The sequence below is a fragment of the Lynx canadensis genome, chromosome B1 (genome assembly GCF_007474595.2).
Source record: "Lynx canadensis isolate LIC74 chromosome B1, mLynCan4.pri.v2, whole genome shotgun sequence".
NCBI classification, from domain to species: Eukaryota; Metazoa; Chordata; class Mammalia; order Carnivora; family Felidae; genus Lynx; species Lynx canadensis.
The window spans coordinates 100,276,622-100,348,710 of NC_044306.2; the positions used below are offsets into that span (position 1 = coordinate 100,276,622).

Here is a 72,089-nt window from a genome sequence, read left to right on the forward strand (position 1 = left end):
CCCAAATCAAGTGTCGGGTGCTCAGCCAACTGAGCCACCCCGGGGCCCCGTGAAACACTATTTTTCTTTGAAAGAACAACTGATAAACAAACTATGGTTATTCAGAGTTGGATATCTGGCAAATATTTTCTCAAAAAATGAATGAAGAGAGCTTGTCACTTGAAGAAGACCAGGTGACTGTATTTATTGCCGTTGACAAAATTTATGCTTTCAACCTGAAATTAAATTTTATTTATTGCCATTGACAAAATTTATGCTTTCAACCTGAAATTAAATTTTTTTGAAATATTGGCTCCCACATCTGTGAACTTGACCAACTTTTCTGAGGCGATTTGTAGTGACATGAACAAAGGTAGAGTTTTTTTGATATTGCATAATGAAATTTATTTGCATAACTTTGTGAACTAATATTTTTCACATGACCAATGCATGATGTTACAAAATCATGCATGGATAAAAGTCAATTGAAAGTTCAAGATAAACCAGTTGTTATTGACTGAATGTTTGTGCCCCCCCCACCTCTAAATTCATATGTTGGAACCTCAATGTGTTGGCATTTGGAGTGGGACCTTCTAAAAATGATTAGGTTATCTCTATGGATTAGTCCCCTTGTGAAAGAGACCACAGAGAGCTTCTATGCCTGTTATGCCATGTGAAGACACCAAAAAGATTGTTGTCTATGAACCGAGAAGCGCGTTCTCACCGGACACTAAATCTGCTTGTGTCTTGATCTTGGACTTCCCAGACTCCAGAAATACGAAATAAATTTCTGTTGATAAGTCATCCATCTATGGCATTATAGATGGATGCCATCTATATGGTTATAGCACCGAAGCACATGAAGAGACCAATTAAATTTATTGTAACAGAGTATGAAAAGTTCATTGATATGGATTCAGATTCCATATTGAAACTAAAGCTTTAAGGCTTTAAGACATCACCATTTGCCATGTTTTGGTGTAGTATAAGAGAGAATTATACATTGTCTGGAAGGTTATTAAAGTACTGTTCTTTTTCCAATTACTTATTTGTGGGAGGCTAGATTTTTTTTTTTTACATATTTCAACCAAAATAGCATATAAAAGAGAGTGCATGCACAGGCAGATAGGAGAATCCAGTTGTCTTTTATTAAGCCAGACATTAAAGACATTTGCAAAATGCAAAACATTGACCTTTTCTCACATAATATTTTTTTGGGGGAAAATATAATTATTTTTTTATGAAATTATGTTATGTATATTAACATGAAATAGGCTTATGGTCATTTACACATAATATATTTACAATTTTGTTTTAATTTTGAATATAGTACATATCAATAGATAAATCTACATAAACCCAGTTCTTCTTTATAAACTGTTAACAATGTAAAGGTATCTTGAGACAAAAGAATTAAGAACTGATATAAAATATTTAGAAAGAAAAATATATGACTGACATAGTGACTGACATTAACAACTTCCATTATAGTTCACTTCAAAACACCTAAGGATATTTCTCTAACCTCCCTCTATAATGCAGAGCTTCATAATTTGAGTTCTGCCTTTGAAAACAAGAGCATAACAGAATCTAGAAGCCACTTTAACTGATAGTCATCCAATCTTTTTGCTTCTTTATCAGAAATACAGACTTGAGGGGGCGCCTGGGTGGCGCAGTCGGTTAAGCGTCCGACTTCAGCCAGGTCACGATCTCGCGGTCCGGGAGTTCGAGCCCCGCGTCAGGCTCTGTGCTGATGGCTCAGAGCCTGGAGCCTGTTTCCGATTCTGTGTCTCCCTCTCTCTCTGCCCCTCCCCCGTTCATGCTCTGTCTCTCTCTGTCCCAAAAATAAATAAACGTTGAAAAAAAAAAAAAAATTAAAAAAAAAAAAAAAAAAAAAAAGAAATACAGACTTGAGGGCTTGCTGTATTTTGCTTTAGTTTTCTTATCTCTAGCAAGTTTGCACTGGAAAAATATTTACATCAACTCTAAGATTTACATTATCTCCCTTCTATTTTCTCAGTGCACAATTTCCTCTATTTTAAAGTTATCATTGGCATTCAATTTTGAACATAATGAGTTTGAAATCCTGTGCAAAAATCCAAATGGAAATATGCAGTAGTGAGCATAGTACAGAGAAGCTGGACCAGGCATACCTATTTGGGGGATCCCTTCAAATAGAGACAATAGCAGAAGTTGAAGGGTTGAATGAGAATTTGGAAAGAAAGAAGAGGACAATGAATAGAATGCCGGAGAATATCCTCATTTGAGGGGAACATGGATGAAAATGAATGAACAAAAGAAGACTGGAAGTGATAGTCAAAGGTTGATGAGAAAAACAACAGAAATATGACTTGGAAATAAGGGCAAGTTAACAGTGTTGTTTCAACACGGTGAGATTGATTAATGGGGAGTGAGGAATGGCTCATTAGAAGGTCATTAATGACATAACTGAAAACCAATTTTGGCAGAGTTGTGAAGGTAAAAGCTAAATGACAAGAAGTTTCAGAGAAAATGGAAGGTAAGACATTGGACACATTAAACTTGGCCTAATATTTCCGGAAGTTTGAAGTTAAGGACACAGCCCACAATTCAGCCTTCATATTTATAGTTGTGTTTATAAGTAGGTATCATGGTTATTGTTCACTTTTGGTTTTACTACTGGGAAAAACAACAACAACAACAGATGAGGTCTGCACAGGGAGCTACAAAGGCACTGTACCACCCTGTTAGGGCTACTTTAACAGAACACCACAGCTTGGATGACTTAAACAACAAAAACTTATTCTTTCACAGTTCTAGAGGCTGGACGTCCAAGATAAAGGTGCTGGCAGTGTTGGTTTCAGGTGAGATGGCTCTCCTTGGCTTGAGGATGACTACCTTCTCATTGTGTCTTTACCTGGCCTTTCTTCTGTTTGTATACGTCCCTTTCTTGTCTTATAAAGACACCAATACTATGGGATTAAGGTTTCACCCTTGTGACCTCATTTAATTTTAATTACTTCCTTAAAGGACCCACCTCCAACACTGAGGATGAAGGCTTCAACATATGAATGTTGGAGGGGACACAATTCAGTCTATAAAAGACACGTGGAAGGGCACCTAAATATATTAAGTAAAGCATTAGAGGTTTAGAGATCTCATTTCTAAAGGATGAAAAGTGCAGAGGAAAAAAACATGACAAATAACATTGCAAGTTAGTTGAGAGTAAAAAGGTCAGGAGGCACAAGAGAACAAAGAACATGTCTAGGGAATTTCAGGCAGTGTCTATTCAACATGCGTGGCCGGGACAGAGAATACAAGTAGAGTAATCGTGAAAGAGAGAGATGCAGGAGCCAGGTGTCTCTTTAAAAATGTGGAAGAGACGATCATATCAGAGACAACTACAGAAGTAGCAGCAGTGCCACAGAAATAATAACTAATATGAATACATTGCTTCGCATTTGTTTAGTATTTTTAAAGCTTTTATTATGAAAAAAAAAAACCTATGATGAAAAGTGAATGCAATAACTTAATTGATTTGCTCAAGATTAGAATCAGAAACCTGATGTCTGGATTTTTAGGTTACTCTTCTGATAGGCCTTGTTCTCTCAGAATCCATTAAAGCTTTATCCCAATGGCCAATGAAATAGAGTACTGTTTACTATTTGTCATTTTATTTCATCAATATTCTTCAGATAACATTCATTCTTGGTGGTGTAGAGAGGGTGTGTCTATAGAAATGGACACTTAGAAAATCAAAGGGAGGGTCCATCAGAAACACTGGCTTGTGATTCTGACTTTAACTGAGAGGACACAGTTTATGTGTACGGCTAAAGTACTGAGGGCTTCTCATTGCTTACAATTAAAATGGGTTCATACATTCAAATACCAGAGCAAAGTTTGAAATGAAGAAGAGAAAATCAGACATATTCAAAGCACAAGGAGGATTCGATGGGCTTTTGCTGTCCCCGAACTGGGGGCCTTTCTTCATGTGCAAAGAAACGTAGGCAATCTGTAGGAGATAAGACTGGACCCCAGCTGATAGCCAGCAAGGAAATGGGGAACTACATGGAACTGAATTCGGCCATTAACCTGAATGAGCTTAAAGGCAGACTCTTCCTCAGAACCTGAATAGAAGAGTCCCGCCCGGCTGAGATCTTGACTTTGTCTTTGTGAGATTCTGAGAAGCCAGATAAGCCATTATAAATTCTGACTTAGAGAACTGAGAGAATAAATTTATGTTGTTTTAAGTTACTACTTTTGTGATAATTTGTTACACAGCAATAGAAAACGAATGTGGTTACAAACATCCTGGCCCAAAAATTAGGAAAATGGAGTCTTTTTTAAATCCAGCTGAGAAGGCCCCATTAGATTTCAAGGCTTAAGAATATACTCTGGGGCTTTCACCTCTGCTTTCTGGGATCTTAGCTCTGAGTCATCCTTCCTTTCTTAATGAAAGGTAGATCCTGTTTGTAGCTGACTTGTATCATCAGAACCAGCTTCCTGCCAAGGGAATTTGGGAATGCTGAGAGTCTCCATTTATTTCATATTCTTTCTGTCTCTTTCAATCCCAGCTGGTGGTGCTCCCGCTGATAAAATATTCCCAAGTACCTTGTGGGTTTATGTGGATTTCTGGAGGGGTTGCTCCACCAGAGAAAAGGCTGTCTCACTGATCTTTTTTTTTTTTTTTTTTTTCTGAGATAATTCCTTTTCTATTTTTTGGTTTGAGCTAGGATGGCTAAGGGACACTGCTAATAAGCTTCTTAGGCCTTCAAGTCTGATTGAGATCTATGAGGCACACCTTTAATCTCTGGTGATTGAGCACTCTGACCTTTTGATCTTTCTAGCGTGGTAGCAAAATGTTGTAAACACACACCCACACCTTTTACGCTGTGCTACGCTTTCAGGGGTAATCTCTTAATTTTAGGATCTTTTTGCCATCTCTGTAGGCTGAGAATTTCCCAAATCAGCATGCCCTGATTCCTTTTTAGTTAACAGTTCTTGCTTCAATTTCTTTCTCCTTTCTTTTATTATAAGGAGAAAGAAGGAATCAGGTCTCACCTTCCACACTTTACTTAGAGATCTCCTCAACTCAATACCCAAGTTTATTATTTACAAATTTCTGCTTTCTATATAACAGCAGGAAACAACTTTTTTTTTTTAATTTTTTTTTTTTGTAACGTTTATTTATTTTTGAGACGGAGAGAGACAGAGCATGAATGGGGGAGGGACAGAGAGAGAGGGAGACAAAGAATCGGAAGCAGGCTCCAGGCTCTGAGCCATCAGCCCAGAGCCTGACGCGGGGCTCAAACTCATGGACCGCGAGATTGTGACCTGAGCTGAAGTCGGACACTTAACCGACTGAGCCACCCAGGCGCCCCAACTTTTTTTTTTTAATGTTTATTCATTTTTCAAAGAGAGAGAGAGTGCGAGCAGGGGAGGGACAGAAGATCCAAAGTGGGCTCTGAGCTGACAGCAGAGAGCCTGATTTGGGGCTCAAACTCATGAACCGTGAGATCATGACCTGAACTGAAGTCAGGGCTCAGCAGACTGAGCCACCCAGGTGCCCCAGAGAACAACTTTTCTAAACTCCCCACTACTATGTAGCAAGGATCTCTTTCCACTGTTCAGTAGCAAGTTCCTCAGTTCTTGCTAAGCCCTCACCAGCAGCATTTTTAGTGTCCATATTTCTACTAAAGGTCTTCTCAAAGCAGTCTAGGCTTTTTCTATCATGTTCCTCAACCTCAGTTCATTACCTGATTCCAAAATCCCTTCTACATTTGTGAGTATTTGCCCTAGGGGCACCATAGGTACCAAAACCTGCACTGGTTTTCTCTTGCTACAAAATAAATTATCACAAATTTAGCAGCTTGAAACAACATACACTTAATATGTCACAGAAGAATATGACACAGAATATGTCACTTCATATGGCACTTCAGAAGTCCAGGCAGTGTTAAGTGAGTTTCAAGTATTTAAAGCTTAAATAAAGGTGTCAACTGGCTGCATTTTCATCTGGAATTCAAGTTCTTCTTCCAGGTTCATTCTTTCTATCAGCAGAATTTTTTTTCCTTGCAGCCGTAGGACTAAGAGCCACCATCCAGTCCTTGCGTGTTGCTCCCTCCCTCCGTCTTCAAAGTCCACAATCCTTCTCGCACTTCAGATCTCTTTGTATCCAAAAGAAAAAAGATTTTACCTGAAAATCATCACTTATAGTTGGGTTTAGTCCAACTGTGAGGCTTGAACTATAGATTTTTCATTTCTATTTAGCATGTAATTTGTGGACTTTGGTTTTAATATGAACTCCCCACCATGAACTTTTCATTAATTTTTGCTGCCGTGGTCTGAGAGCATATCTTGATTAAGGTATTTTCCTCTTTCCAGCTTCTACCTCTTGTTATCAAACGGCAGCACCCTGTTCCTCTCAAATTGCAGGAACCATATGAGAGTTTCCTTTATGTAACCTGTGTACCTAATCTGAAAGTCTTGCTTTTATCTTATCAATTACAGATTATAGGCTGAAATGCCAGGCACTTACTTATGTGACATTTTAAAATTCTTCTGCAAGCAAATAGTAGATGTATATTAATACAAGTAATAAAATATTCTTTATTTTAATTGGGATTTAGCCAAATTAAACTACCATGTGTTATAATACTTGTTCATATCACACAGATTGTATTAAATACAAACTATGTCTTCAAAATATATTACTAATGTCAGTTATTACATGGGAAGTTTTTTTGAGACGTGTTCATGTTGATATAAACCCCAACATACACTAGTTAATTTTTTAATTATTGACTAAAATTATGCAAAAACTCTACTTCACTTCCCTGTTTAGAGAAGATCCTTCAACCACCAGTAACCAAAGAAGATAAAAATAGATTGCTTTTAACCTCCTTAAATTAAAAGAATTTAATTGCAGATAGAGTGACAAGTTGACTAAAATCAGAAGATTTTTAAAGAACTAGAAAACAGAATATTGTCTTTTGTTATGTATTAATTTATATAAATAATAATTTCATTCAAAGTGAAATAAATTATCAGTCTCTACTCAACTGTGATGTAAGTTTTTTGTGCCTTAACTCTTCGAAGTCCTGTTAAGACAATTTTTGACACAGGATATACAAAACTGAGAAAAATGTCAGTGCAGAAGGCTGTATTTCTTCTTTAACCTTTCACAAATCCTTTTGACTGTATTCTTGTTTATTCATGTTAAGTTGCACATTGAATTTAGGGAGAGCTATTTATTTTTTAAATGTTTATTTATTTTTGAAACACTGCGAGAGACAGAGCGCAAGCTGTGGAGGGGCAGAGAGAGGGAGACACAGAATCTGAAGTGGGGTCCAGGCTCTGGGCTGTCAGCATAGAGCCCAACGTGGGGCTCAAACTCCTGAACCATGAGATCATGACCTGAGCGGAAGTTGGATGCTTCACCGACTGAGCCACTCAGGTGCTCCAAGGGAGAGCTATTTAAATCAGGGACTCTTAACCTGAACTCCCATCGCATAGAAGGGCATTATTGCTTTAAAATTAACACAGACTTTGCATACATTTGCCTTTTTTTTTTCCTGGTGGAGAGTTAAATTATTTGTCAAATTCTCAACGTTTTCTATTTGTAGTACTTAAAAATCATAGCGATAATATTCACCTATCAAAAGGTGAAGTCTGTCTGTTTTTCCACCCCTTGAAACTGGTCTGTCCTCGGAATTGCTTTGACCTATAAAACATGGCAGAAGTGACATAGTGTGAGTTCCAGACAAAGGCCTCAAGGGACTCTCCAGATACTGCCTTAGCTCTCATGGAACTCTGAGACCACCTTGCTGTGAAAAAGCCATCAGAAGAAGGCCCAGCCACCTCATTCTTTGCAGCCGACCCAGCTGGTGACCCAAACATGGGAGTGAAGCCAGCTGAATACAACTATATGAGGGTTCCTAGGTAAGACCAGCAAAACCACCTAGTCAAGCCACAAAATGTGAAAAATAATAATTCAGTGTTGTTTTAAACCACCAAACTTTAGGTTATGGTATGTGATGTAACAACAGATAACTGATTCACCAAAAATCTAATATGCCTCAAAAAGCTGGATTAGAAGCAAAAAGTAAGTTTACTTTCAAATACTTTTTCCTTTGCTACTTTTGACAAATGTGTCAAAAAAGGAGACTCTTTATCAATGTTTTATTTTTTATTTTTTATTTTTTATTTTTTTTTCTTTTTTTTTTTTTATTATTTTTTTCAACGTTTATTTATTTTTGGGACAGAGAGAGACAGAGCATGAACGGGGGAGGGGCAGAGAGAGAGGGAGACACAGAATCGGAAGCAGGCTCCAGGCTCTGAGCCATCAGCCCAGAGCCCGACGCGGGGCTCGAACTCACGGAGCGCGAGATCGTGACCTGGCTGAAGTCGGACGCTTAACCGACTGCTCCACCCAGGCACCCCCTTTATCAATGTTTTAATGGTATCTTTCTTCCAATCTCAAAAGGAGGCAATATTGATTTTCAGAAAAAAATGTATTATTTTACAAGGTTTTTGTAATTTTAAAAATACTTTTGTAATAATTTTATTAAATAAAAATGATATATAAATTTTTTTTGTTTTTTGTTTTTTTTTGGTTTTTTGTTTGTTTGAGGTGTCAACATTTCCAGGATCATTTTGTCAATACAAGAGCTCATGGGCCTAAATCCGTATTCAATTTCTCTGGGTGAGGCAGCCGTTTTGCAGGTAATATTGGCTCTGCCCTATTATTCTTCTGAATTTTCCTTTCCCTTGATTTTTCCTCATTGGCTTGGAGAATTAAGGAATCCTTTGGGGTAAAATTGATCTATACCATTGTAGGAAATAGAGCCCAAATCTGGGAAATCGTGTGCTGTATGTAGCACAAGAATTCTCTATCTTAGCAGACTACAAACCAGGATGCAACTATTGCTCTTCGACTGGCAGTTACTTTCTTTAGCTGCCTTGTAAGCTTATCTCCTTATTTCTCTTCATCCCCCTTGAAATACTGTCAGTGGAATTTCCTGACCCTCTCTATGCAAAAATGTATAATTTACAATTTGAACTTTTCAAAGCTATCATGGGGAAGGAGTCTCCCTCCAAGAAATCGATCATTTTATGTTCACTAAGTCTTGCCTCAAAAGTGGTTATGTATCTATATCACCTATTCTATATCTTCTTTGCCCTGTTTACTTCCAGTCTGTATGCATATGATATGAATTTAAATGTGGTCTAATCTAAGCAGAAGGTGATCGCAATTCAGTTGTCACTTACGATTTAAAGATACATGGTGTTGATTTTCAGCCCATGATTTATTCAACTGTTATGTGACATTAAAATACATAGCTTAGTTTTGCACACACATTTTCATTAAAATGTTTTTTAATCCTTCAGTTAACTTACCACCTGGTCTTCTATTAGATTTTCATTGTCAATGACTTTATTGATTTATTATTGTGTGACAGAAGTTTGATAATTTTAAGACAAATTTAAATAAAAACGTCCCCCTAAAGTTTAGAATGTTAAACAAAACAGAACTACTTGGTGAATATCAAGTTGAGGGAAAATAATCTGACACCAATAAAATAAAATAAATCATTGACTTTCTCATAAGGCTTTCTCCCCAGGATTTAGAAGGAATTTTAACATTTTATTCTAAACTTCTAGTCCTTCTATCAATTTTCTTTGTAGGTGACACTTTTTCCTCAGTATGCATTGCATGATGAGCCATTTTAATAATGATATGCATATCCTGAAATAACGTATTTCCATACCCTTCTGAAATTCTTTCTTTGACAATCTCCAGCCCTGGTTTGCCTTCCTCCTTTACCTTCTCTATTTTTGTCGCTGGGACGCTGAGCATTCCTAAAGAAAGTCACAAAATTATGCACATCCTGCTTTGTCTTCCTAATGAACTTTCTGTATTTCTTCCTACAGTGGAACCCTGATTTTTTCAGGTAGCAATGTGTCTAGCTAATATAATCTATTTCCTAGCTTACCTTGTGCAGTTCTGGTAAATTAGATGTGTGCTGAGAATTACTGGAAAACTTTTACTTTTCTATGTACCCCCTATTCTCTACTTCCTCCTTATCTTCTTCCTGTCTCCAAGATAGAAGAAAGACATGAGGTGAACATGAAAAGCTAGAGGTAGAATGCCATGTTGAGACCATGTAGGGGGACCAACTGGTTTACTTGAGACTAAGGAGTTTTCTTAGATGTGTAACTCTCAGTTTTAAAGCCAGAACATTTTGGTCATCCTGCTATGATGTGACAATGAAAATGAAAGACACGCACTTAGGATAGCAAAAGAGAAAGAAGAGAAAGATAGAAGGGTGATTCCTGATGGCACTCTAAATCTACTGTATAAGCCATGCCATCCATCCAGGCTTCTATTACACAAGAGAAATAAGCCCTTATGTGTCCAACCATTGGATGTGGGTTTTGTTACAGAAGCTCGAATACGATCTCTAACTGCACTAGCTCCTTGATGCACTCTGGTTTACATGAAGCACATGACAGTCTGTCTGAATGGTGTCATCTGCAGTGGGGCAGCACACAGCCTGTGCAGCACCAAAATTACACTTTTTTAAAGTTGCAAACCTCCTAATGTTCCACGATGATTCTCCCTTGCAGATAATGCTGTTTCTCAAATACCTTCCCTCTCAAAATTTCCCAAACTATATTCCCTTTTTTTCTTCCATGTGATCTCTTAGAAAAAAGAATTATTTCTCCTTTTCAGAGTGTACCTCTCCAAATGTGACATTGGTAGCTTTCCTTCCCATCTCTTCTGGGGTCTTAATTTATCTGATTTGATTGAAAATATTTAGTTTTATATTTCTGTGATTGCAACAATAAATTTGATGAAACACTCACATAAAGACATGATCCTTGGGTAAACTAGTTTACCTCCATGTTAAATACTCCAGTTAAAAAAATGAAATTTGAAGGGATGTTTGAGTGGCTCAGTTGGTTAAGCATCCCACTTCAGCTCAGGTCATGATCTCATGGTTTGTGGGTTCAAGCCCTGTGATGTCAGCACAGAGCCTAGAGACTGCTTCAGATTCTGTGTCTCCCTCTCTCTGCCCCTCACTCACTTGTGTGCTGTCTCTCTCTCTCAAAAAGTAAATAAATATTTAAAAAATTATTTCAAAAAATGAAATTTGGAATAAGTTATCAATGAGCTAGTTCACCTGAATCATCCAAAATTTAGATCTATATTTTTTGTATATGTTTCTTAATAATACGTTCTTAGCAAATATAGAATCCTCTATGAAAAAAGAAACACATTAAACAAAAGCCCTTATTTAAAGTTAAAGCTAAACAAAAAAACTTTTTTCCTTTTAAATTTTGAATTAGCTACAAACACTCAGAATTTAAATCAACATTATTGCAATAACGTACTTCATATTTAAATTTTCCCTGCCTTTCCCAATATACCATCCTAGTGGAAAGTAAAACTTTAGAGGTAAATTGAGAAGGCATCTTCCAAATCTCATTTATTATGAAGTATTATGCTAGAACCTGATGTTTTTATATATTTGGAAATGTCATATGGCTATCTGATAGGCTAGAGTCAGAGACATTCTTATTGAATGGAAGTTTCTAATGTGATAAGAAATATGCAATGGAGAGAAAAGACACTTGTAAATAAATACAAATTATCATTCGGTCCAATGATCTTAAAAGTTTACTTAACTTCTGTCTCATTTTTCTAATTAGTTCTCAAATGGATGGTGAATACACCACAGAAAAGTAGGATGGTATAAATGAAAGTGTGTTGTCAGTTCCCCAGAGTTATTTAAATTGCCTGAGAGACTAGATGAAGAGAGGGACAGGAGAAATCATATGCAGTATTTGTGGAATACTAGATTCATTTCTATCATATAGTGTTTTACTTATTGATCATTATATAACAAACCACTCCAGAATTTAGATGTGTAAAATAGCAATCAGGTTGATACCTCTTATAGTCTGCAGTTCCACTGGGCTCAGCTGGATAAATCTTGCAATGGGCCTACACAGGGTCCTTCATGAAGTCATAGTAAACGACGGCTGTGGCTAGAGTCATCAGAAGGCCCAAGCAGGATGATGGGCTGGCTGGGCCTCTCTGATTCTCCAGAGGATCTTAAGGCCTTTCCGTGTTGCCTCCTGGTGTGGTATCTCCACATGGTCTCTTCAGCAGGGGAGCCAGACTTCTTGAATGGTGGTTCCCAAAGGTGACCATTCCAAGGCATGACACAGAAGCTGCCAGTCCGCTTCACATCTAGGTCAGCAGAAGGTATAGTGTCACTACTGCCTCATTACATTGGTTAATGCAAGTCACAGGCCAAACCAGATACAATGTGAGGCAACTACTTAAGGGTGGAGAGTCCAGTAAGCATGGTTCCTTGAGGGCATTTTTGGAGGCTACCTAGCATATGTATCATGAATAGCTAAAAGGAAAGCATAAAAATATTGCTTCCTTTTTCCAGTGTGGAAATCTATAGATGTGCCTTTTAGAAAATACTCTTTGGGTGGTGGTTTCTAGTTTACCAATCATCTCTGACAGGATGTTGTGTTTCATAGTTAAAAGACTTGTTATTTGGGTGCCCTTCAACCAATTCAGTTCTAGACTTGGGATGTTAGTCACGTTTTTCCATCAGATGAATTTTCAAAAATAGAAGAGGCTTATTCAAAATTAAGTGAAAATAAAAGGAATGATCTAAAGGAATGATCATATATTAGGCTAAACTGAAGTGTGCTAATAAGAAATATGGGCATGTAGATAAAACTGACTAGTAAGGAAATTATGAGTTACCTCATGGAGGTCATTTACCATCTAGCCTAATGGAAAAAAAAAAAAAAAAACAAAACAAACTTTCTGGGTAATTAACCACCCTGCCACAGGCCTCTTGACATTACTATTTTACACGACTCTCCCTGCCTCCACCACTACAGCAAAACATAAATGAGTTCCCCGGCAACTTGTGTGGGATGAGAAGTGTGGGATTCACAGGAGCCTTTGTGACCTTAGGAAAATGTTTTCTAGGATGAGTTACTCCCACAGACTCTTCCTTCAGTTTATTTTTATGCTTTCTAGTATTAGTCCTCCAAATTGATACAACCTACCTCTCAGAGGTTGCTGATGCCAAAGTAAACTGGTGTAGCAAATAACAGAGTCTTGGAAAAAGGCAAAATAAGGTATGGTTTCTAGAAAAGCAGAGAGTTTAAGGACAATAAATAAAATAATATCTCTCATTTACCTGGGGGCCTATCAAGTTGACAAATTGTGTGCACCAAATGAAGACATTAATTCTTTCTCATATTTCCCTGAAATTTTATCAAAGAATTCATAGTACATAGACATAATAAAATTAGGGAGGTCCATCTTGACCAATGGCATTTTGCATTATTTCAAAATTATTATATGTAATTATTGCTATTTTCACATATGACACAAAAGTCGGGAATATAACTTATTACTAAGTCAGTTTCAGCTGTTTCAGATATTTAAAATGTGGTTCAGAGAATACACAAATGACCTTTATCAGGATAAGAGATTTGATAAAAGGGTGGTAGTGACTTTGTGGTTGGACCTAGGCATTTAAACTATGTATAAACCTTTAAAATTAAAGGTAGGAAAAAGCAGTTATGAGAATCCAAGGGAGGGACATATTTTAGAAGATTATAGTTTGTTTCTTTAAGCTCCTTGCTGTCTTTGGGAGGTAGACAAGGGTATGAACTTCAGATTCATACTATCACGTGTACTATCGGTATAATTTTAGGGTCTACCGAGAGTTTTCGGTTCTATCTAGGAGCCTGTAGGATAAGGTAGAGCATTGTAGCCAGCTACTCAGAAACCACAGCTAATGAGTTTTTACTCCAGTTAGCTTGTAAATCTGCAAAATATGTCTTATTTTGGAGTTTGTTTAATCGCTTGAAGGAAAGGACTATACCTTACAAATCTTACAAGCAAAAACTATTTTTAGGCTTGGTTTCCACAACAGAAACAAATACAGCTGGCAACAGTAATTTTAAAATGTAAAGCTTAAATAAACATTCTTTTAAAGAGTATTTAAGCAGACAGCCCCAGCTGGATATTCCTATCATTATGCTTACTATGTCAAAGACTTCTATAGTCCAGGGCCACATCAGGTCCATTTTAAGTAACATAACTTGTGCGTATTTGTGTAAACAAAGCACTGTTATTAGCAGTACTATTAAAATAGTCTGGGTGAGGTTTGGTAGACCTTCATATTTATTTGCAACTTCTGCTACGGTCTTGTTTCATAGTGCGTGAGATGCATTATTAGCAGTGGACAGAGTTCTTTAAATTTGTGGTAAAATTTGAAAGACTGCCAGCAATAACTCTTTTCCGGACTCTTTCCTGATGCAACGGAACTAACCCCTTCCTTTCAAGGATAGTGTGCAGGATACCAGATGGGGGAAAAAATACAGTTTGATATGGGAGGCTAGGTACAGCCAACTCTCAGTCTTTGTAATAGAGAAACTTTCAAGCTTGCTGATCCTACCAGGCATTTTGGTACACCAGTCAGATGTGCTCTGGCCTGCTGCGGCTGCTGCTTTGACATGCATGAACTCACCAGGCTGCCACTTGTGAGAATCAGTGGTAAATGTGGAAAACTAAAGGTAAGGTATAGCTGAAATATGTGAAATAGAGACTGAGTTACTCTGTAGCATGTCATATAGCAAATAAGCTCAATGTTTGGGGCAGTAAACAGAGTTCTTTAAATTTGTGGCATTGTCTGAAGATCGCCAGCGATGTTTATTTAAAGAATTACTTTGTCAACAAACCTGAATGACCTACATTAGTTAAACTAGAGGACTAAAACTAATCCTTTGAATATTCATAGCATTTCATTTAAAATCATCATAACTCTAAAATTAAAATATTAGACTTTTGCAACTTCTAGATATTGTTAATTATTGAAAACAAAAGTTGCAAATAGGAGGATGTTGAAATATACTTCTATCAATCAAAGAAGGAACCGAAGAGCACAAAGGTGTCTGGGTGGCTCAGTCAGTTAAGCATCCGACTTCCGGCTCAGGTCATGATCTCACAGTTCTTGGAGATCTCCAAGTCCCACATCAGGCTCTGTACTGACAGCTCAGAGCCTGGAGTCTGCTTCAGATTCTGTGTCTCCCTCTCTCTGCCCCTCCCCTGCTCTGGCTCTGTCTCTCAAAAATGAGTAAATGTTAAAAAAAAAAAAAAAAAAAAAGAGAGAGAGAGAGAGACAGATTACAGATATTATCAAAGACCCAGTTTCCAAATTTATAATTGTGCTTTGGAACACCTCAATCAACTTGTGAGGAGAATATTTTCATAGACCTTCTGTTTTTGACTGAATAAAATTCTATTTTGTATCCAGTGGATCAAAACTGAGAAGATCTTGGGGCACCCCGGGGGGCTCAGTCAGGTAAGTATCCCACTCTTGATTTGGGCCCAGGTCGTGATCTCTCTGTTCATGAGATTGAGCCAGAATTGGGCTCCACGCTGATAGCACAGAGACTGCTTGGGATTCTCTCTCTCCCTCTCTCTCTGCCCCTCCCCCGGGCACGTGTGCACACTCTCTCTCTCTCAAAACAAGTAAATCAAAATAAATAAATCAAAAAATGAGAAGACCTATAATTTTGCAATATCTAAATTTAGTTGAAACTATCAAAATAAACATAAAGAGAATGTACATGATGAGCTTTGTCTTGTAAAAATGTTTGTTGAATGATGTTACTTTGAGTAAGGTTAAAAAGAGAACACACCTGTGAAAAGATTTGGGTTGAAAACTTTGCACATTTCAACATAAAGATTTTTAAATTGATAATATATTTTATTTATTAGAGTTTGCTTTGAACTTACTAGGTACCTCAGCACCTACAGAGAAAAGTAAAAAAAAAAGTCATTGGGGTGCCTGGGTAGCTCAGTTGGTTAAGTGTCCAACACTTGCTTTTGGTTCAGGTCATGATCTCTCAGTTTGTGAGATCAAGCTCCAGGTCAGCCTCTGCACTGACAAATCCCAAATCCTGCTTGGGATTCTCTGACACATATTAGATATATACATGTACACATGTCTAATATATGTCTAAATACATGTCTAATATACATGCATATGTGGTTTTTTTCCTGAAAAATGGAGATTTCAGGATTTTCGTGAGAGAGATTTGAAGGCAGAAATATGGTCTAGAGGAGGTGAAAGAAACAGAAAACATCATTGCTTCATATCAAAAATTGGGGAGATAAATGGATATTCTGAAAAGAAAGGAAGGCTAAAGTAAACCCAAGTTTCCTTTGCCCTTCAACAACACCCCCAGACTTTAAGAAACTGTGTTCATCCTGCCACAATTGTGTATAACCTACCACTAAGCACAGCATAATGCCAGGTACATTGGAATGCTATATAAATAAGTAATTGTCAGAATGAAAGAACAGACAGTCTTCACATGTAGGGAACCTTGCTAAGTGCTGGGAATGCAAGGCTGTGTAGGGCAAAGACCCTGCTCTTCAGGAATTTTTCTATTATGAAAAGCCAAAAGCCATAAAAGTGGAATGTGAAATAAACTTTAAAGCAAAAAAATTCTAAATGAGTCTGAAGGTTAATTAAAGCTCAGTTATCGCTGATGCTATTTCAACCAGCATTCTGAGATGGTTAGTTATCATTAAAAAAATAGGCCCACTAAACTAAGTTTCTGTAACTTCTCTATTGGGCAGAAATTATTTTAATTATTGTATTAGCAAATAGCTTAATGGAAATGATAGTTTAATGTACATACTTATTTAAATTTTTTCTCTAAACATATAATATTACAGCCATGAAATGTCATTGAAGGAGTCAATGACTATAAAGCTGCATGGCAAACAAACTAAGTGGTAATTAAAATTGCTTAAGCAAATGTAAATCAAACTTGTAGTTTTTTAAAAAAATCAATTTTCATCTCTCTAATTCTGGAATTTATATCTTCTGCCTTTTTTGCTTGTGTTTTGGAAAAGAATCTCATAAGTCACAAAAGAATGAATTAAATGTTAAGATAAACAAGCTTCAAATGCCATGGATAGGCTAGTAATAAACAGACGGAAGGGTAAGCACAAGTACAATCTATTTGGTTATACGCTTTTCTAGTTAAGTGGGATAGCTGTACTTGGCAATTCCAGAAAAACCAGATGGGAGGCTGGTTTAATATTTGGGAAATAAACATTGAAATTAATGGAGAACGGGAGATGGAGAACTCCTGGCTTTAGCATAAATAATAAAATAATAAAGATAGCACATTTTCTACTCTGTCAGATGACAGTACATTTACCTTCCCAGCAGAAACCTGGAATCTAAATAACCCAAGTCCAAGTGAGTGCAAACAACTGGCCTGTCTTGTTCAACAGTAACTGCCTGTAGTCAGGCCCTCTAGGACAGTTTATCTGATTCTACAGTCTGACCTCGACCATGGACTCTTTCCCTTAGAGTGGTCTCTGCGGGTCATCCAAGTGTCCAGAAGGACAGGAGCCTGAGACCGATTCATGACTGCTTTCAACCTCCACCTGGTGGAGGCCACGTCCTTTTCATGAGGCCGATGGGAATGTTGCGCTACAGCCCCACTATTTTTTATTCTTACAATATTCTTCCCAGTCCTTTCCTTGCTTCTCTCAGTCTCAGGCTGAGAAAGTAAAAGCATCACCGGAATTTAATGGATTGAAAGGGAACCCAGACGACTGAAGAATAGGACGGGTCTGGAGTGGTCTTTGGAACAAGGGGGTTAAGAAGGCGGCAAGGGGCAACTCTCCCAGCTCAACTGCCCTTCGTAGGAGCGGATATGGCCCCCAAAGCCAGCGAGTCCTCGGCCTTAAAGACAAAGAAAGGCTCGGGGCCGAGTGGTGACGGGGTGGGTGGGGGCAGCGACTCGCGTGAGCTCGGGGACGTGAGAACGCAGCCCCCGCCCCTTTCTCCTCCCCTCACAAAGGCGGGGCCCGAAAGCCACCCCCAGAAAGGTTCCCCCGCGAGGCGGGCAGCGGGTCCAGGCGCCCGCACACGCCCAGGCACCGGCGGCGACGGGCCGGCGCGCAGGGGGAGGGGAGGAGTAAGGGGAGGAGCCGGCGGGCGAAGAAAGGCCGAGCGGTCGGGTGGGGGCGGGGCCTGGGCTGGAGGGCGGGGCCACGGAGTGGGGCGGGGCGGAGCCGGCCGAGTCCCGGGCTGCCTGAGACAGTCACTGCCCTGACGGCGGCGGCGGCGGCGGTTGGCTGGTGGGGGTTGGGAGGAGCACGACCGAGGCTGCTGGGGCAGCTGGAACTGGCAGTTGCCGGGGGCCAACAGCAGGATCCGGAGCTGAGAGCGTGCCCCAGGCCGGGAGGAGGAGGAGGCTGCAGTTGGAGTCCCGAGAGCGCTGGCGGCCGCGGATTCTCAGAGGAGCAAGTGTCTGAGGCTTAGAGTCCGCAGCGGCGGCGGCGGCGGCCACGGCGGCGGCTGGGGCCGAGGTAACCGAGGGGCGGCATCGGCGGTAGAAGCGAGGCCCCTTCTCAGGTCGGAAGCTCGGGGGCTGTGGCTGGGCTCGAGGCTGACTCACCCACCCACCCTTTGCAGTCTCCGTCCCCTTCGTTCCGCCGTGGGTCCGGTGGGGGCGGGAACGGCGCGAGGGGTGGGGGCGCAGAACTGGGCGCCGACTGGAAGGCGACCCCTCATCTGGGATTGGCAAGGGCGTCGGGCACCCCCTCCCCCTCCAAAAGACACACCCCAAAATCTCGGGGCGGGGCGGGGTGTTGGGGCGTTCCCAGCCTTCTGGAAGGGAAGACCTCGGTGTAGAGGCTGCACCTCCGTCCGTGGCCTCTCCGAGGTGGCCCCCCTGTGGCTCCTTGAGGCTGCTCAAACCGAAGGTGGTTCCCGTCTCTGGGAATCCCGGAGTTCCTTTTGTCTATCAGCTGAAACTAGAGGCCGGAACTGTAGGCAAACACCCACCAGCCCTGAAGCATTCTACTCCTTATCCCTTTTCTGTCTCGGAAGGAATTCTCCCCGGCAGCCTTTTCTCCGGCCACAGTAGTAGATTCCATTCCTCACCCCCATCCGAAACATTTATCTTTGGCGCAGAGGAAGGAAGGATTCACGTTGTACTTGTATTTGGCTTTATCATTCTTGTTAAGATTATTCCCATCCTCCCCCTCTATTTTTTTTTAACCCATTCCCATCCAGCCGCAACCATAGTAATCATCCCCTAGATTTTGCAAACTATCAACAAAGAAGTGTGACTAGTCGAGTAAACAGAGTCCTTGACTGGCTGGACTGTGCAATTTAATAGAGCTTCCTTTAACTGGCGCTGTTCTACCAAGCTTGTCGGAAAGACCTTTTTGGCTAGAGTTAAGGATGTTACTGTGTGTGCATAAAGCCTTTTTTAAAAATCCAGGGTAACTGGATTAAAATGTAGCTGCTTGGGAAGCATAACCGTAGAGAAAGTAAAATACAGAAAGGAAAGTGGAATTATGATTCTGGGGGTAATTGTCCAACTTTTTTAAAGTGCCAAAGATGAAGTATGTGGATTTTCTTAAAGTATATGGGTTTTTGAGATTATTTTAACTGGCAAATTATATCCTTTTGTAAGCTTTTAAGTAAGTAAGCTCTTAACATATAATATTATGCACTAAGATATTTTTGTTTTATTTTAGTTACTTGTAGAAATTGTTGATTTCCCAGATATCTTAAAGCTAGGAACCTGTGAACAGGTTCATTAAGAATCAACGCTCCAACAAAATGGCATTTTATCAATACTTTGGATTAAGGATGTGTTAACAGTGGCCTGTCCTTTCTGCCACATAAAAGACCCTAATCTAAAACAGTTCCCTCCCTGGCAGTTGCCCAGATGCCTGAAAATGGCAAGGTCTAGTACTTTGAGTGACTGTCCTTCAACAAGAAATACAGAGCTACCTATCAACTGTATACGTGGGATCGCTTTGATGGCATTTACTGTAATGGACATCTTTTCTGCATCTAATTTTCAGATACAGAATTAACACTTGGAATCTGGAGAAGCATTTTGTACACATTGAAAGATTGGGCATTATCTTTAGTTTTCCAGATGTATTGTCTCATCTGCACACTTGAAACATCCACAATCACATAAACTCCAGATATAACCATGGAGTTATGTGACCCATCAAGATTTAGGAAAAGTATTGCCACGCTTTGGAACCAGGCAATTTTCCACCAGTTCAACAATTAAACTAATATATTTTCTGCTGATAATCAAGAGTAAAGAGCTAAATAAAGTCATGCACATTCGATTGGCAAATGGCATCTCTGGCTGTTGAGTTTTACTGTAACTGGTTACTGTATCATTCAGAGTCAACTTAATATGCAAGTTATGTCCTAATGGATGTAAAGACCTGTGTTGACGTATCCAGGATCTAGCAAATGTTGAAGATAAGAAACCTATTATGACTAATCCTTGGGAAGAGAAAGTCTGCAAAATGGCTCAAACGAGTTTACTGCAGGGGAAGCAGTTTTACTGTAGGGAGTGGGTTTTCCACAAGCTTCAGCATTGCCTCCAGGAGAAAACTAACTGCTGCAATAGTGCTGTCAACACACCATCCCTTGTAATGAATTCTGGGAATAATGCTAGTGTTGTCTCTGGAAAAGGAGCTGCCTGGGGTGTGTTGTTGGTAGGAGGGCCTGGCAGTGGCAAGACAGCCCTATGTACTGAGCTGTTGTGGCCAAGTTCACCTACGAGCTTGCAGAGAGGTTTACATCGCCAGGCTTTGGCCTTTCATTTCTGCAAAGCCCAGGACTCTGATACTTTGTGTGTTGGAGGGTTTGTTAGAGGTCTAGTTGCCCAGATCTGCCGCAGTGGACTACTCCAAGGATATGAGGATAAGCTAAGGGATCCAGCAGTCCAAAGCCTGTTACAGCCTGGAGAATGTGAAAGGAACCCAGCTGAAGCATTTAAAAGGTAACAATAAGAATGCCATGATTCTGGTTTCTAAGCAAAAATTAACGTGTTTTCTAGGTTTTTTTGTTTGTTTTAGTTTTTTGTCTGTTTAAATTTTGTGGGGTACCTGTACTACTGTGCATTTGGGGATAATCTGTAGTTGTAAATACACGTGTTACTTTGAGTATCGAAAACAAAATTTAAGCTTTGAATGTTGCACAGGATATGAATTAAAAGTATGTCTTTTCTTTTACTTCTTCAATAACAGAATATGAAACAGAAACTTAATTTTTATTTCAAACTTAGGACAATTGCTTATTTACTTACTTATTTTTCTAGTATTATCTATAATTGGTAAGGGATATTTCTTATGGTAGAAAAAACCATTTAGCTGCTTGGAAAATAGGCTGCATTTTCAGGGAAGGCATATTATAAATGGTGCTGAATTTAGAGGAACTCTCAGCGTAGAATCTAATCTTTTTTGCTTATAGTAGTCTTTCTTCAAGTTATTTTTGAAAGAGATCATTGGCCATTGAGAATCTGAAGAAAATCTATGTTTGGGATTTATTCCCCTATTGAGTAAACAAAAAGTTAAGTAGTACTTTTAAATATGTGATATTTATAAAATAATGAAAATCTGGCATAATTTTACTACTTTTAGTGAGTGATATGGAAAACAACTTTTTTTCTAACCTCAATTAAGCATTTTTCCTTTGGTAAATGGAGTGGTCTAGGAGGGGAGTAAGTTGCTTTTCAGAGTTGTTGCAGATTCAAAGTGTATTCAAGAAGACATGATGCCTTGAAAATAATTTTTTGCCTATCAACCCTCTGCTTGTTAAAAGAAGCAGGCAGATTGTTATTTTTGTGCTTGCTATTGACTCACTGCTGCTTGAATTACTCATTTTGTGTATACTTTTATTTCTACACAGTAAGTAGCTCTTAGCAGGTGGAAGATTGTTCCCCAAAGATGTAGGCATACTGTGCGATGGAAGTTAGCATACGTGTGTGTATATGTGGCTGTATGTGTCTGTCTCTCTGTGTGTCTCTAGGAGTCTTTTGAGTAGGATTTGAATTGCTGTGAAATGAGTGATATTTGTTTTTATGATGTCTTCAGATTTAATGGTATGAAAAACGTAAGTTTTAAGTGGTGTTGAAAATATTAACAATAATAGCAAACGCTATGTGTCAGTGTTCTAAAAGATTTACGAATATTAACTTATTTCATTTTCATCGCAATCCTATGAGGTAGGTACTTTTATTATTCCCATTTCATGGATGAGGAAACTGAGACACAGAAAGCTTGGTAACTTGTCCAAGGTTACAGTCTTGTATGTGGCAGGCAGAGCTGGGATTTGAAGAATGTGTACATGTATACAGGTTTGTAATCATAGAAATTCTTTGAAGGACTAGAGGGGGAGAGTAGATTAGAATTTGTGGAGGACGGGGGGGTGTGTCACAGTTGTGATTTGAGTGGAGTTTTCAGATTGCCCATATAAGTGACAGAGTAGTAGTCTGGAATGATCTTTATGGATAGTGGTACGGAATTCAGACGTGGGAGGGGTATATTAAAGTCAGCCAAAGAGATGTGTCTTTGAGAGGTGTGCTATTCTTGCAGATTTTTTAATGTTTAAGTGCAGTCCAGTAAAATTCAGGGCAAATCTCTTATCTTTTGCTCTTAGCCACCAACATCAGGGTTAAAACTATTCAATCATTTTTAAATAAGAAGGAAATCCGTTAGGTGATAACTGGTGCACAAATAGGAGATACTGGCTTCAGTGGACAGTTTTAAATATGGAATGTGTTTATTCAATAACGTAGTCTTCAATATGTAAAACTTTACCTTTCAAGAGACTTAAAAGTCTCTGGGCATAAGCGGCTCTTTTCCTATTGACTTCCTACTTTTTCTGAAGATACTGTCACTAGTTGAAGAACTGAATTTTCATTTCTTATAATTTCATTTCTTAGAACTTACTTGGATTTAACACCTTAGAAAATCAGTTTCAAAGAGCTTAGCTAACTACGTTAAACTTAGTCCGACTAAATTCGGTAATTATACATTTTATTTTATTGAAATTTATATGTAAATTTCTAATGCCTTTAAATATTTAAAATCATGTCTAATTGTACATTTTTGCTATATTCTGATCTTGAGCAGACCTTTCTGTATGGTATCATAGGTTTTCCTGAAAAAGGTCCGTCTACTGAGATGGTCCTGTTTTTTTTTTTTTTTTTCCTGTGTAAATTTTAGTTATCAAATAATTGAAGAGAAATGAGAAGCAATTAGAGCTATATGTGAAAACCACACCGGTGCTGATTTTCTGATTGACAGAAAGAGCTAACCACTTTGTATTCCCAGGCTGTACTTTGGTAGAGGAAGCACAGCCTTTTTTTTGGACCATTTTGGTGATCTTAATCTCCTTCTGGATCTTTCAAAAGCCTGGGTTACTTTCTTTCTTCATCATTAAAGTAGTTAATCATTAAATAAATTAGGTAACTCTGATACTGTAACAACTGTTTCTGATAATTCATAGAGTACATTTCCTCTAAGACTCTGAAGCTTTCATATAACCATAGTCAAATGCAAGTATGAGAATACAAATCACAGTTAAAGAGAAATATTTTTGCATCGTCTATGGCATTAGATAATCTAAGCCTTTACTTTTGGATAGCCAAGATTTTATTGTACGTTCTATTACAGTAGGTTCTATTTGTGGTTGATTTTTGTTAAATAAGGCCTTAGAGAATTTTAATAGGAATCTATTTTGTGTAGGCAGGGAGAAATGTAATTCAACAGGTAGATAATCATTGCTTTCGAGAAGTTATAATATTTTGAGAGAGACAGATCAAAGTGATATGATGGGAGATGAAATATAAACAAAGAGAAGTAAAATCTTTTTTTGCTTTTGAAAAAAATTCAAAACCCACTTTATTACTTTTTTAACATCTATCTAACACTTGATAATATTAATGGTTTCATATATTCATTTGTAAAACAATTTAATAGTAATAGAAAATTGATAAAGAGAAATCTTAGTTCTTGACAGATGAACAAAGTTGGGGAAATTGCAGAGAAGTGATTCCGTAATGAATGCATTTTATAAACTTTTCTTCAGTTTTACTTCCTAATTATTTACCTAGTTTTTATGTTTAATGATACTAGATAGAATACGTAGTGCCACAAAAAAACTTCTTACATGAAATCATATACCTACGTGGTAACTTGTTAATTGCTGGTGTATTGAAATCACTTTTTCTCTATGATAAGAAAAATGAGAGGAATGTCATTTTAATCTAGTTAAATGCTGCTACTTTCTTTCCCCTCTGACATGATATCACAATTCTTAGACATAGTAGTCACAAAATTTATTCTGACTTTCATTAATTCTTACAGCAAATATTTGAGAGCCTTTTGTGTTTTAAACACAGTTGAGCTGGAGATATTTATTGAGAACCTTCTGTGTGTTCAGTTCAGTTGTAGATAAATCAGTGAGTTGAACAGACAAAATACCCTGCCTTCATGGAGCTTAAATTCTTATAATATTTATCTTATTTCTATAAAGAGAAATAATATTTGGGATAAATGCCTGTTACAGTGTTCATGCAACACATAAATGTTTTAAGACTAGTGTAAGGAATTATATGATCTGCTAAAGGGAGTGATGAATGAAGACCTATTAATTTCTTTTTTTCCCTTTTCCATTTTTCTATCTTGATTAGTGAAGGTGCAAAGCTATTGTTACTGTGTTTAGATTTTTTTTTTCTCCTCATTTCTGTTGGTGGAACTAAGATGGTTTAATTGATGACAATTAACACTTTTACCTGAAAACCAAAGGCTGATTTCTTTCCTTCTGCCTTTCCCTTCACACTCTTATTGCAAAACTTTGTATATTTTGTGTATTTTCTAGAGTGTGTGTTAGAGTTTCCTGGTAGTCATATAACTGTAAGCCAAATCCCAGTTATTTTTGACAGAAGTATGAAGGCATCTAAGTTTAGGGAAAGTGAGAAGGAGTGGAGTAGTTTCAGATCTTGTGACTGGTTTAGAAGCACAACTGAACATGATTATTTCATTCAACTAGAAACTCCTTTCTGGATCTTACTATCATAGTTATTGTACCCATGGATCTTCTTGGAGATTTAAATGGATGTGGAACTGGGAAATACAAATTTTTGCTTCTGGTAGACACTATTCTCTAATTTTTATTTCTAGTTAAAAATCTGCCAGACCAGGTTATTAGTTTTCTATGTGTGATGTCAATTTTCCAGATTTGAGTAAAAAGATTTTGTTCTGTGTAATGTGTAAGTGGAATAAAATTGTGATGAAGAATTAGGTAACTGACTCTAAACTTTGAGAGTTTAGCCAAAAAAAAGTTGTGTTGGTAGTGAAAGGCTTGTTAAGTGAAAGTAGCTTGTTAAGAAAAGAATTGGAAACTGGAAGACCAAACTGACATTTGTGTTTTATGTCAAATAGGAACCCTGAAGTGGTTGAATCTTCTTTCTGATTTTTTTATTTCCTTCTCTTTGAACATTTATAGTTTTTCAGTTGTATCTCTTTAGATTTTTAGCTTCTTTAGTTATTTATGCGTATATCTTCTGTTATCTCTTCTATTAGGCATATGCTTCTTCATGACGTTATTCATGACTGATTAATTTTTTATATTTACCATAGTGCTTTGAACAGCACTTTGCATGTAGTAAGTGTTAAATGATTATCATTTGAATGAGAGAATAAAGCTACTTACCTATCTAGAATATGTTTGAACCTAATTGAAGGATAGCTGAAGCTCTTGCATAAGGAAGGGAATTGAAATGTTATATCATTTAGGTCAGTTTTCAGTGTAGACCAGACTGGTATAGTGATTATTAATTTATTAACCTGCCGTGTGTACTCTTTAGCATGTATGAATATGGCATTGGTCCAGATAGTTTTAAGTGGCCAGATGTCTATCTTCTGTCTCAACTGGCTGCAAGTATTTTTGGCTTACTCAACAAAGGGACTAAGAACAGAATGAGATTGGAACGTGTGCTTCCTTTTTACCCTCCTTTGTGGGGTATTTTCAAGGCAAAATATTCCCTTTCCATCGTCTGTCTGGTATAACTAGTACTATTTAAGATAGCCATCATTATCCATTCTTCAATATTACCAGATTAAAAGATCTTGTAAAGTGTCTTTGCAGTTCACATTTTAAATGAAATAAATGAATTAACGTAATTTTCAAAATCAAAATTCTACATTTCTTTTAGTCTAACATAGTCATTTTTCACCAAATTGTTGTTTCCAACTTTTGACCATGTTATTTTTACTTTAAGATGGACTGCCATTCATTCAGGACCTCCCACTTTCCCTTCCTAAAACCTTTTGTTTCTACCCTTGATGGGTTCTTTTTTATGCTTCATATCTAAGTGCTGCTTCCTTTGGTTCCTGTTGCTCCTCCATAAAATTTGCTGAAACGTTCCTCAACCTTTAATCACTTATGCTATAATGGCATAACATATTCCTCCATATTTATGTTATTTAATTTCAGTCACATTTTTAGTTCTGCTTGGCCATTCTTCCATTTACTTCTTAGTAACTCTGTGTTTTGTTTTGTTTTGTTTTGTTTTGTTTTGTTTTGTTTTAGACCAGAGAGAGTAAAGTTATTCCCTACAGGTTGAATACTTTTACCCAATTCAGGAAATTTCATACACACATCCAGATTTCTGGTTTTTCTTGGGAAAAAAGTGGAAATTTTGACAAAATTAGGTTCTCATTCTCTTGAATCAGTAATCTAGTGGAGCCATGTTAGCTGCTGTCTTCAGCTGGGGCCTACATGCCCTAATTTGATTCATCCCCCCAACTCTGTTATTCTATTCCACGACCACTTTACCTGTTCATATGTGCCAGCCTAGCTGCTGCTGGCATTTTCAAACACAAACGTGTTTCCTAGTACTCTGACAAAAAGTGTATTTTTTTTTATTTCCTACCAGATCTTCATATCATCTCTAATTTGTGTACACAAGTCCTACTACTTATGTGTCACCTCATTTCTTAGTGAAGTCTGACTTCTAGATGTGTATATTCACAGAAAGATGTTTGTGCAGAGTAGCTTCTGAACTCATTGCTCACTCTATCTTAGCCTTAGATGATACATTCTAGAACTTTTTTCATTATCTGTAATTTCTTCCTTTCAAAATCCTCTATGTTCTTTGGTCTCTCTCCCTCTAGGTACTCTCTCGGTGTTTGTCCATGGAAGCTTACTTAGATCTTCTCTCTTTATACATATTCATTCCTTCAATAATTTTATTTATTTACATGGCTACCAGCGTTCATATCTAGTATGATAACAATCGAATCTGCACCAACATATCTAATATGATAGCAATCAAATCTGCGTCAACAGCTTTTATCCTCGCCCTGATCAACAAGTATCTTTTCACTGGAGTGTTCTTCACTAACCTTGCTGTGTTTTTCAAATCAGCATCTCTTTCAGCATTTCTATTCATTGGCTCACTCATTTATTTCTGAAACATATTCTGCACCTGCTCTGTGCCAGATAAGTGGTCAGTGTCAGGGCTAAAGTTGTAAGCCAAACAGTTAAGTGGTAGGGGCGAGAGGGAAGTACATTGAACAAATAATCACAAAAATAAATGTAGAAATGCAGGCTTAACAAGTGCCAAGATGGAAGGATACAGGATAAAAGCATATAATCTGAAGCCTGATCATTATTTGGAAATGTGGGAAAAGTGACTCTTCATCTAAGTTATTTCTTAATTCTTGTTTCCTAGACTCTGCTTAAAAGTGTGATCTTAAGATAAACATTATCAACATTACTTTTGGAGGTTATTAGAAATGCAGAATCTGAGGTCTGTTGAATCTCAGTCTGCCTTTTAACCCATTTCCTAAGTGAGTGAATCCTGTGCATATTGAAGTTTAAGAAGCACTGCCCTAGGCTTGTTTCTAGAGTTTGCTTTGATTATTTTCTCTTATATTACTTTATTCTAAAGCATTTAATCCTTTTCTTGGAATGTTTCTTGAATCTTTTACCCTAATCTAGAATATTATTTATCTACTCCTAGAAGTAATTTTAGCCTCTCTATCTTCTAATTCCTTTTGTTCATAGTTTTACCATAGTAAAACAGTGCTTTCTTTAGGTCCTTCTTCTGAAGACTGTGATAACTTATACAACAAATTCAGATTTCTCTGCCTACCTCTATTGAAAGGTCTGGATAATTTCATTTTGTTCTTTTAAAGTATGTTTCGTGTTTCCAAAACTTGATTAGAACACATAAGTTCATTTATTGTTTCAAGAAACATTTTAAGCATATGAGAGAATGTTAAAGTCTTTAGGAGATATGAGAAGTAAGAATATTCTTATTTTTCTTAGGGTTTAGTAAGAACTTCATATATATAATAAGGATATAGATTTTTTTTGTTATTTATATTACAGGGTTTTTTTTCAGTTTTTTTTAGCATTTTTGCTGTTTTTTTAAAAAAATATGAAATAAGATGGTTTCTATATGGTAAAGTGGTTTGATTTTATGAAGTAAAATAAGTAAATACTTTTCTGCCATTAAAAATATCTTAAAGGGTGCCTGGCTGGCTTAGTTGGTAGAGCATGCAACTCTTGATCTCAAGGTTGTGAGTTCGAGCCTCATGTTGGGCATAGAGCTTACATTAAAAAAATAAAAATATCTTTGGGTGCCTGGGTGTCTCAGTCTGTTAAGCTTCTGACTTCAGCTCAGGTCATGATCTCACGGTCCATGAGTTCGAGCCTCGCATTGGGCTCTGTGCTGACAGCACAGAGCCTGGAACCTGGAGCCTGCTTTGGATTCTCTGTCTCCCTTTCTCTCTCTCCACCGCTTCCCTACTTGCACTCTGTCTGTCTGTCTCTCTCTCAAAAATAAATAAACATTAAAAAAATTTAAAAAATATATCTTTGAAATATATTCTGATTGGTTGCCTGTTTACCCTACAGTTCTAGTTATCTTTGACCATACTATATATAATTGTCTTAAATTTTAAATCAATTTGTCTTTCATGTTATTCTAATCTCAGAAATATTCTAATGTTATTTTTTTCTACTGTATATGTGTATAGTTAAGTATAATCATTGGTAAAAAGATAGGATTTTAAATCCTCATGTAATTGCTTAATAAAAATAAGTATTAATTAGGAGAACTAATTATACGTTACTTGTGGCTATCTAGAAGAACAATTTGGAGCTTTCCAGAAACTACTGACCTTTTACAGTTATGACTCATGATTTGAATACATGGAAACTGTGGTAGATTGAATTATTTGTTTTTGTTCTTCATCTCTCCGTGTATTCTTGGTCTTTGCCATATGATATTGGAAGTCCTTCTACTAGAGGAGAAGTATACTTCTCTGCCTTTTTCTGTTTGGGTCAACCATCTCATTTGCTTTGGCCGGTGGGATGTCAGTAGACAGGATCCAAACAGAGGCTTAAAATGTGCACGAGTAGTTGGGCTTATCCTCTTTGCTTCTAGCATCACCATGAGAATGACATGCCTTGGGTAGCTTCTTGGCTCAAGAAGATGAGAGAGATGTGGAACCAATGATATGCCACTGTTGTAAAAATTGCTAACAATAAAAAAACTAAGGAAATAATATTTCATATCGAAACCCATAATTTTCTTCAAAAATTTAGGAATCATCATTGATTCCTCAGTTTCACTCATTCACTACACTCAATCCATTAGCTACTTTTGTTTTATTTCAATGATAAAAGTACCTTCACTTCTCTGCATCCCCATTGCTGCTACTCCTATTCTTTCTTGCCTAGCTTGCTGCAGTCGCCTCCCAAAATGGTCTTCCTGTTGCTATTATTGTCCCTCTTATCTTTACAAAGTGTTAAAGTATCAGGTCATATTAGTTACCTGCTTAAAACCTGCCAATGGCTTCTGACTACCTTAAGAATAAAATCTAAGCTTTACATGGTCCAGTCTTTGCCTACCCTTTGACCTCAGCTTGTATCACTTTCATCCTTGCTCATTGTTCTGCATCCACATCATTACCCTTATCATGTTTTGAAATAGGTGACATTCCAGCCAGCAGATTTTTATATGGCTACTTGTCTGGTATCACTTAGGTGCCAGCCTTAATATTACCTCCTCAGAGAGCCTTTCCTTTCCATCAAGTCTTTGAGACATCTCCCCACCCAGTCAGTTTCTTAAATCAGATCCTCCCACTTTGTTTTCTTTATTTCTTAATTTTCAGTGTCTAGCATGATCTGAAGTTATTTTGCTTCATGTGTTTACTTTGACTTTCTGCCTACCTACTGGAATGAGCAGACTACCTACCTGACTTGTTCCCTTTATATCTCCAGAACATAGATTATAGAAGACAGTAACTATTTCTTGAATTGAGGGAATAACTATGTTTTAATTAAAAAACATCATAAATTTGGTCACATTTATAATTTGTGTTGCTCTAACCACATTCCGTTTGAAATAGTACATGTTTTTCTGCAGAGTGATTTATACATATAGATTATATAGTTATTAATGACAGAGATCCATTTGAACCAGTATTTTTTTTATTTTGTTTGTTGTTTCTTACAATGCATGCTAAAATTAATTTTTATAAAATGGAAAACTTTTTAGCGGCATCCGATTTATATTCTATGATGTAAATCATGAGGTCACATTTTGCCTATCTTCTATAAATCCCTAGTTTCTTCTGTGTTTCATAGTTTCATTCCTATAAATCTTTCTGAGATTATCATTTAAAATTTATATTCATTAGAAAAGAGAAAAAATGTAGCTTAAATCTCAGTTATGATGTTTATTAATTGCTACTTTAGCGAGAGAAACAACTCGCACACCATAGACTTCACAGGAATTGAAACATAAAAATTAATGACACCAAGTACAAGAAATGGTTGCAGAAAAAGAATTTGTGGAGAACATGATTGTTCCTATCCCTGAAGTTTATCATTTATACAGGAAAATAAATAAAATAAGAAAACAAATATGCATCTACCTACCTATTTTGCTATATTTACTTTAAATCTAGATTTACTATTTTGTTTTAAAGAAAAAATAAGGGTGCCTGGGTGGCTCAGTTGAGCCTGCCACTCTTGATCTCAGGGTTGTAGGTTCAATTTCTACGTTGGGTGTAGCAATTACTTAAAAATAAAATCTTAGGGGACATTGGGTGGTTCAGTTAAGCATACAACTCTTGATATCGGCTCAGGTAATGATCTCACAATTTGTGAGATCGAGCCCCGTGTTGGGCTCAGCGCTGACAGAACTGGATCCTGCTTGAGATTCTCTCTCCCTATCTGCCCCTCCCCCTGCACAGACTCCCTCTCTGTCTCAAAATAAATAATTAAACATTAAAAAAAAAAATCTACATTTGAATCTTCCCTGGTATCCCTTGCTAATTTTGACCTACTCACACCCATAAGATGACCCCTCTTATGGAGGCTGAGTGGCTCATTTCAGTTAAACGTCTACTTCGGCTCAGGTCATGATCTCACAACTCTTGAGTTCAAACCCCATTTTGGGGCTCTGTGCTGACAGCTCAGCCTGGAGCCTACTTCAGATTTTGTCTCCGGCTCTCTCTGTCCCTCCTCTGCTCACGCACTGTCTTTCTCTCCCTCTCTCTCTCTCTCTCTCTCTCTCTCTCAAATATAAATAAACATTTAAAAAAATTGAAATTTGAACTAATAAAATTTTAAAATAATGTATTAATAAATATTTAATAATAAATTCATTACATATGAACATAAGTAACATTTTAATGACAGAATGAATATTGTCAAAAAAAGAATACACAAAGTTAAAAGAACGTTGTTTTACCTTTTTTTCAAATCTTTTTAATATTAGGCTTATTATATTGGATTATCATCTCTGCTTTTGAATGCAGCCTCTGGAAAACTCCACTCTATCCTTGAGAGAGAACTACAATGAAAAAGCAAATCACATCTTAGTTTTATTCTGACTCTGAAATGCTCTAGGGTATAGGATACCCTTAGGGACCCTCACACCACACTTTGAAAACCACTGTTCTATATAAATGGTGTTGTGTTGCTAGCAGTATTCTGTAATGTTTTCTGTGTAACATTTTTTTTTTACATTGTTCATGTTGTTACACGTTCTATATGATTCATCTTCACTACTATATAATATATAACTCCAGTCTGTATAATTCACTTGTTGTTGTCATGTTGATACTCATTTAAGATGTATTTAGCATTTTAACTTTTGTGAAACAGTACTGCTGGGCTCCTGGGTAGCTCAGTCAGTTTAGCGTCTGACTCTTGATTTCCGCTCAGATCACGATCCCAGAGTCATGGGGTTGAGTTCCAAGATAGTTTCTGTGCTGAGCTCGAAGCTTGCTTAAGATTCTCTCTTTTTCCCCTGTGCCCCTCCCCTCCCCCCCACTCTCTAAAACAAGCAAACAAACAAAAAACCACAGTGCTGCTAAGAACATTCTTGGATACTCTCTTGGACATATACTAGGAGGAAAGTAGCAAAGGGTAACTCCAAATTGCATAGTTAGAAGTGAAATTTGGAATCATAGGGTATGTATATTCATCTTCAGCTCTGTGAGATAGCACTAAAGCTTTGACATTATATCAGTTTGTCCTCATAGATGTGTGTGCTGTATTGTCATTGTTCTTTGTGTTTTAGAAAGCGAATGTGAAATGATAACTTACTATTTTAAACATCTTTGATCCTTTGGCACTTGTCATTTTGTCTGTGAAAATTTTGTTTTGAAATGTAAAGAGCGAGTATTTTTTAGTTATTTCCTTTATGTTTTACCTTTTTTGGGTCTTAATATTTAAAAACGTGTTCTCTACTTGGTTGTTCTACTGGCATTTGTTGAGTGGCATGTCTTTCACTATTAATCTATAATACCACTGTGAGATACACATACATACATATGTATTTCTGAGTTCTTTTACATTGGTCTATTCATTCATTCATTCATTCATTCATTTATCAATTATATATTGATGCTAGGAATGTACCAGATGTCATACTGGTATATGTTAGTAAGTAAAAATGGAAATGTCAAACGTATTTATTGAGCTTACATTTTGAGGGTTGGAGTACGTGGCTGGTAGAAAATAAAATGTTAACAATATATAGCATATCTATTGGCAATAAATACTGTATGGAAGATCAAGCTAGAGTAAGGAGGAGAGTAGTGATGTACTGGGTAGGTTGTGGGAGAAGAATTATTATTTTATATGGGGGAGATTAAGATATTGTGGAGAAAGTTTCTGACAAGAATTTCCAGACTGAGGAAGTACTAAGTGAAAAGTCCTGAGGTGGGAGTTGGCTTAATATAATCCAAGAAAAAAACAGGATTTTTTTTGGAGAGCCTGTGTGGCTAGAACAGAGTGAACAAAGGAGTATGTGTAGGAGACAGGTAGAGAAATAGGATTCATACAATGTATGCACTTCGAGGCTATTGTAAGCACATTTATTTTTACTTTCAGTAGATTGGAAGACATCAGGTCTTTCCAACAGAGTAGTAACATCATCTGGTTTAATTAACTGTTTACTTTTTGAGAATTGGGTTGAAGGTGGAAACAAGGGAATCAGTACCTAGCCAGTGCAGTAATGGAGGTAAGAGGCAATGGTGCTTGGATTTGGGTCAAGTGGTTGATTATTTTTAAGATTTAGCTGGTAGCACATTGGATGTGAAGTATGAAAAGGAAAAAAAGGATTAAAGGATGATTCTAAAATTTTTGGCCTGAGAAACTGAAAGGATAGGATTGCTCTTTACTGGAAAGAAGAAGACTAAGGTAGGAGCAAGATGAGGATTAGAGGTCTGAAGTTTAGGTTTTAATATGTTCAAGATTAGACAACTAAGCAGAGAAGTGGAGTAAGAAGTTAGACTCACAGTCTGGATGAAGAAAAGAGGTGCTGACTGTGTATATAAATTTGGTTTCAGGGTATTAATAAACTTACATAAAAAGTGAATGGAAGAAGATCCCAGATACAAATACTGACATATATTTCAAAATTGAAAGGTTGGGAAGCTGTGAAGAAGAGTAGCTAGTGTGGCAGGAGGAGAGAGCCACGTCCTAGGGGAGGAGGTATGGAGTTGGAAGAGCTTCACTTTAGCCTTACAACATCACACAAATAATACAATAAGTTAATTTGAGAATGGGATAGACGCTACAAAGAAAACAGTCAGATGGAGTCTTTAGAGTAACAGCAGTAAGTGATGATAAAGGCTTCTTAAGACATGGTGATTCGGAAGGTGCCTTTCAGGATTAAACTTTGTGTTGAAACATAAAGGATAAGAAATTTTGCCTGGGGGAATTCTAGTAGGAGGGAGTACCAAATACACTGGCTTCAAAACAAAACAAAACAAAACTGAAAGGAGAGTCACGTGGCTGGAACAAATGGGAGGATTCAGGAATGGATCCTAAGATTTTGGCCTAAGAAACCAGGGGATGATGAGATACATTAAATGACATGGGGAAGTCAGGTGGGGAAGAACTTATTTTGGGGGTAAATTGAAAGAGGATGCGTCTTTAAACATACTAAATTTGAGACGCCTATGGGGCATACACACAGAGATAGATAGCAGACAGTTTGGGAGATTTTTACTTTTGAGTTTAGGGTGAGGTCAGGGCTAGAAAAAATATCTCAACATTTTTAAAGCCATAGATTGGCTTCTGACTTATAGTATGACTGAGTAAGGCATGGAAAATAGCACAAAAACAAGAAAGTAAAACAATGAGAGAACTATAAACCAAACCTCAATAAAATGTGGAAGTTAATATCAAATTGAGATGCAGACAAAACTGGCAGAACATTTATTCTTTAAAATAAGTGTGTACTCTGAATATCATCAAGAGTATAAAGGCTCTTTTTTTGAACCATGGAGACAGGTTACAGACTTATGCTGGAAGTTCCCCTGGACCCAATTAGGCAGAAAGGAAGAACAAAGAAGGCAGGGAAGAAGGAGTCAAACATTTGGGGGGTAGTCCGGGAGGGGTTTGTGGTGAGAAATCCTGTCTTATATATATGCCCACAGCTTCTGATCTTAATTGGCTGGGGAGAAGTAGAAGCTCAAAGAAATTTTTCATGCTTATAGCTCTGAGTCATAAGGAGAATTCTTACAAGCCTGGACCTTGGATACACTAACCTGCAATTGCTGGTCCAGAGGGAACTTAATCTTATTGAAGAGCTGTCGTAGATATAAAAAAATGTATCTCAAGAACAAAAGGAGGAAGGAACACAGGAAACACCTACCAGAATAATGTTGCCCTGGAACAAAAAGAAATCTGTGGCCAAATATATTGCCTTAAATGAAAATGTAATTAATAAGCAATTGCCTGAGTTAAACAATTGCATGAAGCAGAAATAAAAGTGCTTGGAGAAGAGATGGTGAGACAACAGGAGGAGATGAAACATGCCCAAAATATATATGAAAGCTTACTCTGTGAAAAGAGATATTTCCAATCACTAGGAGAAAGATAATTTCATAAATAGTTTTGGGATAACTGTGGAGCCATGTGGGGAAAAAAAATGTTTAGGAACCATAGTTCACATCTTTATGCCAAAATTAATTTGATTTAAAAAATAAAATTAGGGGCGCCTGGGAGGCTCAGTTGGTTGAGCGACCAACTTCGGCTCAGGTCACGATCTCGTGGTTTGCAGATTCGAGCCCCACATCGGGCTCTGTGCTGGCAGCTGGAGCCTGAAACCTGCTTCTGATTCTGTGTCTCCCTCTGTCTCTGCCCCTCCCCTGCGCATGCTTGTCTCTCTCTGTCTCAGAAATAAACAAACATTAAAATAAATAAGTAAATAAATAATAAAATTAAACGTTCAAAGCTTTTGAAGAAAACATGAGGAAATGTTTTTTAAGCCGAGAGTTGGGAAGGCCCCTCAAAAATGTGACATAAAACTCAAAAGTTATAAGAAAAAAATTAATTTTGATGTACATAAAAATTAAAAAAAAACTGCATGCCAAAAAAACCTTAAAAAGTCAAAAATAAAAATAACAAATGGTGGAAAAATTAACAACAATGTATATTCTCTATACTAAAGAGTACCAAGAAGAGAAAAATTGATAATCTTTTGTAAGATGGGTAAAAGGATATAAAGACACATTTTAAAGAAAAAAAGAAATATGACTCCTAGGCATATGTAAATGTGATAGGCTCATGAGAAACAAATGTAAATTAAAACTGTAATGGTGCCATTTTTATGTATCTGTGGAAGAAGTAAATAGGCATTCTTACACAGCTGTTGGGAATGTATATTTATATAATTTTTAAGGAGAGTATTTTGTCAGTTACTACCAAAGTATACACAGATATGCCCTTAACCTAGCAACTGTAATCCTAGTAATATATCTTACGGATATACACATTGCAAAACATTGTAGTTTAACACATTGCAAAATGATATGTATAAGAACAAGGTAGGTTTAAACTGAACTATATCAATAATCACATTAAATGTAAATGGTAAATATCCTAATTAAATGAGTTTGTCTGATAAAAATATGAGATCTAACTATATGTTGGCCACAACAAATATACCTTGTATATAAAGAGACACATAGTTAAATGAAAAAGAATGAGAAAATACATACCATGCTAACCCTGATCAAAAGAAAAGACTTGTATAGCTACATTAATGTCAGGTGATGTGAATTCTGAAGAAAAGAATATTACCAGGATAAAAGAGGATCTTTCGTAATGACATAGGGGTCAATTTCTCAAGGATATAACAATCATAATAATTGTTTATTCCTATAATAACAAAGCTTCAACATATCAAAAACTGATAGAATTGCAAGAGCACATAGACAAGCCACATTTATGTTCTGATATTTTAACACTCCCCTTTCAATAATGATAGAGCAAATAAACAGCAGATCAGCGAGTACATAGAACAGTTGAAAAACACTATCACCAAATTGACCTAACTGACATTGGTAGAACAGTCTACCCAACAATAGCAGACAGTACACATTCTTTTCCAGTGCGCATAAACCATTTAGTAAGATAGATATATTCTGGGCCACAAAACAAATCTTAATAAATTGAAGGGTACGTAAGTTATACAGAGTATGTTATCTCATCACAGTTGAATTGAATAATGATAACTCAATAACATAAAAAAACCTAAGAAATCCCCAGATATTTGAAAGCTGTACAACCCACTTCTAAATAACCTATAATTTAAAGAAGGAATCAAAGGGAAATTATTTTGAAGTAAATGGTATTGGAAATAGTAGGGAATTCATAACATTAAGGGATTATTATTAGAAGGAAAGTGTGAGGGGCACCTGGGTGGCTCAGTCAGTTAAGCATTGGACTTTGGCTCAGGTCATGATTTCTTGGTTTGTGAGTTTGATTGAGTCCTGCATTGGGCTCTGTGCTGATAGCTCAGAGCCTGGAGCCTGCTTTGGATTCTGTGTCTTCCCCTCTCTTTCTGCCCCTCCCCCATTTGCGCTCGCGCGCGCGCGCGCGCGCTCTCTCTCTCTCTCTCTGTCAAAAATAAATAAACATTAAACAAAAACTAAAAAAAGAAGAAAAGTGTGAAACAATTATTTTAGTTTCTAAGAAACTAAGCAAAGAAAAACAAACAACCCAGAGTAAGCAAAAGCAATAAAATCATCAATTTCACCCACCAGATTTCCCTCAACTCTGTTATAATATTTGCTGTAAGTATAATCAGTAGACCCTAGTAGATAAGAGTGTAGACTAATGTGACTGACTGCCTTGGTTTGCCCAGGACTGGGGGTGGGGAGTGGGGATGAAGGGCAGCTAGTTTCTAGGACTCCGTGCTTAAAACTTGGAAAGTCCTAGGCAAACCAGGATGAAGGGTCCATCCTTACATAAGTTCTGGAGTCACAGCTTGGACTTGAATTCCTTTCTTTAACTTTGGATAAATGACTTATCTTCATGTGCCTTGATTTCCTTATCTGGAAATTGGTATTATAATAGTACTCATCTTAAGTTTATGTGAGAATAAAATGAGTTAATTGGTATGTAAAGTACTTAAAGCATATAAAACACTGAATTAAAGTTAGAAGTGGTCCCCCTGCTTCTCCCCTTGCCCCACTGTTTTTTATAAGCAGTGGCCTCCAATCTCACTCTTTTCTTCTACTTACCTGCTTCAGGCTTTCCTTCAAATGTAGCCAGTTATCTTTCTAAACAGAGATATAAATGTATCAATTTCCTGTCTAAAATATTTCAGTCGACTCCTTAGTACCCTTAGGTCATAGCCCAAATTTCATAATAATGTTTATAAAACACAGTTATTTACTCATTTTCCTAACTCTTCTCTTCCAGACTTTGTTCACAAGTCTTTCTTTTCTTCAAGATAAATGTGCTGTTGCCTAAACTAGATTTTTTTTTTTTTTTTTGTCCTATGTGTTGTCTTTACCCTAGCTCTTTCTGTTGGCTAAGCTTGTTTATTTGGCTTCCCTCCCCCCAACTCCCATCCCTATCAAAAGTAGGTTCTTTGTACTCCCACAGCATTGTGTTATTTATCAAGTGGTAGTGATTATATAGTACATTAGTATATTATATACTATAGTATATATATTACTGTAGTACTTGTTTTTCATCAAATTTCTTTGTTCTCATGATAGAGGAAATATGTACAATAAGGTACAATAAATTGTTTTCCCAAATTTAGTATATTCCTTCTGCCAAGATTGCTTTGCCTTCCTTTTATTACAGTTTATTGTAAAATTTTCCCAGTTCTTGGAGAATAACTGTTTCTTCAAAACTTAACTCATCTTGAGCACCTAATATTTGAATATTTCTCTGACATTCTCTGCCTTTCCTGTCTACCTGTCTTGAGTTGGTCATTTCTTATCTACCACATTAGTAATTTTACTGCTTTTTATCATAGCACTGAGTATACTGCATTGAAGTTATTTGTTTTCCATTCTAGAGTACAACAATGTCAAGTCTTCATTTAGGATCTACTATGGGCACAGCACTATGCTAAGTCCTGGGGTACACTCATGAGCAAAACTGACATAGTCCTTGTGTCTTGATGCTCACAGTATAAAGGAAGAAATAAAAATTAATGGCATTAAATTAGTAAGTATAACATTGCAAATTTGACACTGCTACGGAAGAGAAATATTTAATACAATGAAAGCATACTATAGGGATTCAACCTTTGGAAAGTGACTCTCAAGCTTACAATTAAAGATTAAGGAGGGGCGCCTGGGTGGCGCAGTCGGTTAAGCGTCCGACTTCAGCCAGGTCACGATCTCGCGGTCCGTGAGTTCGAGCCCCGCGTCGGGCTCTGGGCTGACGGCTCGGAGCCTGGAGCCTGTTTCCGATTCTGCGTCTCCCTCTCTCTCTGCCCCTCCCCCGTTCATGCTCTGTCTCTCTCTGTCCCAAAAATAAGTTAAAAAAAAAAAAAAGTTTATAAAAAAATAAAAAAAGATTAAGGAGGAGTTAATTACATGAAGAGAGAAAAGAAGCACATTTCTGGCAGAGAAAACTGCTAATGAAAAGGTCCTTGTGTAATTGTATCTAATAAAAGTTATTGAAAGAAGGCTAGTGTGGCTGGAGTAATATTCTAAAAAGGTTGCTTTGGCTGCAGCAGGAACTCTGGGGAAGTGGTTGGAAACATGTAACATACAGAACATACAGGTGATTGTGGCAGTCCAGGTGAGAGAAATGATGTTACAGACTGAGGTGGGTTTGAGAGACATTTATAAAGAAATGTTGGTAGGACGAGGTGATAAAAACGATCGTGGTTGCTATGGGATTGAAAGTTTAAGAAGAGAGTTGTAGAAAGGATTATCTGTAAATTTTTGGTATTCATAACTATATGGATCATGTCCTTTTCACTATTGTATTTGTCAGTGCCTATTCACGACATGACATGCTCAAGTAAACATTTGAAGAAAATGAATGAGCATTGTTTCAGTTATGAAAAAGTTATATTCAATTGCTCTGTAAATTTTGAGTAGGAAATGCATTGTTCTGTGGAATTAAACCTAGAAATTTGCTCTTTACATTGAAATTTGAACATATATCAAATGGGCCCTAGGTTATAGTAATTTATCTTTATATGATCTTTTAAAATAAAATTTATATGTGACAAGCTAGTATAGCCTGCAGTCATTTTGTAAGAGAAATGATGATAAAACATTTCTAAATTCTGTAGGACCCTTGGTATTTTCTTTTTATTAAAGCGATCCCCAAAGTTGTTTTCTTTTTCCTTTGCAACACATTTTAACTTGGTTATAAGCAACTCAAGCTTTTTATTGGTGACTTAAAAAATCAGGAAAGGAGTATTGAAATCTAGTTTCCTAAAGTTCCTACTATCCTTCCCCTTAATTATGCTGACTTACTAATACACACATATACACACACACACTCATGCACACCCTTTATTGTGGAAAATTTTGTTACTGAAAAAGTGAACTATTTGGGACTAGTATTCTTAAAGTAAGGAACTGAAACTTACATAATATTTTTATTCTAAAACCTAAATTTATTTCTTCTTAAAACATTTATAATCTATATTACTAATATTTGAATGATAAATCTTAATAACATTGTAGCCAGTAATATTGAGAATGCTCATACAGATGTATTTTACAGGTGTGTTCTACTCCCTCTTTTGGGAATGAAGCCTCCCCAACAAAGCCTGTATCTACTTGTTGACTCTGTGGATGAAGGGTGTAACATTACCGAAGGTGAACAAACATCTACCAGCTTATCTGGAACTGTCGCGGAGCTCTTAGCTGGTCACCATGAGTTCTTTCCACCATGGCTATTGCTTCTGTGTTCTGCCCGAAAACAGAGTAAGGCTGTTACTAAAATGTTTACTGGTAAGTGTAATTAATGCCTTGTGTGTACTTTCTGTGTGTTAATAATCTGTTTCTAAACCGTGTGTCATGTCTTCTAAACTGTCTGTTGGCATTTGGTGCAAATGCCACATCGATTTAGTATTAATATTTTTTTTGTTGTTGTTGTTTAGTTATTTCCCAGCCCTCTTTGTCACCAATATTATTATTCTAAATCATATTTTTACCTTTATTCCTCTAGATTGACTTTAATAGCATACTTTTAAAAATTGGAACTATTAATGATATAAACCAAAGAATTATTAAGTTTGGTTAAAACTCTTAATTTAGGAGAAGTTTGAAATATACACTTTCTTTCCATCCATGAACATAGCATATTTTTTCTTTATTCAACTTTTTTTCTTAGATCTTTTTTCAGTTTTCCTTGTATATGTCCTATACATTTCTTTCTGCTTTTTGCTAATGTTTTAAGTTGAAATATATGGGTTTTGAATTGAAATGTATGTATTCAGAATTGAATTTGCGAGTGTATCACTACAGGGAAGGAACATTAAGAGTTTTACTGGCCCTAAGTAAGTTTCATCTACTCATATCTGAGGATTTAACAGAACTAGTCCCTGTTCTCACAGATTCTTCAGGATAATAAATAATTGCAGTGAACATCAGTTTATAATATTGGCACACATCCTATCACTGTCATTCTGTTACCAGCACTGAGAAGTTCCATCCCTAAGAAATATTTTCAGTAAGAATACAAAAGTGGTTCAACAGACACATGGTCCAACATTTCAGTAAATCATGTTTTTATTCCCCTAAAAATTTTGAGCATTTTTCAGCCTTTTCTTATAAAAAAAATGGCTAAAAGTGTTGTGATACCAATGTATTAAATTGTGCGTATTCATACTAAGGGAATTACATGTAGAGGGATTAGAAGTTGCAATTTTAAAAAAGCAATTATTTTCAGTAACTTTAACTCAGGATATTCAGATTACTGATTAACAGATATTCTTAGTTCTGTTTCAATGAACAGATAACTATCATGAATGATGAACTTTATAATTTATTCTATCCAGGAGCACCTGGATGGCTCAGTCACTTAAGTGTCAGACTCTTGATTTCTGCTCAGGGCATGGTCTTATGATTCATGGGTTCAAGCCCTGCATTGGGCTCTGCATTGACAGCACAAAGCATGCTTGGGACTCTCTCTGTCCCTCTCTCTGTCCCGCCTCCATGTGTGCATGTCTCTCTCAAAAATCAATAAGCATTTAAAAAAAATTTATTCTATCTAAATTCATATTATGAAGCATTTAGAGGGGAAAGAGCTTTATTTTCCAAATCATAAGCATTTTATATGTATTATTTATGAAAGTACATTTACAGTGGTAATTTAAAGGCAGTGACAGGTGATACTCTAATTGGATGTAAATATTCAGTCCCATAAGTAAAGCTAGCATATATTCAGGTATGTGGATGGAAATATATACATTTTTCATGTGAAAAAATCAGCTTATAAAAACAAACAAGTATTGTTGGTTTTGTCTGGCAACTTTTTTTCCTGGTCATTTGGGACTTCAGAAAATCTCACCAAGGTGCTTTTATGGATACGCATGTAAGACTGTCCTAATGCTGAGTTTAGTACCCCTTATCACTAAAGTTGAGCGGAGCTCTGAGCCACTAAAAGAATAAGAAACAGTTGCATTCATAGACAGAAAAATGAAATAATTTATCTACCTTTAATGTGTTTACAGAGGGAAAAGAGAACTGATTTGTATACTCATAGGTGTTAATTTATTGGTATTAATTGATTCGTTATCTATTTATTTGCTTATTAGTTTATTATGTATTGAAGACATCCTCTTTGAATATATGGCAACTTCTGTGATCATTTTCAACTGATGACACCGACTTTTTTCTCTCTGTAGGTTTTCGAAAAATAAGTTTAGATGACCTTCGGAAGGCATACATCGTTAAGGATGTTCAGCAGTACATCCTTCATCGTTTAGATCAAGAAGAAGCTTTGCGACAACATCTCACTAAAGAAACTGCAGAGATGTTAAATCAACTTCACATTAAAAGCAGTGGATGCTTTCTTTATCTAGAACGAGTTCTAGACGGAGTTGTAGAAAATTTTATTATGTTAAGAGAGATTCGTGACATCCCAGGAACTCTTAATGGTCTGTATCTCTGGCTGTGTCAGAGACTTTTTGTAAGAAAACAGTTTGCAAAAGTCCAGCCCATTTTGAATGTGATTCTTGCAGCCTGCCGGCCTTTGACCATAACAGAATTGTATCATGCAGTCTGGACTAAAAATATGTCATTAACCTTGGAAGACTTTCAACGTAAGTTAGATGTCCTCTCCAAACTTCTTGTTGATGGACTAGGAAATACTAAAATACTGTTTCACTATAGTTTTGCAGAGTGGCTTCTGGATGTGAAACACTGCACTCAGAAGTATTTATGTAATGCAGCAGAAGGACACAGAATGTTGGCTATGAGTTATACCTGTCAAGCCAAGAATTTAACACCATTGGAAGCACAAGAATTTGCATTGCATTTAATTAATTCAAACTTGCAGTTAGAGACAGCTGAGTTAGCTCTCTGGATGATATGGAATGGTACACCTGTCAGAGATTCTCTGTCTACTTTAATACCCAAGGAACAAGAAGTGCTACAGCTGTTGGTTAAAGCTGGTGCGCACGTCAACAGTGAAGATGACCGCACATCATGCATAGTCCGACAAGCCTTAGAAAGAGAGGATTCCATTCGGACATTATTAGATAATGGAGCTTCAGTAAATCAATGTGATTCAAATGGGAGAACATTATTGGCTAATGCTGCATACAGTGGCAATCTTGATGTCGTGAATTTACTTGTCTCCAGGGGAGCAGATTTAGAGATAGAAGATGCTCATGGACATACACCACTTACCCTAGCTGCTAGACAAGGACATACCAAGGTGGTTAATTGTTTGATCGGGTGTGGAGCAAACATTAATCATACTGATCAAGATGGTTGGACAGCATTAAGATCTGCTGCTTGGGGTGGCCATACGGAGGTAGTTTCTGCACTACTTTATGCTGGCGTAAAAGTGGATTGTGCAGATGCTGATAGCCGAACAGCCTTGAGAGCAGCAGCGTGGGGAGGTCACGAGGATATTGTACTGAATTTGCTACAACATGGTGCTGAAGTCAACAAAGCTGATAATGAAGGTCGAACTGCATTGATAGCAGCAGCCTACATGGGACATAGAGAAATTGTGGAACACCTGCTGGACCACGGAGCAGAAGTGAATCATGAGGATGTCGACGGCAGGACCGCTCTCTCTGTAGCTGCACTTTGTGTGCCTGCAAGTAAAGGACATGCATCGGTTGTCAGTCTTTTAATTGACCGAGGTGCTGAAGTAGATCATTGTGATAAAGATGGCATGACTCCGTTGCTGGTAGCTGCTTATGAAGGACATGTCGATGTGGTTGACTTGCTTCTAGAAGGGGGAGCAGATGTAGACCATACAGATAACAACGGTCGCACACCCCTCCTAGCAGCAGCTTCTATGGGCCATGCGTCAGTTGTAAACACACTTTTGTTTTGGGGTGCAGCAGTGGATAGCATTGACAGTGAGGGCAGGACAGTCCTCAGCATAGCTTCAGCCCAAGGAAATGTGGAGGTAGTACGTACCCTACTGGATAGAGGGTTAGATGAAAATCACAGAGATGATGCTGGATGGACACCTTTGCATATGGCAGCTTTTGAAGGTCACAGATTAATATGTGAAGCACTTATTGAACAAGGTGCTAGAACAAATGAGATCGATAACGATGGACGAATACCTTTCATACTAGCTTCGCAAGAGGGTCATTATGATTGTGTTCAAATCTTATTGGAAAATAAATCCAACGTTGATCAGAGAGGTTATGATGGAAGAAATGCGCTGCGTGTTGCTGCGTTAGAAGGGCATAGGGACATTGTTGAATTACTTTTTAGCCACGGAGCTGACGTTAACTACAAAGATGCTGATGGTAGGCCTACACTTTATATTTTGGCCTTAGAAAACCAACTTACGATGGCTGAGTATTTTTTAGAAAACGGTGCAAATGTAGAAGCAAGCGATGCCGAAGGAAGGACAGCACTTCATGTTTCCTGCTGGCAAGGCCATTTGGAAATGGTGCAGGTTCTGATAACCTACCATGCTGACATCAACGCTGCAGACAATGAAAAGCGGTCTGCCTTGCAGTCTGCAGCTTGGCAGGGCCACGTAAAAGTGGTTCAGCTTCTGATTGAGCATGGTGCCATAGTTGACCATACGTGCAATCAAGGTGCGACTGCCCTCTGTATTGCAGCCCAGGAAGGGCACATTGATGTTGTGCAGGTTTTGTTAGAGCACGGTGCTGATCCAAACCATGCCGATCAATTTGGACGCACTGCTATGCGGGTTGCAGCCAAAAACGGACATTCTCAAATAATTAAATTATTAGAAAAATATGGTGCATCTACTTTGAATGGCTGTTCCCCGTCTCCTGTTCATACAATGGAGCAAAAACCTCTACAATCGGCGTCTTCAAAAATGCAGTCATTAACAATTAAATCAAATAGTTCTGGCAGTACTGGTGGAGGGGATGTGCAGCCTTCACTGCGTGGTTTACCTAATGGGCCAGCTCATGCATTCAGTTCTCCTTCGGAATCTCCAGATTCTACAGTCGATCGTCAGAAGTCGTCATTGTCAAATAATTCCCTGAAAAGCTCAAAAAACTCATCTTTGAGAACTACTTCATCTACAGCAACAGCCCAAACAGTGCCAATTGATAGCTTTCATAACCTGTCATTTACAGAACAAATTCAGCAGCATTCATTGCCGCGCAGTAGAAGTCGACAGTCCATCGTTTCCCCGTCTTCCACAACACAGTCCCTGGGACAGAGCCATAATTCACCGAGTAGTGAATTTGAGTGGAGTCAAGTAAAACCCAGTTTGAAGTCAACTAAAACAAATAAAGGGGGGAAGTCAGAAAATTCCAGCAAATCAGGGGCAGCTGGAAAAAAGGCTAAACAAAATAATTCCTCACAGCCAAAGGTTTTAGAGTATGAAATGACTCAGTTTGATAAAAGAGGACCTACAGCCAAATCTGGTACTAGTGCACCCCCTAAACAGACGCCAGCAGAATCTCAGTGCAAAATTATGGTACCTTCAACTCAGCAAGAAATTGGTCGATCTCAACAGCAATTTCTTATTCATCAACAAAGTGGGGAGCAGAAGAAGAGAAATGGAATAATGACAAATCCCAATTATCATCTTCAGAGCAACCAGGTTTTTCTTGGTAGGGTTTCAGTCCCACGGACAATACAAGACAGAGGGCATCAGGAAGTGTTAGAGGGATATCCTTCCTCAGAGACGGAATTAAGCCTTAAACAAGCCCTGAAGCTTCAGATCGAGGGTTCTGACCCTAGCTTCAACTATAAAAAGGAAACACCATTATAAAAGGTAACATTTCATCAACATAAAGAATAAAATATCAAAAGTATGGTTCCCTCTACTGAGGATACTCTTTTCCCTAATAGTCATGTGGCCAGTTCCCTCGCCTAATCAGTTCAGATGACATCCTCTCAGCAGCACCTTCCCTTAGTGCCCTTGTGAATTTGAATTGCCCCACACCACCAGCATTCTCTTTTTGCCTTTCCTGGTTTTTTTTGTTATCCAAAGAACTTATTATTTCACATACGTTATATATTTATTATTTTTATTATTTGTCTCTTCCCAACTAAAATATAAGTTCTGTGAAGGTAGGGGTTTTTATCTGTTTGTTCTCTGCTATATTCCATGTACTTGGAATACTGTTTGGACCTATATTAGTTTTTCAGTAAAAATGTATTGAGTAAGTGAATGGATGAATGAATATACTACTTATGAATCTCAGTAAGAATTTCTTCTTACATAGTCATTTCCCTTCTTAGAAATTCTTTGGTGGCAATAGAGGGAGAGGAGAGGACCATTTCTGTAATACTCACTTTTTGGTTTGAATAAGATAGTATATGTAGTGCTTAGTAGATAGGTAGTCAGTGTTAATTTCCTTCCTTTTTCACCCTGGAAGAAGTCAAAGATTTAATCAGCTAAAGGTAATTTTTACTGTGGCAGATCTCTTAAGAATCTTCCAAATAAAATTTGCACACACCAAGAAGAGGTGAGGAAAGATGTTAAGTTGGATGTATGCACAAGAGGGTATTTAGAGCCCACTATATTTACACATAAGAATTACATGTTTAAACCTCAAAATAAAATCAGATTTAAATACAAACTTTTTTTTCTTTCCACCACAATGGACACTTCACTAATTACATAGGGGAATTTAGTGAGAAAATATATACATAATTTTATATAATAGATACTTTTTCAGAAGCACATCTCTCTCATTAGAGATAAATCCAATGGTTTCATTAGGAATCTTTGCTATTTTATACTACAAGTATATTTATCCCACTTTGCTTAATCATTTTTCATTCTTTAAAAAAAATGTACTCTTTAGCAAACTGAAATATCCCTTGTCTTTCTGGTTTGTTTTTCCTTCTTTCTTTCTTTCTTTCTTTCTTGCTTGCTTGCTTGCTTTCTTGCTTTCTTTCTTGCTTTCTTGCTTTTTTTTGTCTTTGGAGATATATTTTAGGGGTATTTTAGGTGAAACATTATTATAAATTGTAAATTTCCTGTGCTTTCTAATAGTAAACACCATTCAATCTGAATCGATGGATGACTGGTCAAATCTCATTCCGAAATAATTTGTATAAAGTAGTTAGTTCATTCTCCAATGTGACTTATTTTAAAAATACTTAGTTCTGATGGTACAACCCTCTAACTCTTGTGCTATCTTTTGTAAAGGCAAAGTATACATATATATTACACAGTAAAACACATTAATGAAGGTAAACATTTTGTGGATTCTTTAAAAGTGATTGTAAATTAAATAATGAATCTCTAATAGATGTGTCCACTTTATGTTTTATATAGTAAATACATAAATATATATAATTATATAGGGTCTTAAAACTATATGTAGTTATATAATAAGTATAATGTAGACATTAATTTTTTTTTTAACTTTTGCATTAGTTTCCTATTCTGTGAAACAGAAGACATTGTGATTGGAGTGGTTCTTCAGCTACTGGATGAAAACATAAAATGCCTGTTGATTTGCTGAAAAAAAAAAAGTGAAGAATGTGATATCTGCAGTACAGTTACCTTAATTACTGTCATGTGCCTAAATAGTAAGGCTGCCTTCTCAATGTAACCCTCTGTGCTTAAAAAAATTCATTTTGTGTGCTTTGTATTCACTACATAAGAATAAGCACTTTTTTGAAAAAAATGCAGATGTATACTGCAGTTCCCTGATAAAAGCTGAAAAAAAAAATTGCGTAAAGTATTTTAAGTTAAGATTTGATAAATGTGCATGTGCCATGATCAAATATATACGAAAAGGCAGTGTCCTTTGTATTTATTTTATTTTTTTCTTTTTGTGGCAAATGAAACTTAAGCATATTGTTTCACATTTGCATCGTTGTAGTGTATGGCTTGTTTCTTGTATCTTTAAAAATGTTGCTCAATAAAATAAATCATGCAACTATTTTATGTTCAGTACACCTTCGGCATTGGTTGAAAATGTGTTTCTATTTAATGCCACACTGAAGTGAAAAATGGTTTCTTGACAGATTTTTTGAAAATAATCCTAGTATTTTAGGGAGCTGCTCTAAGTAGTTTAAATATGGATTTCCCAGTAGAATCCTCCTGGTCTCTGGCTAAAGATGAAAAAAAGAAAAAGAGAGGAAAGGATGAAAGGGAGAGAGATAGAGGAAAAAACACACTATAGGCAGAACAAAGTTCTGTTTCATTCACTGGGATGCAATTTCACCTTCCACTCGCTTATCATTCCACCTCCAAGAAGACAGACTATCATTTCTGAGGCATAAAAATTCTCAGGGACAAAGCCATGCCTCAGGGCGTGTGTACGTAGAGGGAGATGCACCTGTCTGAGGGTAGATTTTTGATCCCTGAACAATTCATCGACTACACTTACCTCAACTGTCCAGTTAAGTACAATATAATTTACCAGTGTCGATTTTAATGTGGCTTTTCTCTCAGTCCTTTCTATCTTATAAATCACTGCATGACCCAAGTAGCCCCAACTCAAAAATCAGCGGAATCCATTTTAGTGGTTAATTGGATAAATATTTTTGATGAATGTGTAATATGTGCCGTCCTTCACAGATGACGCCATTAACCTGTCAGTCATAGCGCGTGTATATTTTTTTTACTGGTACTTGGTAAACGATAGTGATGGATTTGCACTTTTCTGTCCACATACTCTTTCCTGTTTTCTTCTTTGGACAATTGCTCACAGGATAACTGGATGGCAGGGTTAAAGGTGAAGTCTGTGACAAGGAACACAAAGTTGACTGGCTCAGATGACCATCGGACCCACGGCCTGGACTTCTTGATGGACTCTAAACCAGTGGAGCTGGCTTAGATGGGCCGTGTGTATGTCCGGAAAGGCTGGGATTTATTGTTAAGAAGCCATGGTTCTGAGTCTGATCTTTGAATAAGCCTTGTGAATTTTAGAAAGCCCAGAAATTCTGTTTCCCATGTGCTATTGATAAGAAAGAGAAATGAGGAAAGAGAATTTGGAGATTCAGCACAACAACATTGCCACTACCGGAAAAACAACCTTTAGAAAATGTCTTAGTTAATAACAGAGGTCAGTACTGTCCTCTTCATACATGAAGGGTACATGGGATACATTCTTCACAGGAATAGAAACGTGTGATTAGTTGTGATAACTGTCTCACTTGAATCTTCGTGTGAGGCTTTTGTTTTTATTTTTTAAAGTCATCAAAACACATTCTGTTTGTGTCATCAGTCATAATCAGGAATAGGAGATAAGGTCAATCGATATTAAGGTGACATGGCAATATTGATAACTCGAATGTGAATGTTTCAAGTATTGAATTTTTGTCCCTATGGGACATTTATTAAATACACTTAATAGGACTCTTGCAAAGTAGCCTTAAAAGTGTTAATGATTCTATTGATAAATATGAATACATACTATTATTAGAACCAATGTTACTCATATCTCAAATACAGTACATTTACATTACTGTAGAAGATGAAGCTCTAATTTCTTATTAGGTGTATTTTTCTTTAGAAAGAGAACCCTGAAAGCTGCCAGTTTTTCTATTAACCTTGAATTATTGGAATTGTATTTATTTAATTTTATTGTTTTTTACAAAAATGCACCTTGTGGCCAAAGGGCAAAGATATGACTCATTACATAAGGGATTTATGTTTTTCAAAGAGCTAAATGTTTTCGTATCCATATTATGTACACTTGAAACAGTTGGTAGGAAGAGAACCTGTTGGAAAAATATGATTTTCAAAAGTAAGTAGTTCTCTGGGTGTTTTTATATTCATTGTGTTTTGGAATAGGACAGAAGAGGTTTTTAGTTAGGATAAGGATGATAAGAGTGCTGGAGATACCCTGCTTTGCCTACTTGTTTCTTTGGGGATTTAACAGCATGACTGAAAACAGCTTTTGCTCCATTAAGAAGAGTAAAAACTAGTCCCCCCAACTTAAAATGCCTAAAGAGCTATTTTAAACATCAAAATGCTTCAGTTTTGTAAATCACCTGACGTCACTACACACATATGATGCCGTGTGCTTATAACTTTTTAACATTCCGCCTGTGCCCATTCCCTAAAAGTCATGAGTTGATAATAAGGGAAGCGATTAAAAAAAACAAAAACAACAACAGTAATGAAAAATTAAAATCTGAATGTGTGTAGGAAAGGTTTTGGAAGGAAAACTGACTGGCACTCCGCATACTGCAAGGTGATGCCAGTATCTTTTGTCCTCCTTCCTCACTCCCCACCCCTACTGGAGTCCTTACCAAAAACAAGTCACTACTTAGAAACAGGAGTAGTTTTCTCATTATTGTTTGGCTATGCGAATGTTCGTTTTGCTTAATGTTGCTCCATTTACACTTCTCAGCAAATGTAGTTGCAGACAAATGGTTTCTTTTTATTGTTTCCTTGGTTTGGGGTATGTAAATAGCCTAAAATGTACATTGAATTTCACATTGTAAAAGTTTTATTTTATTCCTTGTATTATATTAAGCAAAAATCCCTATGTATATGAAAGTGCATAATAAATATATTTGCTCTCTAGAGGATATCTTGTTTTAATTTTACCCTTGAACCACCAGAACGTGCATGACATGTTTACAGTAGAAACAACTATTAGTTTTAAGTTGTTAGCTTATTTTAAATAAATACGGAGTACGGAGAAAATGAATTTGGGAACATTCTACCAAAAAAGAAAAAAAGAAAAGAAAAAAACTAAGATGTAAGAACTTCACAGAGGAAGGTAGAAAACCAAAAAGATCTAGACTTTATGTCTCTGAAAAGTTTCTGTAAGGACCTGGTGTTCTTCTCCCCCCCCCCCCCCCGACTGATCACTGTAACTGCTGAACCTCCCCATGTCTGGCTTCATGACTCTGAGGTTGCGTAACCTGATCAGTTGTGTGCATGCGTGCTCCGTGATCATCAGAACAGTATGGCCATCTCACATTTGATATTTTGGAGTTTATTGCAAGTGTGGTCATTCGTTTTCTAAATAAATTTCTATGTATTCTTCACTCGGTAAAGTTGAATCGCTTCATGTTCTGCTTTTCCCACCAGAACACAACATCCTGTACATGTATGAGCGTGTGTGTAAATACATACAGTATATTATTCGAAAGAGAGGTTTCTGAAAAGGCCAGCTAGGTATTATCTGTCAATTTTATGATAATTACAGAGTTCTGTAGTAATTACCATACATTCTTTCTAAATGTGTTGTATTAATAAGAATCTAACTCAAACTTTTTAATAACCATGCTTAAACACAAATGGGTGATGAACGTAGAAGCATTTTAAAACAGACTGGTTGACTAAAACTTTTATGGAGTTTTCTAGCTGGTGGTCCAAAGACATACACTGTGAGAACTTGGCAATGACTAAGGTTTCCATTCCTTTGCCCTAGTAGTTGGAAGGATTCCAACTAATAGTGATATTCACTCTGAAGGCTTAGATTCTTGGATTTGGGGGAAATTTTCAATTATCAAGCAAATACATGCACTAAATCTTATTTCAGGATGGGGCGCCTGGGTGGCTCAGTCAGTTAGGCATCCAACTTCAGCTCAGGTCATGGTCTCAATCTGTGAGTTCGAGCCCCGTGTTGGGCTCTGTGCTGACAGCTCAGAGTCCGGAGCCTGCTTCAGATTCTGTGTCTCCCTCTCTCTCTGCCTCTCTCTCCCCTGCTCATGCTCTGTCTCTCTCTGTCTCAAAAGTAAATAAAAACATTAAAAGAAAAATTTTTTTTTAAATCCTGTTTCAGAATAGGGCCTCTTGCTTACCCGTCTTGCTAGTATAGTAAAATTAAAATTATCCAGTATTACAATGGAGTCATTTGAAACTTACTGCATATTTAGATATACTCCTTCTTTTTAAGTGTTTCCTTTTTAATGTTAATTTATATTTGAGAGAGAGCACAAAAGGAGGGGCAGAGAGAGAGGGAGAGAGAACCCCAAGCAGGCTCCTCACTGTCAGTGCAGAGTCCTACACAGGGCTTGAACCCAGGAACTGTTGGGATCATGACCTAAGCTGAAACCAAGAGTCAGACACTTAACCGACGGAGACACCCAGGTGCCCCTAGATTACTAGTCTTAAATGTACACGATCATTACCCATACTGACAAAATTTAGATAACAAGAAACACATTCATAGATGAATATATTTGCAATGTTTAGGAGAAGTTTTACTTACAGCTTTTACTTATTTTTGGTCTACTTGTTGAAATGTGATCTAATGATAGGTCCCAAAAGAATTGATGTACATTCCTCCCATTTTGTTTGTGAACTTACACTGAATGATAACCTATACAGGAAAATATGCAAATCTTAAGGCATGGTCCTATAATTTTTTACAAACCGAACATATCTATTTGACCATCACCCTGACCAAGATGTAGGCCATAACCACGTATCTAAATATAAACCTCCTGTGTCTGAAAATAATATTTATTGTGAAGGTAGAGGTTAAATGAGACCATTTGATTTTATGAGATTTGATTGTAATTTAATAACTCCATTAGTACATTTTAGTAGGTAGACACAACAAGCACAAACACTTGTATACATTAAAAAAAAATGCTCTTACTGGGGTGCCTGGGTGGCTCAGTCGGTTAATTGTCTGACTTCAGCTCAGGTCATGATCTCACAGTTTGTAAGTTCGAGCCCTGCATCAGGCTCTGGGCTGATGGCTCAGAGCCTGGAGCCTGCTTCGGATTCTGTGTCTCCCTCTCTCTCTGACCCTCCCCTGCTCATGCTGTCTCTCTCTGTCTCAAAAATAAATAAAACATTAAAAAAATTTTTTTAATGTTGTAATTGTGATTAATTCTCCTATGGAAAGGCAATTTATGCATTTCTGAATACCTGCCAAAAAGCCACAGGTGTATTTTAAAGACACTGTATGTTCAGTATATCCAAACCGATAGCCATCAACTTTCTTACCTAAATATCAGCTCTGTTCTTCTGTGAATAGAGTTTTCCATTCTACTTTAAAGAAACTGACATTGGATATTGTAGACGAGCTGTATGGGTATGGCTTAGACATGGAATTGGACATGAAATCCCAAGGGAGAACTTCTTGACAGAAAAGTCTCTGGTCCTTCCTCAAGAAATTCACCAAGGGATGCCCTGCTATACGTTTTAAGTTAAAATACAACGCGTTGTGACTGAAATTTTAAATAATCAATAGTTTGATTAGAAAACCAAATACCCATCCCAGCTGAATCACTAAGAGGGCTTCTACTTCCCACATGACTCTCTCAGGCACGTAGGTTTAAAACTCCAAGGTAACGTTACTGCACTTGGCTCCCAAAATGTGTGGCCAGGTCTAAAACAGATTTTAATGCTCTACTAGGCTTCCCAAATGCCATGTGCTAGTCTCCTCTCTTGAGCAGTCAACACGCATACTATCATATTCACATCTCTGAGACGTCCTTCAGGAAAAAATAAGTTAATTTAACTTTGCATAGACTAATGTTTTGTTCTGTTTTGCTTTCCCAAAAATAAATTGTGAAGAGAAGAGTGGTCCGGTCCACAGTCTTTTAAAGAATTCCTGTTAAAACATGGGTTAGAAAATGCACGGCAGAGACAGAGTCATGGTGCCTCAGGAAGCAGTCCTTAACGGGGGACTCTAACTCTTAACTCTCTGGACATTCCTATTCTTGTGCCTGTCTCTACCATCATTGTTTAGGGCCTCACCTGGTCTGCCAGAAGTCCCTCCAGCACTCCTCTCCTCTGTGTTGTGCCTTCTGACAAGCTCACAAGTCAGCCATGCAAACTGAGATGCATCTCTTAAAGCATGGCCCTCTTCTGGTCACAGACTCCAGCCAGCCTTCAGTCTGTCTCCTCAGCGGTCTGTTCTTCAGGTAGGCGCCAGTGATCTTTTGAGAACGTTGCTCTGAGGACGGTTTGCTCCTGGAAACCGTCAAGATCTATCATGTCTTATAGAATGGCACAGAAAGCCTTGCACAGACTCTCTCTCACCTGTCTTTCCTGCTGCTGCTGCTGCTGCTGCCTCCATTTCTGCTACCACTCCCTTCCCCCGCCCCCACCTGCCACTGGCCACACAGCAAACCCTCTGCCCCCCAATCCCCACACTCAGTTGCTTTTGCTAGAACCCTCTATGCTCCTCCAGAGCTGTTTCTCTGCTCACATTGATCTTTGTCCCAGTCTCCCAACCATAGAGAAGTGCTTTTTAAATTACTGTTGTATTTTATACTTTTATGGTTCTTTTTCTGCATTATGTGAAACACATTGTCTCCTTTTCTCCCACTGCAATCTTCTTTCAGACAGGAATTGAGTCTTACTCATCTTTGTATCTTTTGGGTTATCTCATACATAGTAAGTATTCAGTTACTATTCCTTTCATGGCACTTTCTTTTCATTCAGAAACAGCTGTGGGAGAAATATTTAAATTCTGCTATTTTGGTCCACTTGTTAAAACATACTGAGCTTACCCAAGCTCTAAGAGTGATCAAACTCAGTAAAAAATAGTATGTATTCTCTTATCACTGCTTTCCCATCTGTTCCATTCACTTAGCGTGTATTGAATATAACAGAAAAACAAGCCAATTATTCAACATTTATTAGAACATATGTGGCTGACTGTTGGATTGCTTTTAGCTGATAACCTGACCTGACCTCTTTGTAACCAGAGACAGCTAAGTTGAATTCAGTTTATTCTTTTAAGAAGAACTTAGTAATTGTCACTAAAATCGAGAAAACTTATCCATTTGTCCTTTAATTATGTAGCAAACCATTTATCAGTGGTTTTCAGGGAAGCAACAAGGTAAGTGTAGGCTGTCAGCCCTGCTCCACATCACAGATACGTCACTCCCTGACCCTTTCTCTAAGAATCCACCAGAAGTTCTCCTGGTACAACAATAACACGCATCTGATCTGAGACCTGGTAATAATTCATTTGATGTAGATTTTAATAGAAAGCTGCAATGAAAACAGTTGGACATGTGAGAAAAAAAGCCCACTAAAAATGAAATAAAACTGATGACATAAAATTTAAAAAATGAGTACCAGAATGAAAGACAAATGAAGATATGATCTTAAAACAAAAATAGAGGCTCTAAAAGAGAAAGCAAGATGAGATTGTATAAACTAATTAATGAAGACTGGTTTTGCCTTAAAGTTCTGAATTCTATTTCATTTGATTTGTGCAAAAAATGCCATTTATTTTATTATTTGCATTTCTCATACTTATTATTTGTTCTCTTTAATAGTAATCATATTTAGTTTCTAGTAAATTCTTATTTAATAAAGAATGACTTTCAGTGTCCATCAGACATTGAGAATTTGTCAAACTGATACTAACTTAAGACCTTTAAATTGCCCTCATTTAAATACAAAGAGAACTTTATCCCTTCATCCCTTTGGGTTCTAATGCTCTTAGTCTTTGTCTTGGGCAATTATTTGTGACCAAAAATGCAGATGTTTCAGTGTTAGCAACTTCTCATTGGAAGTGAGATTTGTGTATTTAGTCAGTAAATATTTGTCGGACACTTAATAACTAGTCACCAATAAAAGTGATAAACAAAAAACGCACGAGGTTTATGCCCAGAAAGGATTTATATTTTAACAGCCTCTTTTTAAAGAAAGAGTAAAAATAGGATATAGAATAGAATAAGATTGTAAACTCTATGAGGAAAGAGACGTTTTCTCTTTTGTTCACTGCCATATTCCTAGCAGTTTTTGTATAAAGGAGGTGCTCAGTAGATACTAAATTAATGCTTTGAAATAAGTTTGTAGACAGAGAAAAGATCTACAAAATCTAGAAATTTAGAGTCCTTTATTCTTTTTATTTATGTGTCTAATATTGTCTTGTTTCCAAATCCCAAACTCTAGTGAAGGGTAACCATGTTGTGTGAAAAGGCAATCCGCACACATATGAAACACGTTATGACTTCCAGGGTGCTAGACCCAGGCTGCTTACTCTAGAAATCTTTGGTTGAAGGAGACAGAAGTAACTCAAGCCAAAGGAAATGTATGTGGCAAATATTAGAAATTCACAAAATTCATGGGAAGTGTCACAAAACTGGTTAGGACACAGGCAGAGTTCAGGTTATGTATAGATTTTAGGAAAAGGATATTCAGAAATAGCAGGAAGTATTTGTTTACGGAGCTGGGATAAAGAATGCTAATTGTTTTCATTGTTTCTGTCATTCTGTTTAAGTTTCAGCAAGTTTAGCTTGGGTTATGCTCCCATCTCTTAGGTGGGAGAGGACAGAACATCAAATTATATTCCTCAGATAGCATCCAATAGGGAATACAGAATTCTGAAGAGGGAATCAGGGTGAAATTAGGAAAAGGACACAAATGCTAGGAAACCCCAGCTAGAAAATGCTAGCCACAGTGCTTATGTCAACTGAAGCATATCGAGAACTGTAACATCACACTTCACCCCACTTACAGGCTCACAAGTCAGCGTGCCGCAGTTTCATAGACATGAGCAGAAGACACAAGACTTTAGGTCAGGGACAAAGACATTTATTACTCATAGAGCAGCAGGCATCATGGGCTTCGCGTTTGCATCGGTTCTCCTTGCCCCAGGCTCTATGGGAATGATGCAGAAGCAGACCCAGGAGGACCCTACCTGCACAACTAAGGAACTATGAGCCTAGGACCCTCCATCTTATTAAAGTGCCGCTAGCAGACTTGCCCAAACTTTGTTCGGGAGAAAGCCATTGTTTTTATCTTAGATGGCAAAGAAATCTGCCCTCTGCACTGAGGGGAAATACTATATTTCCAAGGCTATTTGCTACACAAACATCCTCGAAAAGATATTCCAGACAAATGATGTCACAAGATGGGCAGAAACATGAGGGATTCATGGGGAGTTGTCTACCAACAAGGTCAGAGGATGAGTTGAGGGGGGCAAAGAGACATTGATAGATGCAAGTATGATTCAAATCAAATGAAGAGAGAAACCAATGGCCAAGACATTAGAACTCAAGTTCGAAGGGACTAGAGGGTAAAATAAGCTGAGAGCTTTAGGCTTTGTAGGTTCAGAGGGAACAAGGCAGCGAAGCTGGTGCTACTGTTGGGAGGTGTCCTCAAACCCTGAGGGTCGTTTGTTGCTGGAATGTGACAGGCAGGCTGACAACACCAAGAACTGGATGGATCTTTTTGCCAGTGTGTGCCTCCGTCTATTTGGTGGAACTTGAAGAATTATATAAATGTATTTATGAAGAAGATGCGAGAACATGTGGAGATCAGGCAGAGCTGTTTGGGACTCAATCAAGAGATCAGCTTCATGTCACTGCCTTAGTGACTGGATACTTACACTTCACTCAACAAGTTGTCCTTTGGTATTCCCAGAGTAGTGTTGAGGCCTTTCTTAGCCTCGACCCTATCACTGTCTTAGTAGTGTCGAGGCCTTTCAGAAGAAGGGAGAAGCCCACTGTGGCCACATCATGCTTGGCCACATGCTAAATATTTACCCCATCAAACCTTACTCTGTATGATATAGGCATCTTCTCTGTCCAAACTCACAGGTACTTCCTGGAAGAAAAGAAACCAAACTCAGTCATTGTAGGTTCAAGCCCTTGTCACAGGGCAGCGATGACAGTGCCCAGAGTGACACCCTTAACCTTTGTGAGAGAAGAGGGGCAAGTGTGGGCAATGTCCCCCTAGTCATCTGCCTGTATTTGGTTCTCCTGTAATGTGTCTCTCAGGAATATTCAGAGGAATAGTTTAAAAACATGTCAATGGCTTCAGGGTAAGAATTAGTGTTAAGGAAAAAAAAAAAAGGAGTCTTTAATTAGCATTAAAGAAAAATATTTTTTTTTTTCCTTTTTTACTGAAGTACATGCCAATATAGATTGAAAAGAGAGTAAAAACTTCAAGTAGTTACCCCATGGAGGTGGTAAACAATTTAAAAGATATATTTTAAGGGAAAGAAAAACATTGGTCAGTCATTTTTAAACTAAATGAAAAGCTAGAGAGAATATAAAATAAAGCTTACAATAAAGAAATGTGTTATTAGTTATAAAGTCAAATAGAGGCTTTATCTGAAGTATTTCCTCCTTTTTTTTTTTGTAGTGACCTTATTCAGATCTTGAGTAATGAATTCCTTCATGATAATGATGTACTTCAGAAAATCTCAAAGAAAATTTTGACTTCATGGCACTAAAGCTGCTATTTCAAGAAAATTCATTATCACCATTATTATTTAACATTGTTCTGAAGTTAGTAGCCACTATAATTAGAAAAGGAAAAAAACAAGGATTGAGTTTGTAAAGAAAGGTGACACTATCACTCTGTGCAGACACTGTCATCATATACTTGGAAAAGTCCCAGTGAATCACCAGAAAAACCACCATAAGCAACTAAAGATTTCAATAAAGCGGTGAGGTATACAATCAACACGTATTTCCAGCAGTTTTCACATATGCAAACAACAACCAAGGGCAACATACAGTGGAAGAGGTATACAAAAATGACATTTTTGTCTATCAGAAATGTCTATCAGACAAAGATCCCCAAATCTGATTGTTTAAAAACTTCTTTTCGGAAAGTCCACGAGAGAACAGGCATGCTCCTACACTGCAAAAGGGCATACAGGCTGCTACAATTCCTCTGGAAGCGATTTACTTGCTAGGTAATAAAATCGCAAATTCATTTTCTCTTTGATCTGGAAATCCCACTTGGAGAGTTTACCTACAGATAGGCCTGGACATGTTTGAAACGAAGAAGGTACAAGTTAATTCACTGAAAGAGACAAAAATGGACACACGGTAAAGAAACAAAAATTGAGATGGCAAGAAATTTGAAAAGCATGTCCATCAGTAGGAAGGAGACTCATTAAACATATCCTTGTGTACCTATGCATTGCAGCAGTACAACTGGCAAATGCGAGTGGGGAAGCTTCACCAGGCACTAACACTGAGAAAGCCCCACCACATGTTGTCATGGGAAAAAAGCTTGGTGCCCAACGATGTGTATCTTATGCTACCTTTTGCATAAGAATGATGGCAGTAAGACCTGCATAAACAACAGTTCACATATGGGAGGGAGAGGATGGGCACCGGGCCCTCGGGGCCAAGGTAGATGCCCACTTAACACTGGACAGCTCTTATTTATTTACCAACTGAATGTATTCCCAATTCAAAAAGAAAGGCCAACGAAATGGGATAATTTAATACTCATTTTCCAGGTCAATATTTTAAAATATTGTTTATTCATTAGGGGCCCATTCAATCTTCTCCCCTGTACGTTAAGTGGGCCCATTTGTCGATTTGTCCACCGGCTGGAACTACCCCACGATGACCCAGTACAGCACCTCTTCAGTGTGCCCTGTTTGCAGCCCCATGAATTAGTGAAGGATGCCAGACAGGTTTCCTGCCTGGGCAGCAGGCCACGGATAAGGTGTAAACTCTTCTAGTCAGAGTTCATTTCACATCCAGCATCTACCATTTCCTAGCAAATGACTTCACCCCTGCTAGCTTCAGTTTCCTTTTCACAAAATGGAGATAATAATGCCTTCGCTGCAAGGTGGTGAAGATTAAAGGAGCTGACTCACGTAACACACCTGTTGAGGCACGGGACAGGTGCCAGTTGCCTTTTTTCCCACCTGACTTGCTAAGTTTAGCAAATGATACTCTACGTTAACTGACTTCAATCAAATAACTATCCCTTCTTCATTCATTTAGAACTCTTGTGGTCATTGATCTGCTTTAGCGTGAATAGCTCCGACTTAACTCTTGTGTCACACGAGCTGTTCTGCTTTTCTCTGGTATTATGACTAAGACCATAGACACAGCCCATGGATGTTCAGTGTAGATTGCTAGTTTTTTTTTGTTTTTTTTTTTTTAATTTTTTTTTCAACGTTTATTTATTTTTGGGACAGAGAGAGACAGAGCATGAACGGGGGAGGGGCAGAGAGAGAGGGAGACACAGAATCGGAAACAGGCTCCAGGCTCTGAGCCATCAGCCCAGAGCCCGACGCGGGGATCAAACTCACGGACCGCGAGATCGTGACCTGGCTGAAGTCGGACGCTTAACCGACTGCGCCACCCAGGCGCCCCAGTAGGTTGCTAGTTTAAATGAATAGCACATTCCTTCGCAAAATGCTGACTGATTGCTGGCTCATAGATTTCTTGGGGCAAGTTAATTCCGTGAAAACAGCTAAATGGGGTTCTGGGTGCAGACTTTTTTTTTTCTTCCTTACTAATCAGGATTAAGTGTAGTGGATATAGCTACATGCTTGGATTTAGCAACTAGAGGTAGCATAAAATTTTATACCTGATGCCTACCCCGTTAGTAATGAAGGTAAGCAGCAGTAAATAAGAAATAGATAAAAGCAAATTAAAAGCCAAATTAACATTACCAACAAGCTTTCTCTTCAAAGACTAATAAATACTCTGAAATATCCTACTTAGGAAAATGAAACTGTGAGTTATGTCCTCCAGTGGGAACCTGTGATTTATTTGGGATTTCCCATAAAGACTGTGTGTGCCTTGTAGAAACTAGATATCAAAGGGATGGCATTTGGTCTCACAAATGAATTTCTGGAAGAGTTTCCTGAAATTTCATGTCATAAGCAAAATAGCCATATTTGAGAACAATCTGTAATGAAAATAGTGTTGAAAGATTTGTAGTTGTATTTGATTTCTCACAGTATTACAATTTGAAAAAAAAGAAGCTGAAGGACAATAAAAATTGTAATGTGGGTCAAATGAACAATGCTGGCTTCTCCTTCTCATCTTACCTTTATTGGATGAAGGCACTTTCCACTAAGTTTTGAGAAAAAGAGATGTCTTTCGAACTACATTGATCAGGGGTGCCTGGGTGGCTAAGTCAGTTAAGCATCTGACTTCAGCTCAGGTCTCTATCTTACAGTTAATGAGTTCGAGCCCCACCTTGGGCTCCACACTGACAATGAAGAACCTGCTTGGGATTCTTTCTCTCCCTCTCTCTCTGCTCCTCCCCCACTTGTTCACTCTTTCAGAATAAATAAACTTAAAAAAAAATACATTGACCAATAATACCACATGTGGTCCCTGTCATTGTCCATAAAAAAATTATTTAAAAACTAGAATGGAGAGAAAGGGACAGGACCAGGGCTAGGATTTCAGTATTCTTTTATTTGTAGTAAAAGCTCTAATTTTTTTCATGAGAAGAACCTTCCCTTGATGTGCATATGCAGTTGTCATTAGCCTTTTACAGGGGCCATATATCCCTGTGAATTCTTTACATCAAATTATAGACAGAAAGGTCATAAGAAAAAGAGGAACCCAGGGCACCTGGGTGGCTCAGTCGGTTGAGCTTCTGACTTCGGCTCAGGTCATGATCTCCAGGTCTGTTTGCTCGAGCCCTGGGTCAGGCTTTTTGCTGACAGCTCAGAGCCTGGAGCCTGCTTGGGATTCTGCGTCTCCCTTTCTCTCTGACCCTCCCTCATTCATGCTGTGTCTCTCTGTCTCAAAAATAAATAAACATCAAAAAAAAATTAAAAAAAAAAGAAAAAAGAAAGAAAAAGAGGAACCCTGGCATGGAGCTTCTCACAGAGCTCACTGTTGAGAGACTGACCTGCATTTGTGCTCTCCCAACCCACAGGCAAGAACTTCCATCTACCTTCCCACATTACAGTATCAACTCTTTGGAATTACCGGGAGGAAATGTAAACAGTCTCTGTCAGTTTTCTACAACATTGAATTGAGAAGTTGTGTTCTTGCTTGTTCATCTTAACAAATTTGAACATTTTCTTTTTCCCCAATAAAAGGAGACTTCTTTTAAGACCCGGGTAGTTATGCTGGGGATGTGAGGAGATGATCGGCAGGAGGTGGCACCCTCGCTGCTCCCGTGTTTGTGGGAAGTTAACCCTGTAATGGCTTTAGGGGACTGAGCCATCTGGTTTTACAGTTCATTACCCTTTCACTCTCAGGAGCAACACATTCTGTAAGGAGTTGCTCTTTGCTTGCTGAGCAGTTTAGAATAGAAACTAACAATGGGATTAAGTTCATTCTGCTTCCCTGCAGGTTTCCATCCCCAGGGTGCCCTCAATTTGAAGAATAGTAACATCAGTTCTGGAGTTGGGGAAATGAGAACAGCAGGCGGAACATAGGGGTGTAAAGCAATCAGAGTATACGTTTGCAAAGAAATAGCCTACTTAGGATGAGGCCAGTAGGCAAAACCAAAAACACTGTCCATCCATCCCTGCTAACACCATTGCAGTGGATAGTTAAAAGACAGACAGCATTTGTGAACTGACCAGCATGGGGAGAAAATCCTTTCCTTGGAATCCATGAATTGTGGTAAAGGCTAATTTAGTGGTCCTTCCTTCTTTCCTTCTTTCCTTCCTTCCTTCCTTCCTTCCTTTTCTACAGAGAAATAGCTCATAAGTTATAGACCTTCCCCATGCTCCTCTCCTCTGCTTAGGAGCTACAGAGAGTATACTATCTACCACGTGCTTACATGCACGGTGCTAAACGCATCGTATACAATTACTTTGCACTTAATCCTTACAAAATTTTATGAAGTAAGCTTTACTATGCATATTTTATCAATTACGAAAATCATGTTAGAGAGCTTAAGTAACTTGTTCATTGTCAAAAAAATAAGTGAAAACACAGCGCCAAGATTTTGTGTTTTCATTACTGAATATTAAGTAGAAGGAAAAGCTGAAGAAATAGGTGACAATATAAGGTCTATGGATGAGTCACAGAAAATGAGACTGGAAAATATGGAAAATAAAAGGTGAAGGGTGACTCAGTATTATTTCCCAATTCATAAAATCAATAAAGAATTTTTTTAATTAAATTTAAAATTTTATTTCCAGTATAGTTACCAGGAAAATGTTAAATAGTTACACTATCAGGAAAATGTTAAATAGTTAAATAGTTTTATACTTACATATAGAAGAAGAAAAAAGGTCTTAACTCACATTCAAAACAATGTTTAATATTAATGAATGATCTTTGTAATAGGAAGAATTTAAGTTAAAGGTAACAATACTTAGGAAATATTAAAAAAATAAAAAGTTATATGATTTTGATGGAGAAGATCTGCCTATAGGGAAGATTTGAAAAGAAATGATTTCTTAATGATTATCTCTTATTATCTCTTTGTTATGAGATGGGCAAAGATGACCAAACCTGATGATGCATCAGTGGAAGTAAAAGAAGGGCCAGATGATCATATGAGTTTCTTTTTCTTTTCTGAAATTTGTATGCAGAGACTTTCAGTAGTCAGGAAATCATCCATGAGGATTCTCAGCAAGGTTCAGAAAGTGAGAATCTGGTTCGTTGTCAGCATGACTTTGAATGTATAAAGAGAGGAACCATTGCCATAGGCATTTGGTTATCTTTGAGTATAGGAAAGAACTAAGTTGAAAATATGATAAGTTATTATATATAAACTGATTTTTTTATTTTTGTTAAAATTTTTTTTTAATGTTTATTTTTGAGAGAGAGAGAGACAGAGAGATAGAGTGTTAGTGGAGGAAGGGCAGAGAGAAAGAAGAGGACACAGAATCTGAAGCAGGCTCCAGGCTCCAGGCTCTGAGCTGTCAGCCCAGAGCCAGACGCGGGGCTGAAACCCATAAACCGCGAGATCATGATCTGAGCCGAAGTCTGTCGCTTAACCGACTGAGCCACCGAGGTGCTCAGACTGATTTTTTTTTAAGTTTATTTATTTATTTTTGAGAGAGAGAGTGAGAGTGCATGTGTGCAGGGGAGGGGCAGAGAGAGGGAGAGAGAGAATCCCTAGCAGGCTCCATGCTGTCAGCACAGAGCCCAACGAGATCATGACTGGAGCTGAAACCAAGAGTCAGATACTTAACTGACTGAGCCACCCAGGCTCCCCTATATATAAACTGATTTCGGAGCAGGATCTTGATACAAACTTAAAGCCCTCATCTAAGCAAAATGAGAAAGCAAAACAACAAAACACCTTCTATAAAAACAATCCACAACTGATTCATTAAAACTATGACAACAGCAAACTGTGTTCCTACCTTTTCACAGAGATCCATCAATTAGCAAGGATAAATATGGTACTGTTACCTTTTAGTAAAACTTGAGGATTAATGGGATTGAGATGTCTGTTGCCATGAAACATAAATTCCATCCAGTAAGGATTCAGATGCTAAGTTGGAAAGTCTCTCGCACCTACATGTAAGCTTTATTCTTGGCAAATTTATCTTCAGCATCAATGTTAATGTATGTAGAACACTTCAAAAACTAAAACAACAAAATTTCATTTCATATGTTTCTATAGAAACTGTTTCACTGCTAGTATGATATTTGGAGATTTTTTTTTTAAATGGCTTGTGTTATGTTGGAAAGAGCACTGAGTTTCCAGGAGACCTGAAAAGTTATCTCTGCTTTGCTGTTCTTTGTTCCATATTGATTCCTGAGACACTGCTTTATCATTTAGAAATTAGAAATAATAATTCCTGTTCTTCTAGCTCTTCATAGGATTATATGAAAATATTTTACAAGACATATTATATCTAGATTTAAAATACTGGTAATTTTTAATTCTGGAGACTCAATGTAATATTTCTAAATTTTGATAAAATTAAAATCTTCAGAATTAAATTTGAGTAGTCATAAATTCCAGTATATTCCCAATAACAAGGTCACATGAAATCTCGAACATTTACAAAGAAGAAAACAAGCAGGCTATAATAAGAGAGAAAATTTGAAATCCATATTCTAATATTGTATGAGATATTTCACTTACTGATAGTAGTTGGCCATCTGTTTGCATTTTGTTTAGCTTAGCCTCCCTATAACGCTGGGCTGTGGTGGCAATGTTGCCTTGTATTTTCTGTCCTGTAACTGACATTTCTTAACCTTTTGGAAAGCTATATGATCAATGGATCCCTAAGGTTAACCCGTCACTTCTATTTTTAATTCCAGGTTAAACTTGAGCTCCATAGCTACCCTTCACATGGCACCAAGTCCCAACAAAGAGTTTCAAAACTCTCTCTAATTTTGATAAGACTGGAAGAGGCATATGTTCCCTAAAGAAGTTCAGTCAAAATAGGAACAGCCAGATTCTTTAAACAGCCTCTTTTTTTCCAACACATGCATGTATCTCCTTTACTATGAAATAGTATATTTCAGTTAGCAATTGACATAGGATTCAAGAACATATCCTCCCCCTCCCAAAGAAGGTTCTGATGATACTTCCAATTTGTGAATAAAAAGGTGAGAGGAAATTTGAATTTCTAGAACCAAATAGCCTTGTTTTTAATCTCCCAAATGAGCTTTTTCATATTGGTAAATTTCTCTTTATAATAAATGCATTGCAGGCAACTCAGAGGGAAAAGTACATAAAAGGAAGATACATGCATTTTGCCCAGGGCACTTTAATTGATCTAAACAAAGGCTGGGCTCCAAGCAAATGTAACTTCGGAGATCAGAAGATTGCATCTGCTGGCAAATAAGTAGGTTTTGGGAATTCATGCTTGGGGAGGCCTGCTATGGCTGCTCAGGCCCCTTGCATTTTGTCAGTGGTTTATTGAGCAATCAAAACATTTAGAATTCTCATGGAAATTTGCCTGAAGCAGGCATGAACAGACTGAGGTGTAAAGTAATGATTAGTTTATGAGTAGAGGTGTTGCCCTGTTTTTTTTTGTTTTTGTTCTGGTTTTTTTTTTTTTTTTTTTTTTTTTTTTTTTTGGTCTGTTTTGGATTACCCTTCATGAGAGCAAAGAACACAAAGGATTTTCTGAACATGTACAGAGGTGTATTTCTCATGGAATATTTGAACTATCTCCTTACATCAGAATCAGGACATGGGCTAGGCTGTGAGATTGGAGTTCTGTGACGTGAGCTGCTAAAAGTCCCTGGTTGTAGACTCATTACAAATTTGACATTTAGATTTACATTCATATATGACTGATTACAGCACTAGGCTTCAGTCTGCCCTACCGCTCACAGATGGACATTCATCATAAAATTAATAATGAACCAAAATGGCTCCTGTGCCCCAAACCCATTCCCATCCTACAGTCCTGAAACCATTACATTAAGAATGCTTTGGGGGCGCCTGGGTGGCGCAGTCGGTTAAGCGTCCGACTTCAGCCAGGTCACGATCTCGCGGTCCCTGAGTTCGAGCCCCGCGTCAGGCTCTGGGCTGATGGCTCAGAGCCTGGAGCCTGTTTCCGATTCTGTGTCTCCCTCTCTCTCTGCCCCTCCCCCGTTCATGCTCTGTCTCTCTCTGTCCCCAAAATAAATAAACGTTGAAAAAAAAAATTAAAAAAAAAAAAAAAAAAAAAAAAAAAAAAAGAATGCTTTGTATATTTACCTGTAATGCCCTGAGCTCATTTGTACATAAGTCCTCTTTGATCAAAGTCCAAATTCAAATCAACATTGTAGGGCCTGGAAAAAGATGAGACAGGTGCACTCATACCAAACGTAAATGAACTTGCTATTTAGCCAAGAGGCCAAGATGGCAAGACTGATGTTCATAGATGCTTCATCAGAAAATGCAAGTACAGGGGCGCCTGGGTGACTCAGTCAGTTAAGCATCCGACTTTGGCTCAGGTCATATCTCGCAGTTTGTGGGTTCAAGACCTGTGTCAGGCTCTGTCCTGTCGGTTCAGAGCCTGGAACCTGCTTCACTTTCTGTGTCTCCCTCTCTCTCTGCCCCTCCCCTGCGTTCATATGCTCTCGCTCTCTCAAAAATAAATAAACACTTAAAAAAATAAAAAAAAAAGAAAAGAAAACACAAGTACATATAGGTGTAAGGCCTTCTAACCTGGGTAATAGAGGGACAATTTTTCTTTTAAATGCCTTCTTAAAGGAAAAATTATTAAATCTTAAAGTATCTTTGAAAACCTACTATCTAGGAGAAATTCTCACAGGACAATGGTAGTATATTTGCCTCATATGTTTTCAGTAAAGTCTTGTAGAAAGGTCATGCCAGCCAAACAAAGGAAAGCTAAGGCCTGACCAGGCCAGATTTAGGATCTCATAAAGGGAGGGGGATTCAGTGGCCACAGGAGATAAATATATTCATTTTGAATCTTTTGGTTTGCAAGTAATAGAAATCCATTTAAATTCTTTCTGGCAAAGAGGGGATTTTATTGAAAAGCTGGATTGCTTGGCCATTGAAGGGCAAGATGCAGCTTGACCTAAGGGGTGACTAAACTTGGAACTTGACGCCCTCCTGACCGTCCCTCTTCTGTTTGTAGATCAGCTTCTTTCAGAGGTTGGCAATCTTCGAATCACATAAAGCTGTCACTAGCGAAGGACTTCTCTTCCCAGGGAAGAATTGAGATTGGCTCACCCTCAACTTTGACAAGGAAGGTAGGGTACAATGTGAGCAGTAATTAAAAATTCAAGGTTAAGTAGAGAAAATAATAGCTTTGAAAAATAAAAGGGTGAGATTGCCAGAAAAAAAGGACTAGTTTTGTGCAGCTGGATGTAGGTAATGTACCTGACAATGAGAAGAAAAATCATCAGTTATGCTTAAGCTGAGGACGCTTGGTTAGAGGGACCAAGGACAAGGAAGCAAGAGCAGAAATTAGAATGTGTGAAGAGGATTGAGACTAATACTTCCAAAGGAGAAGAACCAGGCAGTATCCTGCTCAAGTGACTGTAACAAAAGCCTAGAAAATTACCAGGCAGGGAGGTCAAGAGCAACAAAGACTGCTCTTTAGAAATACAGTTAAGGCCAGTGAGAGATTCTGGCTTTGAAACTCAGCAACTTCAGGACTCTTTGAAACCACTACTGGTCTTCAAAGGACCACAGCCTCAGGGCTGGTGGGGCCCTCTGCTGGGTCCTAAAAGTATTCTAGCCTGTGGTGTTACTGCCACTGTTGATCCACCTTTGTAAACATTTCTGGCTGAGGGTACAAGAATTTCCTCATCAAGTCAAACCTAGGTCAGAATTTGTTTTCAGCAAATTCAATTGATTGACCAATGCACAATTCTTTTTCTTTTCTCTTATGAACTGGTGAAGTCTGAAGACAAACTAGAAGGCAAAACAAAACAAAATTTCCTGAGAACTATTTCACAAATTTCCTCTCGTCTAATATTGAATCTTATTAACCCCGATTTAAAACAGACAAACCAACAAACCTTTTATTTAGAAAAGGTAGCAAATACATGAGACTGATAAAAAAATTATCTCTAGGTAGAGGACTTGAGCAGACATTTCTCCAAAGATGGTGTACAAATTGCCAACAAACATGTGAACGATGTTCAACATCACTAGCCATTAAGGAAATTCAAATCAAGACCATAATAAGGTATCACTTCACACCCACTGTGGTGGCTGTTATCAAAAATACAGAAAAGAAGCGTTGTTGAGGATGCAGAGAAACTGGAAACTTTGTGTCAGTGGGAATGTAAAATGGCACAGTTACTACGGAAAATAGTATGGTGGTTCCTGAAATGATTAAAAATAAGATTACCATTATGATCCAGCAATTCCATTTGTGGGTCAATATCCAAAAGAATTGAAAGTAGAATCTTGAAGAGATATTTGTATACCCATGTTCATAGCGGCACTGGTCACAAGAGCTAATGGGTGGAAATAACCCCAGAGATCATCAGCAGATGAAAGGATAAACAGAATGTAGTATATTATTTAGCTTCAAAAAAGAAGGAAATTCTTATGTATGCTACAACATGGGTTAACCTTGTGGACATCATGCCAAGTAAAATAAGCCAGTCACAGAAAGACAAATACTATATGACTGTGCTTACATGAGGTATCTAGAGTAGCCAGATTCATAAACAGAAAGTAAAATGGTGGTTGCCAAGAGCTTGATGGGGAGGGGAGATTAGGGAAACTGGGAGTTGTTCAACAGGTATAGAACTTCGATTCTGCAAGATGAACAAGTTGCAGAGATTGGTTGCACAATGGGAACATACTTCACACTACTGAACTGTAGTCTTAGAAATGGCTAAGATGGTAAATTTTACATTACCACAATAAATATGCAAATTATGACCAGATTTTTTTTTTTAACATTTATTTATTTTTGAGACAGAGAGACAGAGCATGAATGGGGGAGGGTCAGAGAGAGAGAGGGAGACACAGAATCTGAAACAGGCTCCAGGCTCTGAGCTGTCAGCACAGAGCCCAATGCGGGGCTTGAACTCACGAACCGCGAGATCATGACCTGAGCCGAAGTCGGACGTTTAACCGACTGAGCCACCCAGGCACCCCTATGACCAGAATTCTTGATGTGAACAACATTTGGATTCTTTTATCTAAATAAGAATGTTTCCATTATGAGTTGATTTGATATAAAAATATTTTTTTCTTTCCTGTAATTTATACCCCTTTATATTGTATGATGTTTTCCTTTTAAAATTGCATTTGGGCAAATTGCTGATAACTTTATAATTATTGCATTAACTTTAATGCAATATAATGCAAATTATACTAAGATGTTTATAAACACTGCTAGTTTTAAAATTAAAAATTTCCCTGTAATCCAGCTCTTAGGAAATCAAGAATAATGTATTTTAAGCAGTGTTTAAACAAATCATAATTAATTATGTTTCAAGATACATCGACTAAGCTGGACCTTATAATTAGAGAGCAGATTGTGTTGAAAATGCACTTGCACCACCCCCCTAGGCTTGTGCAGTTATTTCTGGGCTCTAATTTAGGCATGTAGTGTTTATTTGCCACTAGGAAACACCTGATAAAAATACTTAAGTAACCCAAAGACAGTTATATATACCTATGAAGACCTGCAAAAAATAGTTTTATGTGAGAAAGATGATTATCTGCTTATGCTTACAGTTTTGAATATTTTCTTTGATTTTCATGTGTGTCTATTATAACCAGGCAATATAGATAGCTCTTACCACAAATCTAGACTGCTAAAAGTTCTGCTTTTGAAAAAGTAAGGTCATGGTCAAGCCTTCACATATAACCTCTATACCAACGCACAAAGAGATATCAACTAGGTGGCAATCATTCTGCAGTTGAGAAGTTGAGAAGTGAGAAGTTAGAATACTTAGCTTAATGTCACATAGACTTAAGAGGTGTCGACAGCCAAGTCTTATGGAGGGGTGGAATTTAATACCGGACCTGACACAGAGCAAGTAGATCTTCCAGGAGGTGGCTTTGCGCCTCTGATTTTTTTCCTTTGACAACAGAAGTCCTTTAATTTTGTTAAGTTTCAGTTCCTTCAAGCATTAAGTAGAGCCAACCAACACCTGCTGCTTGTGCTCTCCTAAGGACACTAAAACAACGCCAACAAAGCAAACAAAACCCTTCCGTGTGTCTCCTTAGAAGAAAACAAGTTGTTTTAGGAATATTTAGGATTCCTTTTTATGAGCACAGAGACAACGATCTTCTGTGCGAGGGAGTACTTTCAGTGGAGTGGTAAGAATTGGTTCTGTTACACTGTATAACCAAGGGGGAAGTTGTTCAAAAATTACACATAAAGCTTCTTCAGAACACATGTGTAAAGTGAATTTTTGTATATTCATTTCTGAAAATCAGAATCTCTCATAATTATGTTTAGACATCTTTAATAAAAGTGAGCTTATACCGAGTAAAGCAGTACAGAGAAATATGATATATAAAAACACAAAGAGGGGCGCCTGGTGGCTCAGTCGGTTGGGCGGCCGACTTCGGCTCAGGTCATGATCTCGCAGTCCATGAGTTCGAGCCCCACGTCGGGCTCTGTGCTGACAGCTCAGAGCCTGGAGCCTGTTTCAGATTCTGCGTCTCCCTCTCTCTGACCCTCCCCCATTCATGCTCTGTCTCTCTCTGTCTCTCTCTGTCTCAAAAATAAATAAACGTTAGGGGCGCCTGGGTGGCGCAGTCGGTTAAGCGTCCGACTTCAGCCAGGTCACGAGCCTGGAGCCTGTTTCCGATTCTGTGTCTCCCTCTCTCTCTGCCCCTCCCCCGTTCATGCTCTGTCTCTGTCCCAAAAATAAATAAATGTTGAAAAAAAAAATTAAAAAAAAAAATAAAAAATAAATAAATAAATAAATAAACGTTAAAAAAAAATTAAAAACACAAAGAAAGTGTGTGTGTGTGTGTGTGTATATGTGTGTGTACGTGTATATTATATATGATATTTATATATACTATGCATATATATATATATACTATATATTTTAAGAGATTAGACATGAAATTAAGATGAGTCAATTCTCTTTTTTATTAAATATAGAACCACAAATCAAGCAATAATTAAATTTCTGTGATAAACCTTTCATATACTGAAGCGCTATTGTCACTTCGGCCTAAATGTCCTCTAGCATCTCTCTATGAAATTATTAATTCCAAACAGACTGGTAACTTTGAATGTCACACTTTAGAAAAACAGAAATATTAGGTCAATAAAATAACCTCTGCATTTTCTAAATCCTTTGGCATTATAACAATTTGGCCCAAAGATATAGATCTGAAAATGTATTTGTATATTGGATTACAAAAGTCAAAGAGCCACTTATTGTTTAGACTTCTTAAAAAAAAAGCTTACTGATAATTTTATTAATTTATTCATACCCATTGATTATTGCTGCTCTCCTAACACTGAGAACGCTAGGAATTACCGTTAGATATAATTACCATTAGAATATCTGCAGAACTATATTCATCTTTAATTATTTATGTTTTCCCATTGAAAGCAATCCAGATAGAAACATGTTAGTGACAAAAATGTCACTTACTTGCATGTTTATGAAGTTCTTACTGAAGAAAAAATGTGGACAATACATTTTTTCCCTTTTGCCTCTTCTTTTAAATCTTTTCTCATTCTCACCCAGTTCTATTTTCTTAATTTCTCAAGTTTTTGGTTAGGTATGTGGAAGAAAATGGAGTCAAACCTTTCTCTGGTCACTCTGGGTCCATCCTGCTGTGAAGTTCTCATCAGTGATCACAAGGATGAGA

The 72,089-nt window shown here is 37.5% G+C and overlaps 1 protein-coding gene and 1 non-coding gene across 2 annotated transcripts; both read left to right on the forward strand.

Moving 5' to 3' along the window:
- The first annotated feature begins 18,139 nt into the window (after positions 1-18,139).
- On the forward strand, positions 18,140-50,815 carry ANKRD50 (ankyrin repeat domain 50). The gene is made up of 5 exons (XM_030313111.2): positions 18,140-18,409; positions 19,922-20,868; positions 40,410-40,639; positions 42,538-46,088; positions 47,706-50,815. The coding sequence occupies exons 2-4, from the start codon at positions 20,357-20,359 to the stop codon at positions 46,083-46,085; spliced, it is 4,290 nt and encodes a 1,429-aa protein (XP_030168971.1). The 5' UTR covers positions 18,140-18,409; positions 19,922-20,356; the 3' UTR covers positions 46,086-46,088; positions 47,706-50,815.
- TRNAK-CUU lies at positions 28,415-28,487 on the forward strand. The gene has a single exon. It is a non-coding gene; the product is annotated as a tRNA-Lys (tRNA).
- Positions 50,816-72,089: the final 21,274 nt, after the last annotated feature.

Bases quoted from the DNA above. Each gene is read 5' to 3' on its own strand.
- ANKRD50 (XM_030313111.2), top strand. From the start codon at position 20,357: ATGACTAATCCTTGGGAAGAGAAAGTCTGCAAAATGGCTCAAACGAGT. The intron at 20,869-40,409 runs GTAACAATAAGA...TGTATTTTACAG, and splicing joins CCAGCTGAAGCATTTAAAAG to GTGTGTTCTACTCCCTCTTT. The intron at 40,640-42,537 runs GTAAGTGTAATT...TTCTCTCTGTAG, and splicing joins TGTTACTAAAATGTTTACTG to GTTTTCGAAAAATAAGTTTA.